Below are 72089 nucleotides of genomic sequence, written 5' to 3'. Positions count from 1 at the left end.
CTCATTCTGTTCCTTTGAAGTGTGAGTTCTGTTGTGCGTGTGTGATCAAAGACGAGGGGAAGTGGTGAAGAGGAACCTTAGAGAGAGAGCGAGAGAGTGAGAAGGAGAAAGAGACAGAGATAAACATATGGAGACGGCCATATGCATTCTTGACTGCTTGAAGGTATTGACCTGGAAGGAATAGAGTCTTGCAGAATTGCATGCATGTACACTGTCACATATACACAAACACACAAACACACATGCACGCACGCATTCACACACAGACACACTCAGGTATACAATGCACAACAGGACAGGGACACATTTTAATGATTATAGAAAGAACAGAAGGTCAAGTCAACTAGAACAAGTGAAATGAAGTAGAAGTCATCGATATACAAAAATAGAGCAGAACAGAATTATTCTGCAAAACATTTCTTTGCAGAAACATTTAAGACTACTGATGGACTGAACTGATTAGCAGCCGGATGCATTGTTCCCTTTGGATTTAATTGTCACATTGAGTAAAGTATAGGGTAAAAAACACACTGAGCCAGTGGAAATTACAGATTCCCTTTTTATATCTATAAATTGGGGTTGAGAGGTGAAGAACAACAGCTTTTATTTCGTCTTTGCCTGTATGCTTTTGCACTTCTTGTACTCTTTAAATACAGTTTGTAATTATTATTATTATATTATAGTAGTTATTTATCTTCTTCCCTGTTGTTGTATTTTTTACCTTGAAAACTTTGAAGTTTAATTTATATGCAATGTAAGATACAATGTAAATTACATTTAATTCAGTATTCAATTCATTAATGATTTAAATTTCTACATCGCTACTTTTTTGCAGAGTGAATGAACAGCACTCGAGGAAGATGTTTTTTTAATAAATCATAATTGGTTAGAATCTATCATCCAAGGCCGTTTGACATTTAGAGGAAAGTGTGTATAAGTAATAAATTCAAATCAATTAAAATATGATTATGTGTTAAACAACCATACATCAACGTATCTCACGAATTTACTAATGCATTCTTTCTGTGTCACACATGAACACACACATACATACATACATACCCAGAATAACGTGCACGAATACACAAAGACACTTTCTCTCTCGCTCTCACTCTCTCTCTCTCTCCCTCCCTCATGCTTGCAATCCTTGTGCTGCAGAATTAACTCCTCCATTTTTCCTGTGTGTGTGTGTGTGTGTGTGCGTGCGCGTGCCTGTGTGTGTGTGTGTGTGTGTGTATGCGTGCGTGTGTGCACGCGTGCCTGTGTGTGTGTGTAAGCGCGCCTGCGTGCGTTCGTGTGTGTGTGTGTGTGCATGTGTGCGTGCATGTCTATGTTTGTGTGTGTGTGTGTGTGTGTGTGCGTACGTCTCCAGCTGCGTCCAGGCGAGGCCTTCACCGTGTACCACACCAGCCCCACGCTGTCCTGCCTCTCCAAGCCTGTGGTGCTGTGGACCCAGCAGGACGTGTGCAAGTGGCTGAAGAAGAACTGTCCCCACAACTACCTGACCTACGTCGAGGCCTTCGCCCACCACGCCATCACAGGTAGAGTGCAACGCACAGGATATATACCCACACGCACGCACACACGCACGCACGCGGAAATACACACAAACACACACAGAAGACAAATGGAGTGTGTTCTGCAGCACAAGGGTGAACTGCGAGCAATAGAGAGAGAGAGCGGGAGAAAGCTTTTGTGTGTATTTGTTGGTGTATTTTTATGTGAGTGTGTATGTGTGTATGTGAATGTACAAACACACTTGTGCACACTCACACCGGTCATACACAAAAAAAACACATTGGTGCATCTCATTAAAATACATGGATGATCTGCCAAAACCCTGAGGTGCTTATTTGTGAAGCGACAACATATTGTGTTAGAACTCTACCGGTCAATCAACGCTGTGCGTCTGCAATTCCTACCTCCAGGAGGAAGGCTGAGCCATGGAAGGCGTGTCAAGTCTCTTTCCACTTTGTTTTATTTGTACAGCCATTGATTGTTTCCAAAGCTGAGTTTATTTATTTTTTGCTGAAAAAAAAAGGTTTGCGCAAAAAAATCTTCTTGAGTGCGATTTAGACGTTTGTGTGGAAAAATGAAAATGTTTTGTGTTCTTTTGAAGGGAAAAGAGAGAAAGTGCTGCTTGCACAGTGGTCGCTTGCTGAGATCTTAGTCAGGGTATTGTTAGTACACCACAATGTCCTGAGACAACGTGTGTACACAAATAGACACAGTACTCAGTCTGTCTCTTCCTGTTCCTTCAATGTTCTCTCTCTCTCTCTCTCTCTCTCTCTCTCTCTCTCTCTCTCTCTCTCTCTCTCTCTCTCTCTGTCTCTATAAAATAAAGCAGACAGTAATTTGGCTATGTGTCCAGTCCCCACTCACCTCTACTCATGGGCATACACACAGAACCTCTGAGTCTGTATCAAGGTTATAGAGTACACAATCATTAGGAGAGATTATCCTAGACAGTTCATTTTCGAATATCATGATTTCATTTAGAAAGAGAGCGAGAGACAGAGAGAGAGCTAGCTTTGGAGGGAAACACACAAACCATTCTGTTTATGTATTCAATTACTGATAAACATACCCATTTCCATTTCTTAAATGGTCATTAGCTCTTTGTGTCTGTATGTGTTGGTGGGAGTGTGTACGTGTGTGTGAGGTCAGAGACGAAAGATACTAAAGGACAGATCGAGAGTAATACTGTAAAATATAAAATGTAATTACATCATGGTTAGAGGCGCCCAAGCCCTGACCTGCTTCTAACAGTAATGTTCCTACTACTAAAATGTGTTCACCACTTAGATGTATTCACTCCGAAAAGCATTAAAAACCCTTTATGAAATGGATAGTTCCGTTCCTTGATTTTGATTGGCTCAAAGCTTGGAAAATACTCACGCACACCTGTGACCTTATAACAATTCATTTTTAGTATATGTGTGCCGCCAATCTCAGTAGTATCCTAGCCTGTGTTGCCTGGCAACTGTTTTGCTGTCTTAAGCAACTATACTGCTGGCTGAAGAATGATGATATGTTTTCAAGAAATGATCGCATTTTATGCTGCTGTGTTTTTAATTCTCACGTTGTGCCTAACAAAGGCCCCTAGCTGTTTCTAAATCACCGTAAACAACTGCCTCTCGTGGCTTATTAGTTATACTGTAAGTCTACAACTACAACAACATCCCATAGTAACCGGGCAGGACAGACAGAACATTTTCAAGTTCGGATTTAGTTCAGCTGTGATGAAGTAGCTGCGTGATAGAAACCAGCCCCAGTGGGACGGCAAGGCATTAAGGTCAGATTCCCAGCAACCTCGCAGTACCCCGCAGGCCTCCCATTGGAGGGCGAGAACGTCGATACCTTCTCAGCACAGACGTATTCATGCCCACGTCTCCCAGCCGCTTTCTCTAGCAAGAGTGTTTCCCATCGATATCACAATAGACTACTGATCGTTGTTCTGTGCTTTGTTGCAACCAGGCCAGCAAAACTGCTGTTAAACAAGTATCCAATACATAATTACTGTATCGCTGTTGTGTGTCAGTGTGAACTCCAATCGATCAAATGACCCATCTGTCGGCAGGTTTAATTGCGATAGGCAATTTCTTGTTTTTATTATTTACACGATGGTGCATAAAGAACGCCTTGAGAGATGCAATGAATGGCATTAGCCTCCTATCAAAGGCTTCTCACAAAGCCTCTTTCATTTTTCCAGAGGAACCCCCCTGCCCCAACCTCTCCTCCAAATGGCTTTGGATCTTTTTTAAAGGATCATTATCATTACGACCAGGACAGCAATAGCAACCATTTTGCCTGCAGAAAACATTTGAAAAGCAATTATTTTGGAGCTAAATTGAGAGAGAGGTCATATCAAACAGGCCCTTTTTGTGTTTTTTAGCTCTTCTTTTTTTTCTATCTTTTTTTCCACTGTTATTTCCCTTTTTTCACCGCACTGATATTCTGCAGGCAATTATTAAGAGCTAGGTTATGTCTGCCTGAGGGGAATTGATTCAAGCACCATCTGCTTTTCCCCGGTCTGGAAACATGCGAAGAGCGAGGACAGTGGTTTTCTGGGGCATTCTCTCACTGCCCCTGGGATAGCTGGACACAGCGGGGCCACAGGAGAGAAGGGTGTGTGTGTTTGTGTGTGTGTGTGTGTGTGTGTGTGTGTGTGTGTGTGTGTGTGTGTGTGTGTGTGTGTGTACACACACACACACACTCACAGACAGAGACAGAAGGCAAAGATGGATCCATTATTTGTTACTAAGGCTAACTGGTTTATCTCGCCCTTTCAGGACTGCAGAGCAGGTACTCAGGGTCCGCCTTGTTCCACTTCATCTGGTTACACCGGAGCGCTGGTCCCCTCCGTCATGCTGTCCTCCTTTGGTCCACTTAGAGTCCATCAGGGCCGCAGCACACTGCAATCAGAACTCCCACACGTTCTGAACACAGTGATTCACAGTGGAGGATTTCTGAGTTTTGGATTTTATTACGTCAGGGTTACATGCCACCATTCTGGACAGATATTTTGTCCTGACCAGCAAAACTAGAACGCAAGATAAACAAGGTCGGCATTTTATGAACATGACAACATTTATCCCCGGGGATCTCCGGAAAGCACTTCCCTTTCCTGTGGCCAGATGTGTTCAAACACGTCTCTGCGTGTTTAAATCTCTGCGTGCCATCCATCCGATTTGAGTGCATTTTCTCTCAGAGCCAGGATGAGCTATGAAGTGCATTTTTCTGCTTGGATTTAGCCCTGTCTACACAATGGGAGACAACGGATCAATCTATAGCATTAAGGGTTGGACACCACCAGTCACATGACATTGAAGCACACTCTCCTTATTGAGGACATTTACATGTCATTTTCATAGGCTGGTGGATGAAGAGAGGCAGGACCGTCGTGTTATCATCTGTACAGTGTTTCTCTTTCAACCCACTCTATCTATCTCATCACGTCCTGTATTCTTCATGTTTATCTGCAATTTTTATTCAAACAATGTAATCATTTACAGAATCTGTTGTTTGTGAAGGAGGTGACACGATTTGATACTATGGATAGCTAGATAGCAAGGTTTGATAGATAGTGTAGATAGATTGATTGATAGACGGTATAGATAGATACGATAGTACCATATATAGATAGAAAGATAGATGTATACTGTAAATAGATAGATTGATGGATACATAGACTGAGGAAGGAAAAATTAACGAGAAAGAAAGACAGACATAAAGAACGGAGGTATTGAGACAGGAAATGGGAATGGATGGACTGATTTGGAAAGTGAACAGCATGAGTAATGACTCTAATTAGGGTTTAGCGTTCACACATGGTAGCTGCACAAATGATGGATACTCTTTTTTCCCAACACAGAAATAAGTGTGTATGTGTGTGTGTGTGTGTGTGTGTGTGTGTGTGTGTGTGTGTGTGTGTGTGTGTGTGTGTGTGTGTGTGTGTGTGTGTGTGTGTGTGTGTGTTTTTGTGTGTGTGTGTGTGTGTGTGTGTGTGTGTGTGTGTGTGTGTGTGTGTGTGTGTGTGTGTGTGTGTGTGTGTGTGTGTGTGTGTGTGTGTGTGTGCGTATGTATTTGTGTGTGTTTTAGGGAAATATGCTTATATTTTTGGGAAAGTGTTTGTGTGTGTGTATATGCCCGCGTGTGTGTGTGTGTGTGTGTGTGTGTGTGTGTGTGTGTGTGTGTGTGTGTGTGTGTGTGTGTGTGTGTGTGTGTGTGTGTGCATATGCCCGCATGTGTGTGCGGGTAGGTGTGTGTGTGTGTGTGTGTGTGTGCGTGTATGTGTGTGTGTGTGTGTGTGTGTGTGTGTGTGTGTGTGTGTGTGTGTGTGTGTGTGTGTGTGTGTGTGTGTGTGTGCGTGCATGTCTGTGTGTATGTGTGCTTGATTCTGCATACTGCTGTAAAAGGGCTAATATTTACTGTGGGTAATGGCATGTTAAATATGCATGTCCCTGGGGTTTACCACCTAATGTTGCCATAAAGATGAAGCCCAGTTAACAGACAGTCTCACCCATCCTTCCAGTGCCAGTACATTGACTCCCATATGGCCGCAGGGCTGCACTTAACCCTAGTCTGTAAATTAAGTTAACGTGCAGACTACAGCATTCGCGTTGCAAACAACACACACTCACACACACACACACACACACACACACACACACACACACACACACACACACACACACACACACACACACACACACGTACAAACGCTGACACAAACAAGCACATACATATACACAGACAGATATACACAGATACAAGCAAACACACACACACACACACACCACAACACTTTTACGTGGCAGATACATACACACACACACACACACACATCCATGCGTGGACACATTTACATACCCACAATCAGACAGACACGCACATGCAGGGAGACATCTGCATCGCACAGCTTTCCTTTTTTTTTTTTTTTTTGGGTTGTACAGAGCACACATAATAACCTGACCTTCATGCGTCCCACTCCCTCTGCCCTTGTTGTCTGTGCCGCCTCCAGGCCGGGCGCTGCTGCGTCTGAACGGGGAGAAGCTGGAGCGGATGGGCATCGTGCAGGAGGGCCTGAGGCAGGAGGTGCTGCAGCAGGTCCTGCAGCTGCAGGTGCGGGAGGAAGTGCGGAACCTTCAGCTCCTCAGCAGAAGTAAGCTAACGGTTAGCAGTAGTAAGCTAACGGGCTAATGGTTCACTGACGAACTGGTGAACTAGCGGTTAACAGAAGTGAGCTAGCGGTTCACAGAAGTGAGCTAGCTGTAAGCTAGCGGTTCACATTTAGTCTGATGCATAATGTATAAAAAAAAATATTTTATCGTGTTTTACGTCTGTGAGTGTGTTTGTATCCGTGTACAAAATGTTTGTGCGTGTCTGCATGTGGGTGTATATGCGTGTGGGTGTTTCTAACAAATTGTGAAAGGAGTTAAACAACAGCCAGATAGATAGAATATTAACTTGTAAATGCACAAGAGACAACAGATCTCAACCTAGGCAGCCCTTTTCATGTTTATATGTCAACCAGACAACCAGACAGCCAGACAGCCTGAGAGAGACAGTAGAGGCTAATACCATTGTACACACGCTGTCCTCGAATACCCTGGCTCACAATTATTGGCATAGCGCAAGAGGAAAATGACTGTAATGCACTGGTTTTTATTTGAGTTGGGATAATTGGTGGGTGGCTTAATGACATGGGCCGGGACTGGACATCAAAGTACATCTGTTGGTCGCTGTTTGTGTGCGCGAGTATGTTTGATTATGTGTGTGCATTTGTGCATTTGTGTGTGTTTGTGTGTTGTCAGGGTTTTCGTTTACATGCAACACTGCCTCCAGGCTGATTGATGTGACATATAAAGACTCATTTTAAGCCACCCTTGATAACCCAGCCACGTCGTTGGCTACTGACCTGGATTATGCTGTTGGGCTGGCTCTCTGCTCCCTCCCTGGGTGTCTCGGTGTGTGACGGTTCTCTTCCAGTAACATGTTTCATTTAGTTCAGGAACGCTGCAGCCCTTAACTATGAAATTATCCCCACTCCTCCTCCCCTTGTTGCATTCATTAAAGTGCCGAAGGTATTATTAGACTCTTGCATTAAATATAATTTGTGATGACTTAACAATAACATTGCATGCACTTTAGGGAATAGAGGTTTGATGGGTGTTGTTTTGCCTCTAATTACATTTTTGGATTCTTGTTATTGTTTTTATCGACAGTGCCACAATATTCGGTCTGGGATAACATCCAGTCGCTCCATAGACAATAACAATCAACCTGCTGCAACACAACATATTATAATGGTTTCCAGAATCATTATTGTTATTGTTTTCCAAACATAACCCTTGCCATACATACATTTATATTTGCACACACACAAACGCATACACACGTCACACACACACACACACACACACCACACACACACACACACACACACACACACACACACACACACACACGCACAAGCGCACACACACGCACACACGCACGCACACGTGAACACAAGCCTGCATGTCTTGTTCATGGTGGAACCACTAACCCAACAACCAGAGGGAAATAACGTATTGGAGAAAATGCACCTCACCACCCAGACAGGAGATTCAAGGTCCCGTGAGGCAGCAGCGCCACCCACTGACACTCCCTAACACCCGCTGTCAAACATCGATCTCAGTGGGAAGATCATTATAATAACAGGACTGAACAGGGTCAATTAAAGGCATTTGTGAATGGTTACATTTGCGGTTGAGACACACTACTCATAATGACAGAATAGTGCAGACGTAATGTGTTGGTTAAACAAGCCTCAGCACGAGCTACGCCACCCCCTTGATCTACGCCGTCTGATCGGTTGGCTTCATAGAACACCTAGGTTTCACCTGAGGCTCACCTGAGGTTTATTTGAGATGGGGGGTGGGGTTTATCGTAAGATCAGATAATGTAGGTAAAGTCGTTTAACACCGAGATGCTATTAGGAAGTGGTGTTTGGTTATGTGATGACAGGTGTATCTGTGTGATCTATTTGGTTTGGTTATGTGATGACAGCTGAAGGTTGGGGCGGGTGTGAGGTGTTTGGGGAAGAGAGGTGCTTGGACAACGCTGTGCTACAGAGGAAGGAATGGTTTGGGTGGTGCAGGAGAGAGTTGATGGTAGAGAGGCAGAAAGCTGACGAAATCTCTACATGTTCTCTTATTTAAGAGGCAAATCACAACCTATCGTTAACAGAAGCCCAAAACCATGTGATTGCTCACAGCCCATTTATGCTGCGATCCCATGATAATTACGAAGGAGATGATAATTACGATAAAAGAGACACGCATGCACAAAGAGAGTAATAACACACACACATAGAAATCCACTGCTTTTATTCTCTGAATCTCTTCCCCATACAATTCTGTGAAGGCTCATGAGTGAGATTCAGAGTAGAGCCTCTATAGCCTGTTTGCTGTGTAATGGAAACTTTTACACCAGATCTACACCAGCCCAGCTGGTCTCTCCTTCTTCTTCTTCTTCTTCTTCTTCTTCTTCTTCTTCTTCTTCTTCTTCTTCTTCTTCTTCTTCTTCTTCTTCTTCTTCTTCTTCTTCTTCTTCTTCTTCTTCTTCTTCTTCTTCTTCTTCTTCTTCTTCTTCTTCTTCTTCTTCTTCTTCTTCTTCTTCTTCTTCTTCTTCTTCTTCTTCCTGGTTTCTAGTCCTATCCCCCCCACACACACATTCCTCTACTGCCATATCACTGAAGCGAATTACTGGAAGGAATCACAAGTGGAATTGAGTTATTAAGAGAGGGTTGTTGCTGGCTGCGAGAGTTCTCTACAAACAAAACAGATAATGGAGCGGGAACATCACAAGGTTAATGAGCACAGATGGACGCTGGAGCCATGGCTCGCGGTAATATCACTCCTCCAGCCGTCATTAGGTTCTGGCTCCCCGGACTCGCCCTCTGCTCCGCTCAAATCAGCCCAGGGTGAGCTTCCTTCTGCACTGTAATTGCAATTCACACCCAACAAGGAATCCAATTACTTTCGTTGCAGATTGTTTGGGACAAAGTTTCTCCCTGCACAGTCATTAGGCTGGGTAATGAGAATACGGTTGGTAAACAGTTGCGGTTTTGATGTGTGCGTGTGTGTGCGTGTGTGTGCGTGTGTGTGTGTGTGTGTGTGTGTGTGTGTGTGTGTGTGTGTGTGTGTGTGTGTGTGTGTGTGTGTGTGTGTGTGTGTGTGTGTGTGTGTGTGTGTGTGTGTGTGTGTGTGTGTGTGCATGTGTGCGTGCGTGCGTGCAAGTGTGTTTGTAGTATGAGATGGAGTTATATGTAGAGTCAGCAATGTGGGATGCGGGATACACGCAAATCAGAAGAACAGAGAATGCTCAAATCAAAGAGCCCAACAGCCTTCGGTAAAGATGGAAAAAGAAGGAGCAAGAAATGAAAGAAAGTAAGGAAGATTCTCATTATCTGAGTCTTCAATAGGAATCCATGAGACTTTCTGTGCTAGTGTAGCCTCCCCAAGCCTGCCTAAATCCAGCAAGATAACCTCCGGTTTCGCCTAAAGCTATTACCCTCGAACCCTCCCGACACAGGCAGCTTGGCTCCCAACAATACGCAGTCGGCCAATCAGCAAACCCGAACGAGTGATGATGACGACACGGGATGCTTTGAAGAATTCTTAATGAATTTAACATTATTTAAACTATAATTCAACGGGATTGAAAGGGCTCGCTTCAGCTCATACAAATGGCTGCAAATCAAGGTCGACTGACCACGCCCCTCAACACACACCGCAAACGGAAGGCTTGACAGGCCTAGTCCCAGAAGTCAGACATGATGCCAATGAAGTTGCTGGAGGTGGGGATCTGTAAGCGTTTGATTTGGCGAACAGAACCTCGGCCAGCAGTAAGAACTGTAAAAGTGTCTGTTAAGTTTTCAAAACCAAACCTGGCCACTAGACTGGCCACTGTATAAATTCCAATCCCCCACAAAATCCCATCTGACAGCGTCATCCACTCATGCAAATTTGTTTTCTTCAGTAAAATATCACTGGGAAAAAAAACAAGGAAACATCCCAAACTCTGCCCTCTGCAGTTTATGCAATGACATTGTAGGACTGCTTGATATGTGATTCTTACAGACCAACTGAGTGAAGTGAATATGGCTTGTCCCCCACAAGTTCTCTCTGGAGCTGTGTGGTCCCAGCAGGCCGTTCTGCAACATCTGGCCTTCTCATGGGGTAGCTGCCCATTCCCCTCTGTCAGTAGGGCTTTCTGACTGTTATCTGTCTCAATGGTAAGTTGCCCCCCCCCTCTGTCCTTCCAACACATCTGATCTCCTCCCAAATTGTGTGGATGTTGGTTTTCTGTGCGCAAACACGTTTGTGTGTGTGTGTGTGTGTGTGTGTGTGTGTGTGTGTGTGTGTGTGTGTGTGTGTGTGTGTGTGTGTGTGTGTGTGTGTGTGTGTGTGTGTGTGTGTGTGTGTCTGTGTAGCCATCTGTGCTTGTCTCCGGGGTCCCAGTGGTGATTAGCTGAAACTGGATGATAATGCCCACACTCACACATACACAAACTTGCGCCCGCGTGCGTGAGTGCACATAAAACAAACATCCATGAAAAACACACACTCACACTACCCCTTCAATTGAAAATATTAAAAAATATATTTAATAAAACGTTCAACAGACATTTTGTTGCTATGGCAGATCGTCGTGGTAACCTTGTGGTTTTGGAGTGGTCCTCTTATCTGTGTGCGTGTGTGTGTGTGTCTGTTTGTGTGGGTTTGCCCTTGTGGGGACTTCACAGAGAGTTCCTGGCGGTGTGTGTCTGCCAGCTGAACTGTAGCTTTGAATAAGAATGTGAACAAACTCGGAGCAGGCAGAGCAAAATAGTGAATCTTTATCTCGAACACAATTTGTTTTGCCTAGTCGCCGCGCACACCGTGTCTCTCGTACCCGCCTCTCTGCTATCCGCCTCCAACATCTCCTTCATCTCCCTCTTCTCATCTCCAATTTGACGATCCCATTGGGGAGCTGGTAAAAGAGGACATTTTTCAGGGGAGGACTTTTTTTCTCTTTTTTACACAATGCTCCATTTGAAATGTCTCACGGTGTCACTTAGATTCAGTTATTGTAATTTCGCTCCATGGCGCTTGTTTGTTGCATGTATTTGTCTGTATGTCTCTGTGTGGGTGTGTGCGTGTGTGTGTCTGTCTGTGTGTATGTGTGTGTGTTTATGTTTGTATATTTTTGTGTGTGTGAATATATGCATGTGACAAGTTATGCAAACACTGTATGTGCGTGTGTGTCAGTCTGTGTATGTATGTGTATGTGTGTGTGTGTGTGTGTGTGTGTGTGTGTGTGTGTGTGTGTGTGTGTGTGTGTGTGTGTGTGTGTGTGTGTGTGTGTGTGTGTGTGTGTTTATGAAGCACGTGACTCATTCCCAGCTATCAGTAGTGGAGGGCTTAGTGTTTAAATGCCAGCGATGTGAGAAGCAGTGGTGGCAGCGTCCTACTGTCTCCCGGTGTCGTTTCAGGACAGGACAAATGGCTTGTTGTCAGGGAAACCACCTGGCCACATCTGCTGCTGGCTGAGAGGGAGGCAGATAATACCGCGGGCGAGGCAGAGGCCAGGTGTTGCTGCGTGTGGCTCGCGTCTAACGTGTCAGTTAGTTAAATCTTGAATGATCGGCTCCTTGACGGGGGTGGTGGTATGGGGGGGGATTGTTATTCAGACCATATGTGTCAGGCGATCTTAGCCTCCGTCTGTCGCTCGGCGGAGACAGCTCTGCGTAGCGTGACAATCAGGACTGTTGTCTCATCTAATAGCCGTCGTTCTGCGCAGGGAGACGCCGTAAAGTGTCTACACTACAGCAGTGTGTATCTATTCTCGCATGTAAGAGTGCACTCGAAGGGCGGCAGTAGCTCAGGAGGTAGAGCGGGTTGGCTGGTAACCTGAAGGTTGTTGGTTCGATCCCCGGCTCCTCCTAGCTGAGTGTCGAGGTGGCCTTGAGCAAGGCACCTAACCCTGACTGTTGGCTCCCGACGAGCTGGCTGTCGCCTTGCATGGTTGACTCCGCCGTCTGTGCGTGAATGGTGAATGTGAGGCAATACTGTAAAGCGCATTGAGTGGCCAATGGTTAGAAAAGCGCTATATAAATGCAGTCCATTTACATTTACATTCACGTTCATCCAATGTTGTGATGTCGTTAAGGGCACAATGCGTATTGCTTGGTGGGTCTTGCACATATTTTCCCCACAGTGTTAATTGCCGGCCCCATGGTATTCTCACTTACTGCTGAGGCGTTCACTTGTACTTTATTGTGGGGATTACTTGGGAAACAACTCATTTCCCTGAAGGGCCCTGGACCCATGCCTGTCCTTTGTAAAGTGAAGCTGAAAATAGGGGTTAAACAGAGGGCAGGGTGGATGTGTGCGTGAGTGTGTGTGTGTGTGTACACGCACGCATGTGTGTATGTGTATGTGTGTGTGTGTGTGCATATGTGCACGTCCGTGCCAGCGTGATAAATTAGGATATAGCCTCTGTGACTACCAGGCTTTTATCTATTCAAATCTTAATTATGTATTCCTCTCTCACTCTCTCTCTGTCATACTTTCTCACTGTCTCTCTCTCTCTCTCTCTCTTCTTCACAGCCTCCTTTGGAAACTTCTCTTAGCTCATCCCTTGATCCAGTTGGCAGCCCTCTTCCTCTCCTCTGCCACAGTACGGCTCCCAGAGTCTTGGAGGAGCTGTTGTGTGCAGATATGTGAGGGGAGAATCAATGCGTGAAAGGGGAGAGGACAAGTCTATAGACTTCATGCCAAGCAGACCAGAGGATTCTCATTCAACACGGCCAATCTACTTTAGAGACACAGAAAACAGAGACAAAGCCCTGTTTAGGGGTGGGGGTGGGGGGGGGGGTGCATTAACATAGCGATACAATGTAAGGTTCACATCCCCAGCGACAATACGAGCATATCACATTCCCAATCTTATCAGAGACAATACTTTTGTGTTTTTATCTCAGTTGCGATGGAGCTAACTGGTGACCCTGAAGTGATGCTGGTTGAATTCCCTACAGAGGCAAAAAGTCCAAGTTTTTTTTGGTTTGCTGCTAGATCTACAATAGGTCATTCTATGTGGTTTTATGTTACCTCTTAGAACCGTTAATACATGGAAATTTAGATGATTTGGACATGCGGTTTTATTAATCAAGGACAATTACATATCATACCACACCACGATTACATTTATTCCAGAAACTAGAAAAATAACACACAAAATACGGGGGGGGGGGGGGGGGGTTAGCTGTTGAAAAGCTCCTAATTTCCTTTGAATAATATTTTCATTGCAATTATCATCATTATCAATCATCAAGTCATCATTATTAGGTCCCTTAACATTAACCTCTCAGGACTTTCATTTTTGAATATGCATCACTTTGTCCATTGTTAAATAAAACAAATATATAATAAAACACAACAGTGCTCATTGGTCACAGCACTCAGATATCTTCTATGTATATTGGATGACCTGCAGTATATCAGTACATTATGAACAATCAATGGAAGAAACTCAATAGATAATTTATAACAATGTAAACCATTGGTCTGTGTAGACTGTGGCTGTACGTTTGTATTTAGAATGGCATTGAGGACAACCCAAGACCACTAGCAGACTGCTTTTGTTCACTATCGTGGATCAAGTAGCTTTTTCTGTAGCAGGCCAGAATGAATGGCGTCTTGTTTAGGAAGTGCTCAACTTATGATAATGATCAAGTAACTGCAGCATGTACATCTTCCAAGCCCTCCGGTCACTGTAAGGTTCTCCTTCTGTTTATGTCGTTATATTATTTATGTTATATCATTATATTCGTTTTTTTCAAAAGCCCAGAACGCCGTCTATACTGTGAGGGCAGCTGGCACGACGCTCTGCCTGAGGAACCGGAGGAATGCTGAACACAGTGAGCCGGAAACGGGGACGTCTCATTCACGTTCCAAACCGCGAGAATACGAGAAGCTTTGTCCAGTCAAAGCTTCTCCTTCCCATCAATTCAACCCCATCGATCCATACATTGAAGGACTTCTTGGACTAAGCAAGTGAACCACTCTTAGCGAGGAAGTGAAGAAAAGACACTCTATGGTTTATTTTTTGACACTGATGTATATTTCCAAACGTCTCGCTTTACTTGGTTAGAGAGGATGTGATACAAAGGGGAACAGAGGAAAATGTCTGATATATATTATATCTGATATATAAAAGCGTATATCGTATAATAATAAATTAAACTGTCTTTTTAGAATAAACGTATACAAAAAGTGTGATACTCCAGTGCAATTATTTTCCACATGCATATTATGCCCTTATTTACCGTGAGTTGTGTACAATATGTTTTTCCTTTAAAACGGCTCTTTCTATTACACTACAGATGGTTTTGGCATTTAAATTGATATTGATGAATATAAAAAAGCAGTTCAGAACAACAGCGCCAGGTAACTGTGTTCTTATTATTTAAGCTATTGCTGGGTGCATTCTGTTCTAGTCCATGTCAATACCTCTCACTGTTACTGCATCTATTTCCTCTAACCCTCTGCTTTCCTTCGATGTGTCATCGTCCCATTTTTGTTACCCCAACCCTCCTGTCCGTCGACTCCTCTCATGTTTGTTATCTATTCTCATTGCCTTATTTATTAATAAATTATGCCTACCCCTCTCACTATCAATCCCTTAGTGTGGAATATACGTATTCATACCTGTATCGCTATCATAGGCCTGCTGTCCCCGACAAAAGATGAAGGAACAGCTTTTAAAGTTGGAATTAACATAAAAAGCCACTCAGGAACGATGAATCATGCCAGTCACTCGATGAATACTGAATCCTTTTGACGGCCTGTAAACATATAGGCGCACACACAAACATGCACAAATACACAAACTCACAGTTACCCCCCCCCACACGCACGCACACACGCACGCACGCACGCGCACACACACACACACACACACACACACACACACGCACACACACACACACACACACACACACACACACACACACACACACACACACACACACACACACACACACACACACACACACACACATAAACACTACTCACACTTGGGATTAATTACTGAGAAACGGTAAGCATCTCACCTGTTAATAACATGGAAGATGTGTACACCATCAGAGACTGCGGGTTATATAACAGGGATGAATACAAAGGGTGTTGTTGACTATGTACCTTCTCCACAAGGCGTTGACGTGTGATTTTGATGTCTACAATGTCGTCATTTCCTATTTGCTTTATTACCAGTAATGTATACAAATATTTTAAATATTTTTATATTTTTTTAATCGTCGTGTGTGTTGATGCCAGTGGCTGTGATCGTTTTATTTGACAAGATGAAAGTAAACAATAAACACTTTCCAGGAGAAGGAAGTCATTGAAGAAAGCCGCGCACCTGATAAACGCGTGCACCTCGAGGAAGAGGCAGCAGGGCAGACTGAAAAAGTGCATCTATTACAGCCACATTTCAATATCAAGACCTTTTTTTAAATTGCTCAATTGGTGGTTTTAAATAAAGACCAGGCAACACATTATTAATCCCAGATTAAACAATGAATTTGTGAATCGGTGAGCCTTGGTTGTTTTCATATTATTGAAGACCTGTCATCTTGAGTAGCCTAGAAGTGAACAGTCATCAACAGCCTTTACAAAAAATAACGTCTGACAAGCTTCAATACTTCATATGGGGGCACTAATGAGCAGCACGCAGGATTTAATGATGATGAGGGGTCTGTAGGCCTGCCCTTGGACCCAGTTTTCGTTCGCCGTCACGCCAATATTTAAAGACAGCACTGCCCCCTTGCGGGACATGAGAGTACTTTGAGGTTTTCGTAACCTGCTTTGGGAATTTTAAAAAGTTCTTACTATCTCTGTCATTTAGACGGATATCTTGTTTTGTTTTTGGTTCGATTGTTCAGAAAAAAAAATACAACATCCGTTTATGTACTGTGGTCTGTGGAAGTGGTTCATGGTAGCTAGGCCTACTGGTGGTAGACCTATCTACTAACAATTGAACTTTGCTTTCCATTCCGTGAATTGGTCGTGTGAGGTTAATTCATCTGAGCCTACACTTCCACTGGCACTGTCAACAATCGTAATCAACCAACTATTCTGAGGGGTTAGGGTCAGGGTTTCAAATATACTCAAATATTTTAGTAGGCACGCTGCCGGCACTTGTCAAACAATCTTGTTTTAATGGCATAATCCTTGATATTTGTAAGGTCAATATATACTTCATCGAGGATGTTTCTCCATGTAGTCTAATTTCATATGACGTGCGAGACGACATATATGCAAATATATTCTACTTAAAAATAGGTGACCACGCACACACGTGCGCGTACATACGCCCGAATTTACGCATAAACACAGACACACAAACACACACACGCACATACACAGATCCTATATTTATCAGTTAAAGGCTGGTAGGTTAATCATACTGAACATCCCTTGCTCCTATGTTGTCATTTAGTCTACTTGTATGCATCATCATGTGCCTTCTGCAAAGCAATCAAAACAGCATCGTTTTCAACTTCTGACATCGTGTCAACAGACTTAAGCCCGTAGGACGTTTTTTTTTTTCATAGGCAAGACCAATGAATGGCTAAATCCACAATAGGGCGGTCACAATCAATCGTTACGGGTATATCAGGTTTAAATTATATAGGTCTATCCATCATCTCTGATAAATATGGTCAGGCGTCTGAGTGGATGAATTCACGACGATCGGATATAGCAGATTAAAATAGTTCTCTGACGCTGATTTAAGAAATTTGAGGCTGACCCTTTTTCGTCATGAACCAACGCCGTTACGTCGGAAGGAGCCGCATCAAACGGTTTAGTAATGCGTTTATTAGACCGATCAACTAATATTATCTGCTCGATGTGGGTAATAATAACGCGAGAGTTTGCAAGTTGCCTTAAGACTGGAGTTGCAACTGCCAAAGGTGGAGTGGATCCGCGCATGACCCGACACACACTACTGTAGTACTGTACACGGCAGAGGGGATATATCGATATAAAAAACAACGAAATAATCCAGAGGTAAGGACCGTCAGAGTGAACCCCAAGGACCTGGCATTTCTTGTTTTTGTACCTTTTCCTTCGCTTTGCTTCCTCTTACTCTAAGCAACTGTCTTGCAGTCGTCGAAATTACTGCACTAAACATATTTTTGTGCCTCCCTTTAGCTCCAGCCAGCGCAAGGATTTTTTTTTTTACTCCTCCTTCGTAATAAAGTCGCCATTTTGCTTCACTGCCTATATTAAACCATCCGTATTTATATTTCCCTCAATGATTTGGATATATCTTTTCTTTTGTGGTCATTTTTTAATCGTGAGGAGCTGACTCGTGTCTCACGGCGGTATACATATTAATGCAGGGAAGGGGTACGATTCTGAAACGGTAATAGGGTGAAGTATCCGCTATATTCTCATTAAATAAATTATTATTGATACGCTCCTTCCGTGCTCTTTTCGGTTGTCGCGACTGTCTCGTTTTCAAAGCGCTGGGATACGACGACAATGACGACTGTCTGCCTCTTTTTAAAGCCACCCAGCCGGACCGGCGTGCCGCGAAGCTCGGCAGGTGTGTGTGTGATTGCCATGTAACTTAACGTTGAGGAAAACGCCTACTGCGAGCTGCCTATCGCCTGACCCCCACGTGGGTGACCCGGCTGCCCTGCCGCCTGTGCTGGGGGACTCCCAACAGTTCAGGTAGGTGTGGCTTTCTTGACACGCACGTACGTTGTGACCACATTCCCACTACAGAGTGGCCTACATATATAATCTAGATTATAGATGAATGTGTGTTGTTCTGATTTATATAAGGACAGTAGCCTAGCCATCTAGGAAACTGCATACATTTCTCTGCACAAGTTACTTCATGGAGGTTTTCAGGAAGAGACTTTTGTGTACAGAATGTGGGGCATGAACTCTGGTCTGTGTAGGACGCCTACTAGATGTTTCTGCATTCCCATAAAAAGTCATGTCAGATTTGGAACAAACACTGAGTGCAACTGACTTTGGGTCATCATCAAATCAACTGTGAGTAGTACAGTACACTGCAACCTTGAGGGAACATCCCTTCTCATCCAGTCTGCAATATAGTGGCCTGTTTGTAGGTCCTTTAGCTCTCTAATGTTTGACTTTTTGTGTGGTGTTGGTCTTTAGGAGGATATATTAATGTTTGCTAAGAGGAAGCATGTTGGTTTGTTTATCAATTCTTAATCAACAAATGCCGTCCGTCTATCATATTAATAGGCTGCCCCATGTTAAGCATTACGGGTCAGGCATAGTTTGCAGTCTGCAAGGATTCGTTGTGGATTAAATCATAGAGTGCATAATAGATGCATGCATGACTTTCTCAAACCACAGTGAACAACAATCAGTTGCGTTGCGACGAAGTGATGGAGCTGGAGTAATTAATGCCTTCAACAAACATTTAATGTAATGAACTATTTTTTTACATTTTACTACACTGTAATACATAAAGAAGGCATGTGTACCTCCAGATGACTCAGGAAAGTAAGCATGTCCTCAGTTATTACCGCCCTCTCTCCACTCCATCCCGGCTTCTGAATGGCAGAACATGGAGTGTGCGCGTACGTGAGGGTATTGATTTGTATTGAAGGTCAAGACCTCATTACCACTTCAAATGATACGTCTGTGTCTCAACCCAGATCATCTCCTGTCCAATAACATATTTAGCCCAGGGATGAGTGGCACAGAATTTACAGCGCAATAATGTTCTGTCATATACTGCGATCGACAGGCCTTTCTAATGATGTTCTATCAGGCAGTGCCGTAAAATAATCGATGAGATGCAGCTGAGACCCACGGCAATCTCTGTATAGTAATTTTCTTTTTCTCCGTCTGTCTGACCCCCACTTCACTTCCGACCCCCCCCACCCTTGGCGTTGGAAGGTCATGGAGAGTCTGGGTGGCTCCAGGTTTGGGAAGCTATCCTCCTCAGGGCTCCCTAGGGGCCGGCCACCAAAGCATGGTCACCCGCAAGAGGCTGTCAAAAGCACCGCAGGCGCAGACAACAACAAACACGGTGAGTGACACAACGACTTGATGTTGTTAGGTGAATACAATGCATAGTTACCCTTATATCAGGGTAACCAAATGGCAGTTTGGACCAATATAGCACCCGGAAGAAATGTGGAGGAAGAATTGGACGTTTGTGGTTGATATGGGTGGGAGTTTGATCCAAAGGTAGACATGGTATCCAAGGTATAACTGGTTCCACAGCTTCAACCAAGATCCTAAGGCCTTCAACACAGTGGAAAATAAAAAATGTTTCCCTCGGCTTGCATTACAGTGAGAAAACCAAACAAACAAACAGCCAGCTCCGACGTTGGGGAAAACCCAGGCCATCTGGTTGGAAGTTGGAATACTTTAGGGGGAGAAAAACTGGACTGGGGAATTATATTTCTATCCTATATCCAGTGGATCGTCATCATGCCTTTGTTAACTGAGTCTGGCACATTTGGAAAAGTGGGGCTTTGATAATGACCCGGTAGTTTTTGTAGCTAGCAGGCGGCCTCTAAATTCTGTGCTTAGTACAGACTCTAGATAGAATAAGGTGCTTCAATTTGTTTTCTGGTTCGTATTTAGGATTCTTGGATGGATAGAATCATGCAGATGGCATTGTGTGTGTGTGTGTTTGTGTGTGTGCGTGTGTGTGTGTGTGTGTGTGTGTGTGTGTGTGTGTGTGTCAATATGTGTATGCAAAAGTTTGTGTCAATGCTTGTTTGCTTCTCATTATTTTGAGACAGAAAAATAAGTTGTTTTGCAAGACAGCAATGACAATGTGGAAGAGAGTGGAATAGTTATCTTTCCACTCTGCAGGGAAGACCCTTGATATAGCACTCCCTTGTCTTGGTCAATTCATGAGCGGTTTGTCTTGTTGTATTTATGAGTAGCTTGTTAGCCTTGTAGTATTGTCGTATTTAGTGTTGCATAACATTGAGCAGTTCCTGTATTTCCGCCAGTTTATATGCTTGTCTTGCTAAACCTATTGGATCTGCGGTGTACCGTCACTGTCTTTGCCTTGAAGGTTTGACCTTGCAGCCGCATTTGATTTGTTTCTCTACAGTTAAAGGGGACCGTCACACTTGGCTATTCTCTAAAACAGAAAAAGAGTACTGCTTCTTACAAGCGTTTTGTGAAAAACGTTGAAGTAATTGTTTCCAATTGGACAAATGTACGCAAATCCTACAGCAATCACACTAAGGGTCCACCTTTTCCATACACTTTTCAGCGAGACAGTTAATGTTGTAGGCTGCCATTTTTATCAAACGACACGTATAAAGCAGTACTTTTGTATCAGAAAATAGAAAGTTTGACAGTTCCCCTTTTGTCACTCAATGAACAACGGGTTATTCGTCTGGATTTGTTGTGTACAAAATCGATCCCCGATTTGGTCTTATTATAGTTTCACCGCTGAAAGTAAGGGGGTTGGTGCCTATGAATGACATTGGCGATTGATTCGCTTGTCAGTCAGTTGCTCTGTGTACCGTCTCATGTCTTCTAAAATTCCTGGTTTGGTTACGTTCAAATACAGTTGAAATACTTATTAATAAAAATGTGTCAGCTGTAATTTTATCTTTAATCATTATTAAATGAAGAGGGGCCTGAAGATCGGGCCCATACGAAATACCAAATAAAATCATTTCTGTCAAGGGCCAGTTGGCCAAAAACACACCCGAGTTGCCCCACGGTGCCATTATCAAATTCAGGGCTAACTAAAAATACATCATTGCACACAACTCTCAATAGGCCAATAACACTGTCCTATGTGTTAAGCTCCCCACTGTTAATATGAATAAATAAATATATAGTTTTTTTCATAACAGAAAGTGTACCAGAATCTATGCAGAATTGAAGCAGGATTTTAAAGGTTGGGTATGGAATTCGCTTTTTTGGCCATTTTTGCAGAATTACTTGAAATCCTTATCATAACCCACTTACAGCCACTGAGTTAGAAGTACTGACATGAAAATTAAACAAGTCAATCACCTGTGGAACGGGCGGGGCTCGAAAAACTCCAGCCAATGATTTCCAGAGCCACCGAGTTGCATTGGACAGTAAGTACGTCAATCAAGCGGTCGTACTGCACTCCCCCTCCCCCGCGCCCCGCACGCGACCCCTTCGTGCAGTACTCGTGACCCAGAGCACGGGACCCAGAGCAAGCTCCTGTTTGTTGTTATCCTGCGGTAGCTACTGGAACTAGTTAATCCACATTTGGACCTAGCAGTAGAAGACAATTTCCATGGCAGACACCATCCCCATGTTTTTTTTTTTAATGTTGCCATGTTGTTTAACGAAAACCTACGCTAGCCTGGCTCGCTCTCGCGCATCTGTGTTCGCGCTCGTGCATGATTGCGCGTCCAGGTACTTGGAATGGGTGGAGTCAGAGTCAGCGTTGAAGGAGAGGGGGTAGGACCATTTGAGTTGTGTATTTTCAAAATCTGCTGGCCTTTCGCAAATCCCATACCCAACCTTTAATGATGAGTAATTCTACCAATTCAAGATAATCCCTAATTTGATCGTTAAAGTGAATATGCTATGCGCCATGATATGAAAGGAATGTATTATTAGGGCAATTTAGTCTAAATTCACATATGAGGATGGATTGAGAGTTCCCAACAGTGTTGGTGGCTGCACATGACCTCTTTGTGTATGTGTGTGTGTGTGTGTGTGTGTGTGTGTGTGTGTGTGTGTGTGTGTGTGTGTGTGTGTGTGTGTGTGTGTGTGCGTGTGCGTGCGTGTGCGCGCACATGTGCACCTGTATAAGAGAAAGCAATGTAAACAGAAAGTGAAGGGATGGGCCGTCGATAGTCGCTAGAATCGACTAGATAGATGGATTCCATCGTCGATCGTCTCAAGTAGCCGATAAAAAGGCGATAATTATATTTTAATAATTAATATATATATATATTTTTTTAAAGCGCTGTGGTAGCTATTTTTTCAACTTAAAAAGCACCGCAAATTGTAATTGAAATGACCTGGCACCGGTGGAAAACATACTATGTAGCGCTGACGTGCCGTATTCACTCACTGCTGCGAGAGGAGAGGGGAGGGGCTCGAAACCTACCGGTCCGCTCGCACGGCGAAATGACATCACACCCCGCTGCACCATTTCCGGGTCACAGCTGTGGTACATGAGCTGTGTTCGAAATCGTTCCCTATTCACTCACTCACTATTCCCTATAGTGTTCATGATATAGTGCACTACATTGGGAACGAACAAACGAGAATTCGGACACTACACTGAACATTTCTAAACGTAATTTGCGTCAGTAAATGCGCCGGGTATTTGTGTGACGTAGACAGATGCGCCCAGATTGTGTAAACAAACCGGGCACTCTAGAGGAGGTTATTCATTTTGAATGTTTCATTTTCTTGTTAAATCCAAAATAAATTGTTGATATTTCTAAACGAAAGCCGGAGACTCCATCATTAAATGTAGTCGTTTTCGCCGCTTGCGGTTATTGAGCTTCTTCTCCTCCGGAAAAACACGACTGCATTGCATTGTGGTGTATGGGAGTAACACCACGTAGGGAACATCATATGTACACTCACATTTTGGGTATTTTAAGTGCATATAGGGCATGAAATTAACCAGTGAGAATTCGAACAACACTACAAAATAGCGAGCACCCTAAATAGTGCACTATATCCGTGATAGGGAACGATTTCGAACACAGCTACGAGCTGTGTGTCATCAGCGTGTGTCATCATGACAGCGCCGCCGGCGCCATCGAAACTTAAATCAGGGGAGGCTCACGCTGGTCCAAGGGGAAGACCATTGTATTCGTTAAGAAAAAAATCGAAAAATAAAAACGCGATTTTTTTCAAAGTGATAAATCATTATAAATAATTAATATTATACAATTATTATAAAGATGCCCCCCCCGATAGTATCGACTATCGGCGATCGCTAGGGGGCGCTATCGGACGATGGAAGCTTGTAGACGATTGCCCAACCCTAGAATGTATTGACAAACATGCATAGAAAACATCTAAAAATGTTTACCAAACCATAGTTATGGTGTTTGGTAAACCTTAAATAAGTACACTATTATCTTCCCCCCTAAAAAATAGAATAAAGTTTACAATAACTAAACACCATGGCTCGGCTGGTTGCTGTTTTTGTGTATTTTCTCTGTACATATGTGTCTCTTTTATGTGTGTGTGTGTTTAAAATGACTATCCTTGGATTGTGTTGTGAAGATGGCATTGCCGTAGGTCAAAAGGGTCATTGAGTGTGTGTGTGTGTGTGTGTGTGTGCGTGTGTGTGTGTGTGTGTGTGTGTGTGTGTGTGTGTGTGTGTGTGTGTGTGTGTGTGTGTGTGTGTGTGTGTGTGTGTGTGTGTGTGTTTGAATGTGTATGCGTACACGTTTATGCATGTAGATTTGTTGAGATATTGGCCGCTGGATTTTAAGGGACTTTCATAGGTAATTAGACACTTGTTGGCTCTGCTTGTTGGTCTCCGTGGTGAGCTGTTTCTCTTTCTCTTTGACGCTTTGACCCGTGAATAAGTATAGGTCTACTAGCCATATCAGTGTTTCAGTAGGCGTGTGGAAAGGCCCTAGCATATGCACAATGTGAAAGAAGGAATTGCATATCAGGTAGTTTGTTATGCCTTGTTTGGCCATAAAGTTGTGTGTCTCATTACCAAGGCTTTTCCGAGCTTTTAGAGAAGCTTAGAGTGTACCGTTGCCAGTGGGTGGGGTTAAGAGCGATTATGAGGTTTTTAAGATCTCTGAAGAGCATTCAACTGATTCTTTTAGCCGAAACACTAGATAATCCCTGGACCATGTTGTCGTCAAACACTGAAAGATACATTTGCACTACAACACAAAACATACAAAAGACATTGAATGTTTCCCATTTGTATGTGCAAGTGGAATTATTATCATATTCTATCAATCATCCCATGAATCATTGAAAAGGACACAGAATTAGTTCCTAGTACACTGTACAACCAATGACTGTCAATTGGGCCTGTGCCAGATGGAGATCTAATCGTATATTGACAGTTGAAGGATTGATCGACAATTGTTGTTTTATACGTCGATGTTAAGGCGATTTCAACTGACTGACTATCAGAACATACTCTATATACAGAGCGCAGGTAAACTCTGTCTAAAGGTAGTGTGTAGCCTCCCTGGAAATATTACTTTTAACACAATTTGCCTGCAAAACCTCTGAAACGTCCTTTGTCCTTTGCCAAATGTTGCATTACGCCAGAATGTAGAATGTGCACGTTCGGCAAAACAGGACATTGCAATATCCAGTGTTTTGCAGTGACACATGTTTTAAAAGTTATTTGAAAATAATTTGTTTACCCTCCTGGACTAATTTGGCTAATATCAAGCAACAAACGTGAGTGAGAGAGCGGTGAAACATTTTTGAGATATCTTCCACTAAATATGCGATGAATGAGGAAATAGTATTAGTAGTCTGAGTAATATTCTTTTAACTTTTATTATAACAAATTATCTCTGAAATCTGAAAGAGGTTTCTGGTGATGTAGTATGTCCACCTGCTTAGGATGACATTCAGCACGAGGGACACTGATCAGAACTAAAGACGAGAGTTTTAAAACCAGTTTTGCTGTCTCTTCCATGGATGTCTCATCCAGCATCTAATTTCGCCATATACCCGCTCCATTAACTCTGCTCCATAAGGGAAGTTAACGTTATGGACATGATTTGGATTGTGTTATGCTGAGATAGTGCCACACCAATGAAGGGAGCCGTTGTTTGATAGAGGAGACATTGTTATAAAAAAAAAATGTATGCTTGAATATCTTTTTTCAAAATGTATTATTTGCAGTTGATGTAACTCCACCCAGCCCCTCCGGCGCCGCCCCCCTGGCGATCGGGTCGTATATTGGTGTTTGGGTCTTATATTGGTGATGTAGAATAACCATGATTGGACAATATGAAACTAGAAACAATGCCAACCCTACTAACCCTACTACCTCCTCGTGTTTTTTCTCTTTAATATTACTGCTTAGTGACTTGAGCCTGTGACATATAGCTAAAGAGAAGAAATTCAGTGTTAATCATCAGCCTGGAGCTCACTGGAACTCACTGAACCTGAAGTTCAGTTCACTAAGGTAACAACATGTTTCCCTTTCAAGTTAACTCCTATTATTCATGCCCTGTCTTTTTGTAACAGATACTACCTAATTTGTTGTATATATAGTTTTGTTAAATAAGTTCATGCACTTACACAATTTCAATCTGTCATGGTATCATTCTGTCAATTGGTTTCCCGAGAGGTTATGACATGTGAATAGGAAGTACTACTACTAGTTGTGTTTTTTTTTTTTTAAGGAAATCAACAATGGTACATAGTGTACCATTGTACAAGTGTTACACCAGCATCATGCTAGACCAAACATCTGCAAATCAAAAATGTGGTCTGTGTGATTTTTTATTCTTTATTCTTCTTGGCTGTCTGTCCGTCCCTCACTCTCTCTTATCATTTATTTATTCATTTATTGGGCCCCTCATCATTCTTCCACCCACCCTCTAGCAGCCCATAACAGTATTGGGACAACGATGAATAGTCGTCCGTCCACAAGCAGTAATACAAAACCTAAAGTATTGATGAGCTAGGCAGCAACCCAGTGTACCTGTGGGGGGTCAGAGATGCACGGCTATAGCATACACATTCCTCAGGAGACCCGGTTTGTTTGTCAGTCTGGCACAAGGGCAAAGCAGATCCTGTGCCTGTCAGAATGAAGTCTAGAAGGGTTACATGCGTATGGTAAAGTATAGCTGCAAACCTTGCTAGTTTTAGATTTTCTTGGGCTTTGCGTTTGTTTCTCTGAGTATGTGGTTATGTGTGGTCAAAAATGATTCTGCTCGTGGTCAGATATTGACAGAGCTATCAAATGTCTACTGATTCACAGTAGACGTTTTTCCCATTGCAGGTCTTATCTCTGACTGAGTTTTTATGTGCTCTCTGTTCCTCTATTCGGTTCTCTCTCCATTTCTTCAGCCGGTTCCCTCTATCCCTCAGCTCTGTCTCAACACATAACTGTCACACCGCTCTGATCCCATCATTCCATCTCACTCTGTTTGTCTTCGGGTGCCGCTGCCACTGTTTCCCTCTCTCGTCTCAAGCATTGTGCTGTATTATTAGCAGCAGTGATTCAGCGCGCCCTTAAAGTCCCTTTTACTGCCACCTTCATACCACCCTCCCCGCTGCAACGTCCGACATCCTTCAGCTCGCCTCCGCCTTCGTGCCCCAGCACGGGGAAATGCCAAAATCTATAATTGACGGCACATCCACGGAATGTTTGCTTTGGAAGGGAAATTGAATTGTGGCGGGTTTCTCAAACCATGTGGCTGCGTCCTGGTGTCAAAGAGGAGTTAGTCGTTTATTTAGTAGGTATGTGGAAAATAGAGAATGTGTATGGGTGAGCCACTGTTGACAGTCTGGGGGCGGGGTATTGTCTGCCTGTCCCTCATGTGCACTGTGACCACATGGAACATGTGTCTTGTTGGCACAATTATTTAATCCCTTATATAAAGAGGCCTGTTTTTCAGTATTCAGACAAACCCACATGCAGAAATTCTAATTTAAAGATACTTTTTTCTTTAGCTTTCATGAGGCCCTCTTTTAGAATTGTTCAGATTCTGTCCCAACACATGTGAGAAAACAACAGAAATGATTGCATCAAATTAACCTTTTTAAGGTTCTGTTTTAAGGAAAGACTGCAAATGTCTCATTACACCCGCATAGGGTTTCAAATGACATCCTGGCACAAAAGAAAATCGTCATTCCCTCTCGTTGATCGTAGTTTCAGTTCCAAAGGGCAGCTGCTCTCTCCATGTTGGTTTGTGGATAATACTGTGCTGCTTTTGTTTGTGCTCTGCCAACACCATAGCTGTTGCCTGTACAGTACCACCCTACAAGACAGAGGACAAATCGGTGGGGTTGTGTGTTGACAGGAACGACATGTGTCCGTTATCCCGTGTCCCCGTGTCTTTTTTAAACAAAGGGAAAATTCCAATGGTAAACTTAAATGGTCTACTTAATACTGAATAGAAATTAACTAGGCTAGACAAATTTAATAGTTGTACATTGGATCAATCTACATGCTATATGATGAATTGTGTTGTGCCAATGGGAGCACTTTTGCATGTGAAAATAGACCACTTGCATAAAAATAGAAGAGCTTATGGCGTATGTGACAACCGGGCTCAGTGGAGCACTTCTCCTTGATTACACTGGCAGCGAGCAACGGCGACGCACTGTGAGCCGCCCGTATAGTGGCAGGAACACGTCCAGCAGCGTGAACAACGTCACCCGTTAGCTAGGATTGATGTGTTTTATCCGCTTGCCTATGAGTTGCCCAAGCAGCCACACAGACCGTCACATATGTGGCCATTCACCGAAAGCTGTTGTGATTGGGGGGACAGCAAACATAGCACTGGCTGTGGGCCAACTGAGCACCAGGCGATAGATCGGGTTTCCGATAGTATGAAGCATGAGGCCGGGGTTGCAGGGTGGGAAATCGATGTGCGTCTGAAGGGGCTGTGGCAGTATTGTTAGTCACCAGATCATGCAGGAGGGACCTTGGTGCCCTGGCCTTTTGTGTCGATTAAGCAGTTTCAAGGGGCATTTAGGGAGGCTTGTAAACAGATACTCTGACATGAGGTGGTATGGATATTCTTTACCCAAAGCTGCCCTGGGCGCCTGTTTAAGCCTTTATTATAAACAAGGAGTGATTTCTATCTTTAGTACGCCAAGAGGCTATTTTTTAGGTGATACCCATGATGATAATTTTGAAGGCTATTTGCATGGAATGATTTCAATAGTACAGAGTACTTTTCCAAATATCTAGGCTATCCTTTTGTGGAAACAATATCATAATAATGTTATAACTAGGCTAATGTCTTAAAGCCTAGCATAAACATAGTCACTTGTAGCGAATGGGGTCTACTTAAACATGCTGCTTGGCAACCACCGATGCTAGCATACATTTCCTAAGAGCGGTGAAGCCTTGGCCCCCAGGATCGTGCACTGTTATATTTGACTCACAGGACCCCTTTCTCAGACGAAAATTAGCATATAAATCATCCCACAGTTTGTGCAATTCGGTAATTCATGTAGTGAGTTAACGCAGTTAAGTAGAAGCATGCACATATTCGGTTCTCTGTGGTAGCCTGCTCCAGAGAGAACAAAGTACTTGCACCAACCATATGCTTACGGCTGCTATGATAGATGAGATGCGTATGTATGTATATATGTCGTTTTTGGTTCTTCTTGTGAGCATGGCGTGTTGTAAGTAGTGCAAATATATATGTATGTATGTATAAACCCTTACCATTACCTGTAGTGAAAACAAATTGGGAGTGTCTAGAAGAAACTCTGCTAAATAATTAAAATAAAGCAACAATAATAAACAGAGCAATATCAGGACACTTAAAGTGTAATAGTAAATTGATTATGAACATGATTATTCAAACTTGGGTCTTATTGATTATATAGCTGCGTACAAATGTTGCCTAATCAATCAATGTTAAATCATTCTTGATGTATGGTGCTCACACATTAAGAAGCGCCCCCTTTGCTTTCTCTATCGGTACACAAAGCTTTATCTTATTTAGCTGCTAACTACCACCATGGTTTGGCGATGAGCACTCACTTACAGTTTATATTAGTTGTAGAGTGGAAGGTGAATGACTTGTTTACACTGTGAGATGTAAACACTCAGGTTCAGCTAGGGTTGCTAGCTCGTTCTAATCGGGATGCTAGCTCGCTCTACTCGGGAAGCTACTTTGTTTTGCTAGGGCTGCTCGCATGTTCTACTATGGCGGCTAGTTTGTTCTGCTATGGCTGCTAGCTCATTCTCCTAGGACTGCTAGCTTGTTTTGCTATGGCTGCTAGCATGCTCTGCTATGACTGTTAGCCAGTTCTGCTAGGGCTGCTAACATGTTCTGCTATGGCTGTTAAGATGTTCTGCTAGGGCTGCTAGCTTGTTCTGAAGGGTTGCTAGCTTACTCTGCACTGGAGCCATGAAGAGCATTCAAGCTTCCATCGTGATGCCTATTTAAATTTGCTCAGTACACCTTTAACTAACGTGAGTGAAAATTAAAGTGCCACCGGATACTTGGTTCTCTGTTGGCCACAATTTAGGGGGAGGATGAGGATTGAAATGAAGAGTGCATTTAAAATTCATTGAAATATGTTATGGGAGCCACCTGTCCCATTTTTAGGAAGGCAAGAATTGTATGAGAGTGGAATAAATATGTTTGCGTGCAGGTGCACATCAGTGCAGTGAATTGTATACAGAGCGATGAACAGATATTCAAATAGAGAAAGCCTGTGTGAGAATGAAGGGGAGAGAGGGGGGAGAGGGAGGGAGAGATACACTCTGGGACAGAAATAGAAAGTGTTTTCCTTCAGTGAGCCAGTGTCTGGGTAGCAGCAGTGTTCTGTCAGTCGTCTCTGCTGCTCACTAACTGTCTGGTCCCACACCCGACTACGAGCGGATTATGGGGACGTCTTCAAAGACTGGTATGTATATTATGGGATAGAACTGTGTAGGTGTCTACCGACAGGTATCTGTTTTTTTGTTTGTTTGTGTGTGTGTGTGTGTGTGACCGTAGAAAAGAGAGAGGGGAGAACAGGGTGAAAGAGGTGCGAGCATTAAAAAAGTGTGGAGATGCCTGGTGCTAAAGCTCCCTTAAAGAGAATGCGATAGTGGAGGCGAGGTAGAGGATTGGAGACGTGTTTGACAGGAGAATAGAGACAGGAGTAAGGTAGAGTGATTTTAGACACGGCAAGTCTGTAGGAAAGCTAGCCCAGGAGATCCTCCTGCCCTTTGCACCCTCTGATTTGCTTTTTACAATCAGATTTGGCCGTTGCTGTGTCGACGTGCTGCTTTCTCCAGACATTGTATTTCGTGTTTGAGGAAGTTGTGACTCAGTGCTATATTTACATGGAATTGTTTGATGGTGCCTATATCGTGTGTGTGTGTGTGTTTGTGTGTGTGTGTGTGTGTGTGTGTGTGTGTGTGTGTGTGTGTGTGTGTGTGTGTGTGTGTGTGTGTGTGTGTTTGTGTGTGTCTGCTATGTTGGAGATGGAGACAAAGGCTCCTGTGTGTGTTTGTCAAGGAAAACAAACGACTTGTTCTCTGTTCTCACAAGTATGTTTGTGTGTGTGTGTGTGTGTGTGTGTGTGTGTGTGTGTGTGTGTGTGTGTGTGTGTGTGTGTGTGTGTGTGTGTGTGTGTGTGTGTGTGTCTGGTGTGTGTGTGTGTGTGTCTACACGTGCACTCCTGGGGAGCAGTTGGAGCTCTGAGGTTATCTGAGATCATTAGCAGCTCGCGGTCAAATCTCTCTCCCTCTACTCTTTTCTCTTTTCCCTCCCGTTCTTCCCTTTCTCTTCTCCTTGCCACCATTCGCTCTCTCTCCTTTTCTGGCCAGATCTTTCTACTTTTCTCCACGTTTTTCCATCCCTCTCCCTCCACCATCTCTTCAGTGTTCCCGGTGTCGAGCAACTGTTGCAGACAGCTGGTAGGCAGCCATAATGTGATACCGGTCAAACAGCTGTATTATCTGCCAGGCCGTGTGCAAGAGAAGGGGAGGGGGGCAGGGGGGAGGTGGGGGGGGATTTAGAAAAGATACAATAAGCTTGCTTTGTTTTCGGAGGAACAGTGCGGCTCACATGGCACTGGGATCTTGCTGCTGTGCCACACGAAGCAAACCTGTTTTGAATAAACGGCAATCGGTTATCAGTTAAAAATAATCCAGCGTTTGCGTTAGTTTTGTATAGCAACCTAAAAAAATAGCACGCTGGGCAGTTTGTATCCTCACCTGAGCCGGTGTGCGCTTGTTTGCGTGCACGCGTATTTGTGTGTGTGTGTGTGCGTTATTCCCGACTGCCTAATTGTTGTGCACATAAAAGACGGACCTCTGATAGCAGTTACTAAGTCAACTCAAGCCCATTTCCATAGCAACAGGACTGTATCTTCCCCAAGAGCAGAATTAATTAATTATACTTTTTTTTTCACAAGACCTTTTATTTTCCAAGACAGGAATTAGAATACATGCTCAATTTCCTCCGGGGCACAAGAGCTGAGTCGTCGGCTGTATCACCTCTCCAGCTGCTGCCCAGACAGCTAATATAGAAACGCTCTAGTCGCCTCGGAGAATATTAATGCACTCATATCTCTACACCGCACATCGCACACACACATGCACACGCACGCTTCCACACACACACACACACACACACACACACACACGTCTCAGCGATTTTTTATTGTGCGTATTTATCAGCATATGTGCTCCGAATCGCCCTCTAACACATTGATACTCTGTTTTTCAATGGCTTCTTTTCTTCTCTGAAATCTACTAAGGCCTAACTTAAGTGCAAAGTAAAAGCATCACACACATGACTGACAGGTTTAATGAGGAAACCAACTATTAACAACAATTAAAACCGACACAGCTCTGGCTTAATAAAGAAATACAAATAAAAAAAGACAAGGGAGAGTGAGAGGTATTGCCTGAGCTTTGGTGTTTAAAAAAGTGCAAAGGAATCAGGGGAACTGGTCAGTTGTGAACATGTTAGATTGTGGATGTGTCCACAGGGAGATGTTCGGTCACTAGATGAAATCCCTTAGCCAACACAAACCGTTTTCCCTTTTTTTCCTCTTCTAAGAGCCCATGCTAACAAAAAATCTATTCATTTATTTGATGGAAAACCCTTTAACCTTTTCATAATCCTCGCTGGATCGCACAGTGCTGTGATCTAGATTTAGGCCCACTGTCATCGGCCCCCCAGTAAACAACACTGTGTTTTCCTGTCTATCAAAGAGTATGTGGGAGTTAACATGTTGAAAAATGTTCCAGCCATTGTAAAGCACGTGGGAAATTCAATGGGAGGCTGATGTTGTTTTACACTTCAATAGAAATCTTCTCAATGCCTTCTTTTTGGTTGTTCACATAGTTCCGGTTGAGACATTGTAGATCTAATAGTCTTAGATTGCCTAAATGTCTTTCCCATTTTCTCCCCAAAAGCTGCTGCTGCTTCGGCTGCTGATGTCATACTAAAGCGAGGGTTGTTAAAAAAAATATACATCACATGTAACATTATCCACATTATGAATTTTGCGGTGGCTGTTCTAACCTGCGGCATCGCCCATTCAGAATACTGCTTGGTCACACAGCCGAGCTATCCACCTCTACATTTGCCTCACTCAGCTTCCACACTCGGCTTCATCTCCTTTCTTCGCTTTTGTCAGCCTCCTCCTCCTCCCCTCCCCGTCTCTCTCTCTCTCTCTCTCTCTCTCTCTCTCTCTCCCTCTCTTCTTCCCTCCCACACGCTCTCTCTCTCCTCCCTCCTCCCTCCTCCCAAAGCTCTCGGTCTTCTTCTCCTCCTGGTAGCAGGGTAGATAATAAGTGGAGCAGAGGGCTGATAGTGCAGAGGTCTAATTGCAGCGGAGAAGAGAACGGTAATGAGCCAGCGGGCTGCCAGTCCTTATAGGCGGCGGGGTGATTGTGTGTGTGTGTGTGTGTGTGTGTGAGTGTCTGCGCACACACACACACACACACACACACACAAACACACACACACACGCACACACACACACACACACACACACACACACACACACACACACACACACACACACACACACACACACACACACACACACACACACACACACACACACACACACACACATCAACGTATTTCCTTACACAGTGCAGTCGGACGAGAACAGGGAAGTAGGGAAACGAGAAATACAAAGGGTGATTGAAGGCATAGGCTGTGGCGAGGGAAACACAAGGCCACAAATGAGATAGATAGATGGACGGAGAGAGATAGAGGGAGGCAGTGCGTCCTCTGCGCTGTGTCAGAGGTTCAACCCGGCACCGTTTGATTTATAGCTGATCTATCTGGCTCAGCACACCACTGTATCTACTCTCTCAATCGCTCTCTTTCTCCTTTTCACTCCCCTCTCCCCCTCTTTTTTTCCATTTCATACTCCAGCGCTAAGCCGGTTCCCTGACACGACTCACTATTCACTAATAAGCACCCGGTCTCTCACTTGTTCCACATCTGTGTTCTGTAATGAGGTATCCCTGTTGAAATGCTGGCATCGTGGGCACCTTCAACACTTTGTTCTTGGTCGTGAGGCTGTATTTTAAAAAGACCACGGATCATTGAATGAAATATGAAGGTAGGCTGAATATAAAGGTAGAGATTTGTTTTTCCAGTGGTATTCAAGGTGCTTTTCTCTAGGGCACCCGGTTTGACGCAGGCGTTGCTTCAGTGATGAATCTTTCTCCGTTATAATTAATTGATGACGGTATTCTTGACTAATTATCTCTCTCTCTCTTTCTTTCCCTCTCGCTCTCTCACTCTCTCTCTCCCCTTCCCAGGTACTTTGTGCGGTGAGTCATTCGAGGGGAAGAGGAAAGGTCGTCCTAAAGTGGACGTTCAGGAACTCAGGAGTATCCCTGTGAGTATGTCTCTTTTTCCTGGACTTGACTTCAGGAACATTGTACATCGATGCTTTGTAGATAACGAGAAATACCGACTAGAAAGATATTGTACAGTATTGAGTATTGATTTTGATCTTTTTATTGTTATCATCAACTCTACTGGAGTTAAAGGATCCGATTTCTGAAAGCTACAAACAGTTGAGAAATATCAATACAAATCCATAGTTAAAGAAAAAAAGCATTCCAAAAATATTTTCTCAAAATGATTTTAAAATCAAATAGTCTCATATATCTCATCCATCTCATATCATGCCAAATATACTCATCGCCTGCAACCAGCGGCTACTTTTCTTGACTTTAAGAGCATGCCACAGGCATTTTGACTGTATCTCCAGGGCAGATTGTGTGAGTGTGCCTGCGGTACAGCAGTCAACTACAGGTACATTCCTGTCTCTGTTCCTTCCCGGAGCAGGCCCATATGATAGTACAGTGGAAGGAAGAGTTTAAGCGTCGCTCCAGGGTAAAGTGTCCGTGCTCGGGCTGCTGGTTAGAGTTTCCCAGCATCTATGGCGTCAAGTACCACTACCAGCGCTGCCAGGGGGTGAGTCACAGAGCCCGATTATGCCCAACCCTGGAAGAAGCGTGAAGTCCATTCATAGTTTTATGTTGCTTTCGGGGAAGTAAAGCTCAAACTACAAATGTTGTGCTAATTGACATGCAGTAGTAAAAAAAATCTGTATGTGACTTTGATATGACTTGCTATTTTCTACTGTAAGAGTATTACAGAAAGGGTGAAGGGACTGATGTTACTGTTTTTCCTTCTCTTTCTCTTTCTCTTACTCTTTCTCTTTCTCTCTTGGTCTTGGTCTCTCTCTCTCTCTCTCTCTCTCTCTCTCTCTCTCTCTCTCTCTCTCTCTCTCTCTCTCTTTGTGTGTGTGCACCAGGCCCCTCTATCAGAGAAGATGAGCCACAGCTGTCCCTATTGCGAGGCGGTGTTTGCCACAAAGGTGCGCCTGCAGAAGCACACGCTGTGGAACCACCCAGACAGGGTGAGCGTGGAGCCCAAGGGGGAGCAGCCCAAGCTTCAGAAGACCCCTTTCAAGGCCAATGCCAAGAAGAGGTAATCCTGATAAAAAATATATATGTCACTGACACCAGACCTTAGAGGGAATACCGAGATTTCAATCATTAACGACCAGGTAGGGTTCTAGACATCTTGCCCAAGGCTGCCCACAGTTAGACTACAGACATTGGGCATCAAACCCAGTACCATTTGTCTGGGAGTCGAACAACCTTGCCTCTACACAAGCCTTCCCTCATGCACATCTCTAATGACGTCTACATTCCTCCCTGTATCGGATGACATCCAGGCCCATGGAGAACAGCCCACCCTCCCCGGTGTTCTTCAAAGTGAAAAAGACCCACGAAGCGTCCACGCCCTCTCACAACGGCGAGTTGCCCCCACACCGAGGCGAGCGGAAGCCCCACGTCCACAGCCAGGCCCCCCTGCCGGTCGTCCACGCGCCCCAGCCGGTGCTCCAGCCCCAGTCCCACCAGTCGGAGCGCTCCCCGAGCACCTCGTCCGACAACGGGGGCAGCGAGAGCGAGGGAGGCAGCCTGCCGCCCCCCTTCCTGGACGAAGACCCCGAGCGGATGAAGCATAGTAAGATAATGAAGCACGCTCCGCTGCCGGACCCCCAAGCTGTGTGGACTGCGGGTCGTCGCGGTGCCACGGTGTGTGTTTGACCATCCCTTGCTCTTTGTTCTCCTTTCGAGCCAGGACGGAAACAGAAAACACCCAAGAAGTTCACCGGCGAGCAGCCCTCCATCTCAGGAACATTTGGCCTGAAAGGCAAGTCAAGTGTACAAATGGGTTTGGACAAACAAAGGACAAATTGATGCCATTTGATGCACCTTTGTGGGTCTTTGATACAATGGGCCCCATCAGGCTTCTTTTCTATAATTAATGGACTGCTGAATATATTGAGAAGACAAAGGAGTTTACTAGTAGTAAAAATAATAGTCTTCTTTTTATGATGAAACTCTCAACAGTGGCTCTGCCTTTTCATATGCCAACTTCAGAGGGGTTTCATATGCTGCTTAATGGATGAGTGAATCACTGTGCACCCTTCTCTCTGCCTCTGTCTCTCTCTATGTCAGCATCATTAAAAAAACGTTTTGAGTCCTGCACTTATGACCTCAAATCTCTCTCTCTCTCCCTCTCCATCCTCCTCTCTCCCTACCTTCATCTGTCCCTTTTTATTTATCCATGTCAGAAAAACTTCAACCCAGTGCAACTTTATCTGTTGCTTTTTTAATTTTTTTCAATGGAGTTTTCATTTATTATTAATATCTAAACTCATCCCTATTTGGTCACTTTCCTGTGTATGTGTGTGTGCGTGTTTTTTTGTGGATGTGTGTGTGTGTGTGTGTGTGTGTGTGTGTGTGTGTGTGTGTGTGTGTGTGTGTGTGTGTGTGTGTGTGTGTGTGTGTGTGTGTGTGTGTGTGTGTGTGTGTGTGTGTGTGTGTGTGTGTGTGTTTAGGTATGACCAAGGTGGAGGAGAAGCTGAAGGCAGGCCGGGGGAAGAGACCAGAGGGGAGTGGCTTCAGTGAGGAACCCCAGAGAAGACCCAATCACAGTCAGCCAACCAAGAAAGACCCGGCTCCAGCTGCTTCTGGTAAAACATATCCTGCATTTCTTTATGAACAAAAGATTTACAGTTACAATGTGTACGATTAAGTCCCTCCCAGTTAGCAGGAAGGGGACTTAACGAATTAACGTCAATAACAATCACTGTACTTTGCACTCTGATTGGCTTTGAAACTGTGTGACGCAAACTAGCATAGTTTGGCTGGCTGGGTGGCAAGATTGGGCGGGGTTTATAGTAAGATTCTTGTAAACAAAGAGAGGTACGAGCCAGCCAGCATTTTTTATTTTATATGATGTGATTGAAATTACAATCAACCGGCATGGACTACAGATAAATCCATGTCATTTTAAGCTACAAGCTAGTTGAAATGATGCACATTGCGACTTTAATCTTTTTACAAACCTCCACCCAATTGTAATGACACATGAAGTAATACATAACATTGAACACTGTCAGATTCATTATGGACGCTCCAGTGATTTCCATTTTCCTCTCTCTGTTTTCCATCTTGATTTTCCGCCGCAACAGTGTTTGTGACACCAACAGGCCATAGGGCAACATAATTGACAATTGACAGGTTGTCAAGTCGTTGATGGGCTATTTGGAAACCGGGGTGTCAGGCAAACTGGAGTGTCGAGCAATATAGCTCCATCTATGTGGCAGACAACCCTCCAGAAGGAGGTGGCCCGTGCTTTAAAAGAATTAAAGTGTTTTTTTATTGAAGCCGAGCAGATCATAAAGGGTCTAGAGAGTCCATATCGTAGTCGCCTGTGAACGATCTCACCCACATGTCTCTGGTGGAGTCATCTCCTGGAGAGACCTAAGAGCCATAAAATGCCCCCCCCCAAAATACACAGTGTTGATCTTCATGTGTGCCTCTCCAGGGCCTCCTTACGACACACAATGGCAGCATTCTATCTCGGAGCGAGGTGAGGTGGTGTGTCCCAACTGCTCCATTGTCACCCGGAAGACGGTCGCTGGCCTGAAGAAACACATGGAGATCTGCCAGAAGGTCAGTGTAAGGTCACAGCTCTCTGCCAAGGCTAAGGGAATAGCAGGGCTGCAAGGCGGGGACAGTGAAGGCTGTGTAATGAGTCGTACATGCCGTTTAAGAAGGAACAGAGTGTTAATCGCATGTTCATTCACCAGGGGAGTCACCATAGTTTAACAGTGTGGTATGACAGTGGTGTCATAGTGTATCATATTTGCGCCACTGATTTACATGTTGGCTTGTCAGGTGGAGGCAGAATCGGTTATACGTTCTCTGGGTGGCTTGAACCGCGCCCCACTTGTTTTTCCGTGTTACACATATATGAAGGTTATCATTTATACATCATCATAAAATATTCACACCTGGATTTCTGAATTCTGAACTTGAAGTCACCCCCATTAAAGGAATCATAAAAAAGATAAATATGCTTATAGTTAGATTAAATTAAAGTACTGCTGTGCAACCACAAATCTTCAAATACTCCACAAAAGTTCAATCTCCCAACTTGACAAATCAAGTGGGCTTGATTTGTCAAGTTGATTCTGTGTGAAGATTCTGTGTGTGCTGCGTGTTGCAATATGTCTGTGTGTTGATGTCCAACATCCATCAACAAGCTCTGCAATGTTCTCGGCAGCCAGCCGAGAAGCTACCAGCTAGCTCGCTAATCGGCATTGGTTCATGTTTCTGGTTCAGGCATAGAGAGGTCGCCAAAGCGGTTTGTCAAGTTGTTTGTTTGACTTGAAATATTCACCCAAAATGATCTTTGGGGTTTTACAGCACAATGACCTGTTCTCTTGAGAATCTTAAGCTTTGTATGTATCTTACAAACACTCCTCAAAACATAGCCCTATGTTTGTGGACCTGTCTTTCTTATGTTCTCCACTGCTTCTAAGAGCGTCTACATAAACCGTGCATGTGTCTTTTATTTGAATCTTCTCTAACAATTGAAAAGCCTGTAAACTGATCTGACCTCGGCCTCAGCGAAAACCTTAAATTCACCACATGCTCGCAGTTACATTAACAGGGAGTTCTGCGATTATTCCATACAATACAACAGACGCCTTTGTCAGAGAAACGCCCGGCATGGCCAAGACTTGATCACTCGTTTTGTACACTTGTCAACACCCTGCTAGGAATGAATATCTCCCTGCTAGTACAACCCATTTGGCATAGGTAAGAATAGTGCAACTTGGCTCCATTGTTCCTGGATTGTCCTAAATGTGAGCTGGGATATAGAAGCCTGCTCCCCCACAATCGTCGACTTGGTATTGTATTAACCTGCTGAAGAACCACTGTAATGCTATAAGAAGTATTTTAAAGCGCTCCCAATGCAGGGTGCCAGGGAGCTGAGGACATAGAGGGTATCGATTGGGAGGTTTAATAAGTTCTCGCCCTGCCGAAGTTTGAATATTGTCTATGTGTAGTTTTGGCTATCGCTTTGCTGTGTGCATTTTGAGTGGTGAAAACCAAGTGAGCAGGTTTCATTTTGTACGTTTCTGAATTGTATATGTGTATAAAAGGGCAGGTATCAGTAAAAACTGAAGAGCCCGGACCAAGCAGAATAATAATTTTTCACTGGGAAGCACTTTAGCTGAGCAGGCTCTCAGCCCTGTGAGATGATCCCCAGTCATTTTTATGGCTCCTTGGCGCAGGAGCCGATGTGACTCTATTAAAATGACAGGTCAGCCATTAAGTAGTGAAAAAATCACTACATTACTACTGGGTCACTGAACGGGACCAAAAAAAAGGACCTGTTCCCACATCAATAACGTGAAGTAAAGCTGTACGCCGAACAATAGTATAGATTCATAGAACATCGCATATTACCAAAGTGCGTAGTGTATTAAATTGTATTTTTCCCGGTTGTGTAAAATCCATTATCCGGTTACACAGCGCTGCTGTATTGCCAGGGCCAACATGGAGTAACCGCCGGTGCAGCCCACGGTCTGAGCACATTCGCTTCCCCCTCAGTCGTGTCATTGGATCCTCTGTTCCACCTCTTCCCCTCACAGCTCCAGGATGCCCTGAAGTGCCAGCAGTGTCACAAGCAGTTTAGATCAAAAGCCGGCCTCAACTACCACACCATGGCTGAACACAGTACCAAGGTATGCGCACACACACACACACGTACATGCACGCCCACACATACATAGATCTTGTGCTTAACACCGCTGGCCTAATGACCCACTGACCACAGTTGTCATCTGTCAGCAAACAGCAAATTAAGTGCTGGAACACGGGGTGGGAGGCTTGACTTGCACTGCTGGTATCATGTGTAGAAACCCAAACGTAAGCACGTCACCAGTTTCACCTTTCAGGCCAGGCCGGATGTCGTGGTGAACACTGCGCTGTACACTGTTGCACAGTCGGCCGTTGTTTTTCCTGTGCAAACACACCTGTCTTCGTGCTTGACTTATCACAATGGTCTTTTCTTTGGGGGTAATTCATGGGGGGGGGGGAGGGGGGGGGGGCGTGATCATCACGCTGCTGAACAGAGGATTGATGTTACGGCCCCCTGACGCGCTCATATTACGCTCGGCAGCTGTCTTAACTCCTGACAGCAGCGAGCTTCATTTAGATATTATCATGACACGCTTACATTAGAGGAGTGGCGCTCCTATGAAGTTGTCTGAATAATTCACTGAGGCCCTTTTAAAAAACTGCCATGAAAGATTGATGAACGTACGTGCGCTAAAACCAGTGGCCCGAGGTATGTCCTCGTCCCCCTTTCTTTGTTGGGCTTGTTTTCCTACATTTATCCATGTCGTTGCACAACTCTCGTATGTTTCGCTCTCCTTTTTATTTGAAAAATGATCGTTTGATTCACGATGGGGTTCATATGCGTCATGGAGTGAGCCAATATGTTGAGCCGTCTGTGTCGGCCAAGTGATAACTCTTAAGGACAGTCGTTTGTCTTAAGTGTGGACGCTGTTGTGCGATGACCTGAATGACTGGCAGCAGTCCAGACCAGCGGTGCTAGAAACCCTCTGGCCTTGTTTAGTTTCAGCAGGATGCCGGGAGATGCACTCACTAACTGTGACTTACGTCTTTATTTAGCCAATTGGAGGGAAGCAAAGCGGAGTAGAGTTGGTAAGAGACGGCGGGGGGATGAAGTGAGAGAACCACTGGCCCTGCGCCAAGGCTACCACAGCTCTGTCCAATTCAAAACATTGATTTCCGAACAGCTTGACCTCAGCCGGAGCATCATTTACCCTTCCATACACCCTAAGATGTTATTCAGTTCAGATATCCATAGGTGTTATCTGGGATCCAGCAGTGCTAAAGGTTATAGCATAACTTCTGGGGGGAGACGGCACAGAGCTTGGGACAGAAACCAAAAACCAAAAACCAAACGGGGCGGGGTTATGCCTTGCTTCCTGTTTCGCTACAAAGATTTTCTACCTAAGAGAAACTCATTTGCACGAGTAGATGAAGCTTTCAGAAGCGGATTGTAATAAATATTTCTACAATGGCCAGTTTACAACGTGTAATTTTAAACCTTCACAGACACTTTGTCTAAGTACGTTGGTGTCCGGACAGGATGTTTTAGTTGGCCTTCCCAAGGGGAAATTCATACCAGTGCTGGCCGAGATTATGATCTCTGTTAGTTAATTACGTGTTACAGATCCCTGCCTCCAGCAAAATGATTGGTCGAAACCAATATTAAGTGGGAGAAAGAGAAACACCCCCGCTCACCAAAATTTGACCTTGTCTGCCATCTGAGTTTAGAATATCAAACTAAATTCAGATTAGTGAGCCTACGAAGAGCACTACAATAATGTTTTGGAGTATAGTTGGGCCCTGCACCAGAATAGCTGATAGATAGCTTACTACCACCTCCCCCTATTTTATATCCTGTCTGTGATTGCGTCTGTGTCTCTCCCCTGTGTGCCTCCTGTTTTACTCTGATGGAGGCATTACAAGTACATGCCGATGCAGTTCCATGTGTTTTTCACCTGCCAAGCTAAATCAAAGCAGGGAAGCGAATGTCTGTGTGTGTCGGTGTGTGTGTGTGTTCTCTCGCCTGAAGGCAAGAGAGTATGACACCCTTTTCCTTTTCACTACAGATTTATTCCGCTGAAGCTCCCATCTTACCTCAACAGTACTTGGGGATCAAAAAAAAATCCTGTGCAGTGCGATAACAGATTACATAAAAATACCTGAAGTGATAGGCAACGTTCCCCCGTTCTTCCCTGCATTCCTTTGCTCGCTCTCTGTCTCTTTTCTTCTTCTGCCTGGCAGCCGTGCCTGCCATCTGCTGTTCTGCTCTCGGCTGGGGTTTGGCACCTAACCGACAGCCCAGTGAGAACATGAGTTTGACAGTTGTCATAAACATGCCTTGAGTAACTGCCTCTCCATGAAACCACTTAATGATCATGGGCTCGGTGGGATCTGCATGTGATGGAAAACACATTGAGCCCCTCACTTTGCTTTATATTTTACCCCCGTTCCTTTCTCTTTCTAAGTCAGGAGGGAGGGGGTGTGCCTGATAATGGAATTAGCGTGTGCGACGCTGTGTTTGTCCTCCTCTCCTAGCCCTCGGGGAGCGAAGGCCAGACGAGGGACGAGCAAGAGGAGAGAGACAGGCTGCGGCGAGTGCTCAAACAGATGGGCCGAATCAAGTGTCCTAGTGAGGTATGCACACTTCATCCCTGCTCTAATCCCCCTCTCTCTCTCTCTCTCTCTCTCTCTCTCTCTCTCTCTCTCGACTCTCTCATCATGCACTGGACCCACTATTTCCCTTCCCATTTTTCCATTAATCTGCTTTTTCACTCCTTCTCTTTTCCTTTTCCCTCATTCCAGCGTTTGCCTTTCTTCAGCTCCTCCCCCTGCCCCCATCTCATTCCCTCCATTCCACACATCACCCTTTCCATTTCCCTTTCAACCTTTTGCCCAAACCCACATCAACACTCTGCTTTCTACGATTACACCGCAGTGTGAGAAAGCAGAGAGACAGAGAGGGGTAGGCAGCAGTGGAATACTCACCTTTCCTCGGCCGCCATGCGGCTTGTCTGGGATTCTAACAACGACTGCAGAAAAAACTGTCGACTAGATATGATGACGGTTGTGTTCCATTAAAAACCATGCCGTGCTCCACTTACCCAGATTCCTGTCTAAAGTGTATTTTCATCTGTCGTCTTGATTTCTGTCCCACACAAACACACGCGCACACACACACACACACACACACACACACACACACACACACACACACACACACACACACACACACACACACACACACACACACACACACACACACACACACACACACACACACACACACACACACACACACACACACGCACACCATAACACCACGACAGGGCTGCTCGGCTCACTTCTCCAGTCTGATGGGCTACCAGTACCACCAGAAGCGGTGCGGGCGGGACCTCTCGGAGGACCAGAAGCCTGTGTTCCTTTGCCAGCACTGTGGGAAGACCTACCGCTCCAAAGCCGGCAGGGACTACCACATACGCACCGAACACCCACCCGCCGCCGCTGCAGACAGCCACAACAACAACAGCGCTAACAACCACGAGGACGGCACCACCGACACCAACAACAACACAGGCAAAGAGAGGGTAAGACGGAGCGTTGTGACGCACGGTCTTCAGCATTAAAGTTTCATGTTTCGTAGTACATACTTAAATGTAGGGTATGCAGTTTGGAGAAACCAGCCAGAATGAGCTGGATTAAGAAAGTATCCAGTCGAACAAATACCAGCCCTCACTTCAGGCCTCCCTCCAAAGCCACTACTCAAGACACATGACCAGTTAGCTAGCTTTAGCAGAAGGTCTGCCTAGCTTGTCGATGACTCCGGTCATGCAAAATAAGCGGCCACGGATACTGGATTTATTTTTATTTTGTCAGAGTTCTCGATTTATTGAGTGCAGTCGGGGATGTAAAGAGGATTTCTGCAAATAGGAAAAAACATGCATCTTAAAGATGAAAGTACCTTACCTTTAAAGCCCTCTGTACCGCCATTCAGATCTCATCTTACGTCTGTGATATGACTACGTCAATCTGAACATTTTGTAAGTGAAACATTTGGTACTATTTGCGGTTATTGCACTTTCATCCGAGGCGATTTACATTAATGAGCAGATCGGCCGGGCTTAGGCATCTTACTCGAGCATCCCCACAGGTACTTTTGTCTGGGAGTCTGAGCACTAACCACTTATCCCGCTCCCCGCTGTAATATGACATGTTATCAAGTGAAACAGGTAATGAGCGTGGGAAGAAACTTGGGCACAATCATTCTTGGATTTAATGTGTCATGCAAAAGTGACAAAACAGGCGAGCCAGCTGTGTGTTATACGAGGGAGAGGGGGAAACAACTTATGATGGATATTTTAGACTGCCAGCATCTAATAAAATATGTTTTATATCTGTTAGCATTTATGAGAATAATGTGGATTTCTTCCAGCAAGGGGGGGAAATTTTACTTTTCATATGCTGGTGTTTACTTGTTTAAAATGCGATTAAAGTATAGTAAATCATTAACAAGAAACTAATATCTACGAGAATACATTCATGTCAGAAAAAACTGCAAAACCAAAAGCACTATATGAAGTATTTGTGTTGTGAGGAGCCCTGTGGATGAGCTCAACCGTTATGTGTGTGCGTCTCTCCTCCAGGTGATCCCTGAAGAGACCCCGCCCGCTGGCCGGAAGGAGCCGGCCGAGCAAAGGGAGTGGCAGGAGAAGGCAGCCCCCACCCGGCACAAGGAGGAGTGGGGGAGCAGGGACGCTGAAGGAGCCAGAGAGCCGGAGCCAGACAGGGCAGGGGTGGCGGCGAGCGAGAGCCTGGGGGAGGACTTTGATCGGACGCCCAGCGGCAGGGTGCGGCGCCGCTCCGCCCAGGTGGCGGTCTTCCATCTGCAGGAGATCGCCGAGGACGAGCTTGCCCGGGACTGGGGCACCAAGCGCCGCATCAAGGACGACCTGGTGCCCGACAGCAAGCGGGTGAGTGGGGCCGCCGCCGATGTCCCACACCACGACACCTCACATGGTGTTTTAGACGCTGGCTGTCGGGGCAGACCGCTGGAGGAGCATTTAAAGGACCAGCAGCCACCTGGCCACCGTTTGAACATCAAAACAAGCATCGCAGAAACACAAGCACGCACTGACGCACTCTGACGCTCTCAGCACACGGCGGAGGGACCGCATCAAAGCCGGTCTGGACATGAAAGACGGCACATTCAAACACAACACCCAAAAATTTGATAAAAGTCGTCCTTGTCCGTGTTTGATGTCAACCGACACGTCCCACTGCTTTTTCTTACCCTCCTCTTGAACTTTTCGTTCTCTGATCCACAGCACCGCCCGGACACTTTAAACTAATGTTTTGTCCTTTTTCTGCTGCTCCTTCAGCTAAACTACACCCGCCCGGGCCTCCCTAACTTCAGCTCTGAGCTGCTGGAGACGTGGAAGAATGAAGTCAAGGAGAAGGGCTTCATCAGCTGCAGCAATGGAGTAAGAAACGGATGTGTTCACTGTCGCAGCATGTTCAACAACAGATTAGCCAATTCATGAACCCTAAACTGCTTGGAAAATTGACTCAATTCATAGATTACCTTGTTAGTTGTTAGGGTGTTCGACTCCAAGCCGAAAGCTTTTGGGTTCAAACCCTTATTTCAGCAGTCTATCTGCAGGCCCCCTTCGGCCTTTGTTATTAACTTTTTAATGAAGGCCCTGTATCTGAATTCACTGTTTGTTCCTTTGATTGAAAGCACCTAGAAATGTATGAGTAAGGTTCAGGAAAGGGTTTTGGGGTATATAGTTGTTTTTTTGTTTATTGATACCTTTTTTCTTGGGGGGATTAGAGTTGTGAAGCAGTGTACTCCAGTGTGTCAGGACTCAAAGCCCATCTAGCAAACTGCATCCAGGTATGTAACATACAACATATCTTATCAGTCTCCACAACAATAAATGCTTACAATATATACATTTTCCATTTCCATGGCAGTGCATTGTTGTCCATTTACAGAGATTTGATATCTGACAACAGTCAAAATAATGGCAAGGATTGGACAATGGCTGATTGTCAGATGAAAAACAATTTCAAGTATAGATTACCATATTTTTGCATTGCCAAATTGTAATTATGATGAATCAATATGTGTGTGTGTGTGTGTGCGTGTGTGTGCATATGTGTGTCTCTGTTTGTGTGTGTGTGTGGGGGGGGGGGGGGATGTTGGCTGTGTGTATATTGCAGGGAGGTGGTGAAATGGGCAAGTACACCTGTCTAATCTGTCAGAAGGAGTTCAGCTCAGAGAGCGGTGTCAAATACCACATCAGCAAGACACACTCGCAGGTGGGCTCACAACTCCTGTTGTGTTTATGAACTCTCCAGTTGGAGGCAGTTAGTTCCTGAGCCCAATCCAATGCTATACCGAATGATATTGCTCAGTTGTTAGTAAAACATTTCAACACAGTTGACTTTTGCTAACACCTCCAGACATAGTGGCGGTGAAATATGGAAGAAAGATAAAGTGTTGATAAGTTGTGTCTATAATTAAACGCGTGCTACTTCACACTCCTTCAACATCACATAACCGTGTGTTTGGTTTCGGTTTGGCCTCAGAATTGGTTCCGTGCGGCAGCAAGCCATGTGGTCAGCACCAGCAGCAGCAGCAGCAACAGCAGCAGCAGCAGCAAGGCTAAACCGCTGGAGAACAGCGAAGATGTCAAAGCAGAGGTGAAAAACAACACCGCCCTGGGGAAGAAAAGAGGCCGCAAGCCCAAAGAGCGCCCTCCTGTGGCCGAGCCGGGTGAGGCAGAGACTCCTCCGACGCCACTGAGTAGTACCACTCCAAACTCCATGCTGAGCCCTTCCCTGGACGTTACACCCACCCTCACCGACACACCGAGCCCCACGGACAGTGAGAGTCCACTGGACAACAGACAAGCCAATGGTTACGCCACCAAACGGGGTAAATCCAAAAGGCTTTCCTTAGAGTAGTACTGCTTTTTAAGCGGATTGCCGAACCGTTTATACTTTAACAGGATTTTTAAAGACCCTGCGAATGCCACAAGGACTTGGCACGGAGAAGATCATTAGGTCAACCAACAAGGAGTAAATCATTACATAGGGACTGAGAATTACTTTTAAACAGTTACTATAATATAAACAAACTTAACCATAGTGTTTTCTTTTGTTTATCCATTCAATTTCCAGCCTCCATTTAAAGGGAAATGTTTAATTTGTTCTACTCACAACCCATGTTGATTGTAAACATTGACAAATTACTAATTTCTACATGAATCGTTTTTTCTTTCTCTCTTTTTTTTACTAGAATAGTGTTCCAAATTAAGTGAGTGTAATTCTATCTACAGGTCTTTAGGTTGTTGTGTTTTGAGAGATTTTTAACAGGATATTCTATTAGCATGGTGAGATCATTTACTCATAGTGTTTTCCCCTTTGTCCAGATATACTGTACTGTACATAAAACAATATCTATACTTATATATCTATATACTCAAAGCAATGATGCCATCTATACTTTTTCGAAGCCAACAGGTCAAATTAGCTCATAAGCAATCTGAATTATTTTGCGTGTGTGCTCAGTGCAATGTTGTATTGATCTTGATTTATTTTGAGCTTTTTCCCATTAATTAGCTTTTGCCTTTTATTTCTTATGATTTCTAACAACCAAATATCAAGTTAAATGTAAGCCTGTTGTGAGTTGTTAATCATCTTATCTACCTATTTTGCTATGCTTTCTTTTTCGGTTTGTCAGATTTTATTTCACTTCAACGACATACATGTTTGGAATGACATTTTAACCCACAGCGTGAACGGTATACGGCGTTACAGTGATGACCATGAGTTTCGGGCTTTGTTTCATGGTTCTGGTGGATGAAGCTAAAGCATTTAAGACGTCCCCCGGCAAGGCATTAGAGTATGTTAAAATTACATTAATATATTATTTGACTGACTATACCTAATATTAATTGTATGTTTATGGTCCAAGAGTGGTTGGAAATAGAAATACAGATAGAAGAAGCAATCATGAGAAAGGCCTGTTGCACCATTGCAGCACAATCAAATGAGATGCCACCATTTTATGTGCGGCTTAATACCCTTGGCTACTAGTCCTTTTGCTTAAATCAAAGAGTTGCTATTATCTTTTGTAGAGTGGTTGAAGTTCATAATATTTTATGAGACAAAAGAACGATTTGCGAAATATTCAAATATTATGTATATTATAAATCAATTCCTTGTTGGTAAAAACGATTTTCTTGCACTTTAACCCTTAACCCCACCCGCTTCCTTTTTTTGTATTTTTGCACTCCTAGAGTATCCAACCTAACGCAGTGGCTGTAAGAGGCAGAAGAAAGGCTGTCTTACGCTTATAAATCTAAACTAGAGTTTAAAACATTTATTTGGATTGGTAATGAGAGGCTTGTTCAACTATTTGTAGTTGTTATCTGATCCAACGTGACCATACATACAAAGCCATAACTGATCTCTAACAGTTGATAGTAAATTATCTAAGTTCTATTAAAGGAATTTAATTTATCGATAAAGCCTATTGAGTGCAATCCGAATATGCTATTTTGACTCGAAAACTTTGAAGCAGATACTTGAATCCACAGTTGTATGTACTGTGTATGTCCGTATTAAATAATAGCTTGCGTACTAAAAAAGGAGAGCTTGTTGACAGGTTATAAGTCTATTTTATATTGTGTGTATTACCTAGGTAGCATTCGGTTAGCATTATGGGAAGAGGGGAGGACTGAGAACCTTCTAGTGATAAGCATTATGGGAGGAGGGGAGGACTGAGAACCTTCTAGTGAGATGCATTATGGGTGCTTTACTTGCCACTCTACCTTAAGGACTGCTGCAAAGATCTGGTCCTGCTCAGGCAGTCCACTAGTTCATCTTGCCACATTGTCATCTTACTACAATCCGATAATCACAAATAATTATGGGATTGCATCCAACTAGAACAATAAGCAACATGATTTATTTTGGAGACATGTATCTATACCCCAGGTGATATCACCATGTGGTGGCACCATAGACTTTACGTTGAAACATAACAATTTTTTACTGAATACCGCCAGCTTGAATCCACCAATGGGGTTTATTCAGGAAGGGGGGAGGGGGGGAATTATGCATGTGTCTGTCTGTACTAGGATGGGCGTTCCCCATATATCCAGGGTGGACTACTGGAGAAGGGAAGTTAAGAGAAGCACTGATGGTCCTCTGACCCTAATCGAACTGTCCAAAACTTGGACACCGAGCTGTGCTAGCAAGCGAGTTGGCACCTTTACAATGACTGGATGCGAGGAAATGGTAGCACTTCCTCCAGGAGGGTTGAGCTGTGGCACAAACATCATTTTATCAGTTGCTTGTTATTCGTTTCATTGACTACGTCACATTGAAAATGTTTACCTAACAAGCTTTGGTGTTGCAATATGATAGTTTAGCACTGCTTTTATCAGTGGATATTTTCTATTTTGTCACTCCCTTTACTATTTGTCTTCCTATTATTGGGAAAACACTTATCCCGCAGTATGAGCTAACTGCAACATGTCTAGAGAATACAGCAATACACCATATTTAGCTGGTTTTGTTGGCTTGCTGATATTTTGATATCGATGTATGTATTCTCAACAATTGTATAGCTTTTTTTTCACTTTCCTGCTTCTGTTTGTTTGCTTTGAAAATGCTTTTACATATATTTGAAGAAAAAAATGTTATTGAGAAAAATATGTCCACAAACATCTATGTAGGCCTATATGTTGGCATACATTGTTCTTTTTTTTTTTTCAATTATGGGATACACATCACTTGCATTTTGTCTCCATATACACAATGAAAACACATCAACAATTCCTTATATCCAATATGGGACAAGAGGTATGTATGCGTGTTTGTTTCTGTATTTAGTGCACTTACTATCCCATGAAATAGGCTTGAAATAGGAGTGTTGTTGGAGCTTCATAGTTACCTGGACTCTGTCGTGTGACTTTTGTACCTGGGAAAACTGCAGGCTCAAGTGTCTTCCCTTTGTCAGCAACGTTATCTTTCCAACACTGGTTACATATTTTAGATCCCCTTAGAGTCAGATCCTTCCATTTACTCTAAACAAGCGTAGTTAATTTAGAAGCCAGCCTATGTTAAATGTAGAAAATGACATCCACCCATATTGTAAGACATTGTTTGATTTAGGATATAAATATATATTGAGTTCAAAGACATGAGTTAAAGAAATGTTGTAGACTAACTGCCATTGGTATGTAGGTTACAGGTGAAATGAAACTAATGATCTTCTGTTTGTATTTAAGGTTTCCATATAAGAAATTAGGTTGTGTCGTATCTAACATTGAGGTGAAAACACACATCCTTTAATTCTAAGCTTACATTTCCCCCAAACATGTTGTATTTCATGTGCATTAATAACCCTCGACTACTTAATAAAATGTTGTTGACTAAATTTCTGTTTTGTTTTTTGCTCTACATATTATTGGCTCAAAATAAAATAGGGTAAGCCCATATATAGATATGTTTACAAATAAATAAATATACTATTTTATGTTCAATTTGTTAAACTTTATCAGAAGTCCCTCAAGGTCGAACATGTTTAACAATTATTAAACAATCAAACCAAATGCTAGCATAAAACTATATTATGACAACAATATATTAACACGAGGCCGAATTGTTTTACAACGTGTCGTCGGCAGTGGGCACAGGTCCTTATATGATTATGAATATTGTACTCGTTTTAAAGAGAGCCAAAAAAACCTGGGAGTTCTGGGAACGGGAGTCCACGTCGAGTTGGTGGTCCGTTAGCTATAACGATGTGAATATTTAATATAACTACATTCCCCATAATGCTTTAGCGTTAACCTCTGAACAGCTGATTGTCAATAATGAAACAACAATGTCTGCCGTCTGCAGAGAAGGAAGTGTCTCAAAAATGGAGACCGAAGAAAAAGCTTCGGCAGTATCTAATAGGTAAACACGTTTTACCAATGTAGCTACATCCAGCCAGGGGACTGTTGGTTTTATTTTTATTTTCACATTTTCCCGCAGAGACATTATTCATAGAACCACGACCTCCCAATGTGCTACCAAGTCAGCCAAATAGCATCGTGTAGTGCTTGTAATGGAAGGCATGACGTTAACATGTAGACAATACTATACATGGTCCATGAATATCTACTGATTAGTTGACATTGGAGATTACTACACGTGGCGTACAGTCTTTCTGGCTTTGTTATTACAATATTTAATGGGGAATACACATTCGGCATGTGGTTTTAGTGTTGTACTGTAGGCCTGTATCTAGTTTCGTTTCCTGTCACACATTCCCCGGAAACAATCCAATAATTATGTGTTAGACGCAGTAGCTGGGCATTGTTGGGGCATTTGTAAGATGAATAACCAGTTATTCCGCTTGTAGGATATGAATACACCCCATTTACTGCTCGAGACCTAATGGCATAATATATATTGCACTTAAATTAAAGTCTAGTAAATGTCATCATTAATCCTAACGCGTGTCTGTAACATCAAAGATCAGTAATGGTACGTATTTAAGAGGTAAACTAACAGAATTCCTCTAGCTGTCCGTGATGCACTTTGTGCCACAAGAGGGTGTTACAACATAGCTCTATCATGTACATAAACCTGTAGTATAAACTGTCAATCTGTGTAGTTCAGATGGCATTACAACACATCTTAAATGGAGGACGCTAAAACATACGTTTTGAATACATCATTTTAAATAATATTCTTGGCCCTCTGAAGTTCAGTTAGTTTAAGGGGTCTACCATATAATTAATATAGCGTTGCACTAACCGCAGTACATGTTCACTTAAATAACTACACATTTAGGAAGGTGATTCCAAATTCAACCAAGCCTATACATTGGGTTGCTCATTTATCTGCATGATACAATATGTAACACTTATTTTTTTTCCACTTTATCAGTTCAGCATTGCAATCCACCATGGACTTCAATCCAAGTTGTGTGTGACACTATTTGCCTAAAGATGGTCTAAAGTAGTATTGACCTTTTAAATAGTTTACACATTTATCTTTTTCTCAGCATGATAGTCGATTCAGCGCAAAGGATCACTGCCTTCTAGGAAGTAGGTTGGTAGCACATGGTTACTGCGTACTGAGGACAGAAAATCAGCAAATCTACATGGCGCCTAGTACCCTTGTTGACATGGTAGCTAAACTGTGGTCTTTAACAGGGGTTTGGTTTTAACTTATTTGTTAAGAACTGAGGCTGGCGCTAATCTTTTCGTCTGTACCGTTTAGCCTCTCGGGTGTGTGTGTGTGTGTGTGTGTGTGTATGTATATGTGTGCGTGTGTCAGTTAATAGAGAGGTTGAGGCAGTGTTCAGTTTCATCATGCTGTTTATTTCCCCACTGCCCAGTATGTGTTGAGCAAGGGCGGGGCAGAACTCTGCGTGTGTGTAGCCGTGTTTGTCTGCTTGTGGATGTTTCCAGGCTGCTGTCAGGCACATTGAGTCTCTACAGGGGAATCGTGCCTTGCCTTTCCCTTTAGCATTCCTTCTGTCTTCTACCTTGTATTCCATTTTTACTCAGAATTTCCAAGAAGCCCTGGCCTTTTTGGCTTTCTTTCAAGCTGCATATTCTTACCTTTGGTCTGTATGAGCTATATCATAAGCTGTTTCATGACCGCTGCCTCTGTTCTTTTTCAGCAAGATATTGTGACAGGGACTGTCACTGATAGACGAGCCATGCTTGGTGCTTTTCTGTGTGTTTAAGAGTGTGTGCGTGTGTTGAGGCCTGGACTGGGAAGGTCTAGCTCTAACCTGTTGCTATTAATATCGCCTAACGAACATAATCTGGAGGATAGGTTATCCTCTTACATTTGTTGGCTAGTCTACCAGGGGGAGGGCTGGACATGCAAAGAGGGCGAGCCCGTAGCAGTTTCGTTTCCAAACTTACTGGTCAGCGTTGATAGTTCTTTATCTCTCCCTCTCTCTCTCCCGCTCTCTCGCTCGTTGGTGCTTAATTGACAGAATAGAAACCAAAACATAGTTGAGTTATGTTTCTTCTCTCTCTCCTCCCCTCTTTCAATGACTAAATAGTTTTACTAGTCGAGTAGGGGTAGAACGTGCCTGAGTATGTGTACATGATGTGTGCTTACTTGCAATAATAATAGTTTAAATAAAGTCTACAGTGGAAAGCCAGTTGTATCAAGTTATGAACAATCTACTAGCCTATTCAGGAGCTAGAATATCTGCCTGTTGGAACCTCGGGTAAGTGGCTTACATTTTTGTATGTTTGCACCATCATGTTTTCATGATCTTATTATTATATATATTTTTATGTTAAGGCTCAAGTCCTCCTGTGTCTCTCGACTTTAAACATGTGGTAAGACGGGAGTAGAAAGAACTACATAGGCTTATAAGAGAATAGATAATTAGGTGGATGATATACAGTATCTGTTAGACAGTATCTGTGCCTCATCCATTTTATTGTGGTAATGACCATAGTTCCACCGCATAGCGACAATTTAGGTAGTGTTGTTCTCTTATGTGTTGCTACTGAGCGTGGGTTTCCCACAGAGTGAACTCCTCTCTATTCAATTATTATTGTTATAACTTACTCTATACAATATCATCTGATGGACGGAGATGGCAAATGGTTTCCACATACTTAAGAGGCTTTTCGTTTTCATCCTTTTGTTTTGAACTGCCCTTCTGTATTTTCTTTTGCAAAAAAAGTCCTTTCCCAGCTGGTTGGCTTTTTAGTAGTGCACCCAGTTCTGTCGCTGCCACCGTAGGACAAAGGCATGGTTTAGCCATGCTCACGTGCACATTTGTGCTTATCTTTTAACATGGATCGTCTCTGATAACCCAGAGAGAGGATACAGTGCAACACTGTACTCTAGCACTGTATAAGATCCTATCAATTCCAGCCCTTGCCATAAAAGATAAGAGTTCACGAGCGAGAGCTCCTATCTATCTATCGCTCTCTTTCTCTTTGCTTTTTATTTCACCTTCAAACCTGCCTTGGAACTCCACCTGTTGGGCTTGATTGGCCAGTGAGACGAGGAATCACCACACAGAGCTGTGACAGAGATTCAATAAGAGTTGCGGTTTAGGGTTCACTGTCGGGACACATCGAGGGAGAGAAACATATGGTATTCCACTCATCCCGCTCCTACTCTTAAGAATGGACCAGATCACCCGCTTAATGCAGTAGGTGTTGATCGAACATGCCACTCAACCAACATGTTGTATGTTGATTTGTCTAATCTCGTAACTTCTGTGCAGTTTGACCTAACCGGTTTCAGAGTGTATGGTCGCCAAGGACCTCATGGGCTAGTTGTGTGGGGAGTAGCGCATGTCCTTTGGTGGGAGGTTGTTTGTGTATAGGTGCTCAACAGTCCAGACACGCTTTGTTCTTGTGTTCTCCTGGTCTGAATACTAAACCATGACAATGTCCACAGAATTGTAAATCTCTCTATACTGTTCTTTTCACTTATTGACTAAATTAGAACTCACTCTATCCTTAGCCTAAAAAAAACAAACATCATGGGGAATTGTTAACTTCTCTTATGTTAAAATTGCTTGGGTGTTTTAATTTAATCTTTAATTGTATTCATGCAAAAGGCAATGCCAAAGGGCTATTTTAATTTATAATAAGGAACCATTTACACAGAAACAGCAGTTTTGCACTTTCCATTAAGAGCTAATCAATGCAAAACCTGAACACAAATACCATGTCAAATAATCCAAGGGCTGTGAGGCAACTAGTTTTCTGCTATAAGTAATTACGGATACAATGTTTATTACTCTGATGTAAGAGTGTTACTACCCACAGTTTCATAAGAGGTAGACGTGTAGTCATCTTTCTGTGTTTGACAGCTGAAACATAACACTAGGTGGAAAAATAGGGGCCATTTATCATACCACTTATAAATCATCTCAAATGTATAATAATGTATTCTTAATGATTAGTTCATCATTAACTAAAGGATTGTAAATGAATGTGTTGATAGTGACCAGTTCATCATTAACAAAAGGATTGTAAATGACTCATGACTGTTTGGCATTAAAGTGTTCCATCCCAATGCATTGATGCAAAGCCTGCCGCTGTCCTCCATTCACACGTACATTATGCATTGCAGCGGCGGTGGCGGCGAAGGCTCTGGTCTGGACCGGCTACTCCCCACGGTGAGCACCGGCCTGTCGCCGAGGAAGCGGACCACCAGCCAATGCAAGTCGGAGCCCCCTCTCCTGCGCACCTCCAAGCGGACCATATACACCGCGGGCCGCCCGCCCTGGTACAACGAGCACGGTGCCCAGTCCAAGGAGGCCTTCGTCATCGGTGAGACGCTCACACGAGCCCCGAGTCACAGAGAGAGCCGACTGGGACTTCGTCCTCGTCGCTTTTATACATTTCCGTTTGTGTTCCCCATGGAGCAAATGTCCGCCCCGTGATGTTTACACAACACTAGCCCTGCGTCGTCAACAATAGCTCTGCGTCAGGATGATGTGCCCTGCATATCTCACCTTGAGTGAGATGACTTGATCCACACGCGGTTAAAAAGGCAGCACCCTTTAGAAATGCATTGACTTGTTGGACATGCAATGGCAATAGTCTTCAAGCAGGTATGGTGTCTGTGTGTGGATTAGGACACACGAGACATTCATAGCTGCTGCAAATAGATATTCACAACCATTTTCAAATGTATCAAACAAAACATCAGTTTAATAGGATGGAGCTGTGCCTGTGCCCTGACAGGCTTTCCATAATGTCTACCTGCTGCTTCTTGCTGCAATCCTATTGGGTCCCTCAAGAATGTGCCTTCCTTAAAGGTATCGAAGTTTCTCAGTAAGGAACGTTGTTTGTTTCTCCTTCAGGCCTGTGTGGAGGAAGCGCATCAGGGAAGACCACAGTGGCCAGGAAGATTATCGAGGCCCTTGATGTCCCTTGGGTTGTCCTACTGTCCATGGACTCCTTCTACAAGGTATGTGTATTAAGGCTATGTACCTGTGTCACAGGACTATGCAGAACATTAAGCTATTTTACATGTCCTGGTTTGCCCTCCAAGCCATATAAACATTGAGATCTGCTGATCACAAAAGTCCTGCCCTGTTTAATAGGCTTCTACTCTCTGTGCCTGGCCCCCCCCCACACACACACACACACACACACACACACACACACACACACACACACACACACACACACACACACACACACACACACACACACACACACAAATACACCTCTCTACTACCCCCCAGCCTCCTTATGTAATCATGCCACGGTCTGACAGCAGTCATAAGGGGCGGCAGACCGGCCACACGGCCGCTCTCATCTAAATGTCATCGGGTGTAGAGCACCTGCCGTTGAGATGCCTGCAGCTGGGCCAACACAGATCTGCCTCTGGAAAAAAAAAGCAGAAAAGGCCTCCTGGACTTGGTATCTGTTGTACCTGTGACTGTGAGAAGCACAGTTTAGACAGTGTGCCGCCAGAAAATGTTGGCTGCTGTGTCCTCAGACTGTAAAAAGCAGAAGTTAATTTTTGTTTTGCAAATATTTCAACATTATGTTATGTGTATATGAGTTCTACATTTCAATGTTTGGACACATTAAGTAAAGATATAAATATGCACAAATACATGCACTTGTATGAATACCTTCACACACACAGCAAACACAAATACACAATCCAGGCTCGATACAGACGTCAGAGGGAGGCTCCAGCCGTGCCTAAATTTAGGTCTGCCAAACTCAACTTCTCTTAAAGTGTGTGTGTGTGCGTGCGAAGCAAGCGTGCTTCGCACACATGCTTCGCAGTATTACAGTACACAGTAGTGTATTGTGAAATACAGAGGGTACGATTCAATACCATCAAAAATACAGATGATTTCTATTATACTTTTTCCAACATCTTATGAATACATGTTCAATTATGTTGATAACGTTTGTATTTGTATGAAATTGGTAAAAATTGTAAGCTGGATATATAATTAAATAGTAAAAAATATTTTGCTGTAAAAAATATAATTTGCTGTTGCATAGTTATTGAGACTGAAATAAGTTTGTTCACAAACAGTTAGTGGCTGACACTGTTCGGCAAGTTTTACTCTAGCTTCCTGAAAAAAATATTTTTAACCAGTGCTGTCGTGGTGGACTTTTCAAATAAGTGCACATCTCAATTGCAGTTATTGTAGTTTGAAAGTTTTTTTTTTTTGGTTATATTGGATATTCAGCAGGACGTTTCAAATTACAGCGATCTGACCCGTGGAACCAAAGCCCGATCACCGGTTGGGATGTATCGCAACCGGTGTAACGGTAAACCCTGATAAATATGTTGTCGATAAAAATTAGCGTTTTCATTTCAAATGCAAATATTATTGCGGTGGATAACCGCGCCTGCGGCGCACTGTGTAGCCTACAACATAATGTTTTTAAGTTTCGATTCAGTTGGAATCATGGCGGAGGAGGAGACGACAGCGCTCAAGACATCCATCAGCCTTCTAATAGGGATGTGCATTTCTGGCAAAATTACCATTCAATATTCGCTGAGAAGTATTCGAATAATATTCGAAAATCGGTAAATCAAGAACCCCCGACAAAGGCACGCACGCACCTCGGATACACGCACACACAATGACACAGGGAGAGGCTTTTATGATTTGTATGAAATCAATCTGTTTATTTCCCCACCTGCGCCATTAACATTCAGCATCAAAATAGTTTCAACGTGGGCTTAGGCAGATAGGCCTACATGCGCCGAAAACAGATCGCTATTTATTTATTTATTTTACTGAACACAGCCTGCATGACGGTGAACTGGACGCGTCAAAAAAATAACTTCCCACGGTGTGTCTTTTTACAATTTATTTGTTACCAGCATTCATAGTGTTGATCAGCAGAGAAATAGTCCGCCAAAGACGTTGACGTCGCTTAGCAACCGAGGGCGTTGGGGTTGATAAGTTCCCGGAGCACTTGCGGAGTGATACGATAGAAAATAAAATCGACTTTCCTTGACAGCGGTCATTATATGCTTAGCAACGGTAAATTATCAAAACATTATTCACCACTGGAAGTTCTGAAGGCCCATGCAAGTGAACAGAGCGTTCAATAGCATTGAGAAGAGCCGTGTAATAAATAACGATAGTCACATTCATTATTGGCTATTCTACGTGACTCCGACTATTCGACGACTGTGCTCATCCCTACCATCTAAGAGGACTAAGTCGGAAGTATGGGCATATATTGGGTATTTAAAAATACCGCGATAATACCCAAAACCTTGATAATTTTGGTCTCAATAACCGTGATTCTTTTCCGGGAACTAGTTCTTTCAGTTCAGTTCACTATAACGATTCGTTTATTTAATTCGTTCGTTTTGATTCGTTCGTTACGTCAGATTACATCTTAAAAAAAATTAAAAATAAAAAAACTTTTTTTATAATCTTTTTTTTTTTAATTGGTCGTGGGTCCGGATAGGACCGTCAAGACCGCAGTCCGCCGTTTGGAGATGCCTGCTATATAATATGTCGAACGTCCCACCAATATTTATACCACTTGCTTACTCTCTATATTTCATTCATGGTTTTACATTTATAATTTTATTTTACTTTACATTTAATTCTTCATTGTTCAGGCATTACAGAACTTGCATGGTCATAAATAAAAAATACGAACTGCAGTTTAATTTCTTTGTTTGTTCTTAAATTGACGTAGAATGGAGCAAAGACTCCTGGGATTGGGAAATGCGTTTATCCAATAAACAGATGCAGGTCAAGTCTATTTTCGAAAAAATGTAGGGGGATATATGAGTCGAATGGTATGACCCAAGATACGTCAGAGAGAGAAAGCGCGCATATTCGACGGTACCGCCTTGTCATTGGTTTACCCAGGTGCCATTCCAACACCATTGCTACCTCTCATTGGCTGAATCTTTGAGGAAGTTGTAGACTCAATCAATATAAGTCGCGGGGAGACGGAGCTCTGTTCGTTTATTTTATTTACGTGACCATATGTTTGGTTGATGTTAAAAAAAAAGAATCAAAGAACCAGTTCTTCTTGTTTTGGGGAACCAGTTCTTGTCGTTCACGTTCGGGATTCGTTCGTTGTAACGAATCAGTCGCGACCGACACATCCCTACTAATCACCTGTATGAGTCCCATATGTCTAGCGGTTTATACCTGCCCAGGAGACCGTTGGGCAGCAGCACTCCTCAAGAAGAGCCATCTTTTGGTCAATATGTCTACACAGTAGTCAAATTACAAAGTTCCATGTCCCAAACAATAATAAAAATCACAATGGATAAAACATTCAAATCTCTGAAGAGATCCCGCTAGCTGGAAATTAACAGTTAAAAGCAAATAAAAAACCGACTTGGCCAATGGCGCACCATTGTTGTTGTAATGCACATACAGTGCATACTCTCCGTAATACAGGTGTAATCCTTTTTGTGTGTACACTGGTTGATACAGGTTAAACCAGCCATCTCCACACTCCCTCAAGGAGAGTGCTCCTGCATGCTCATGGTGCTCCACTTCCATGCAGGAGATCTCTCACAGAGTGTGTGGAGATATCTCCCCAAATGTGTGTGGAGATGGCTGGGTTAACCTTCACATTGATTGCTCAGTATGCAACAGGTGTGCAGCCTCACCCAGCCCCAGAGTCCAATCAGCCTGACTCGGCTAGGTGAGGCTGCTTTAACCAGGGGTTATCCACACATACTCCAACACCGTCATATACCCTATACCTGGGTGAAATTACAGAAAGGTATGAATGTATAAAAGCCAAACCTTCCATGCCTAGTGTGCATTTAGTATGTTGGCCAATATAGTTTAAATTGCTTTTAGACATTTTTTTGTAAGGATGCACGATAAATATCTGGTCCGATATATTTCCGTCAGATTATGGTGCATTTTTATTATTATGTACAATACCATCAATGAATTTATAGCCAATCAATAGATGTTCATTGGAAATTAATGTTGCTTACATTAGATTAGCCCTAGGGTTTAGCAAAAGCTGCACACTGCTTTTCCACTCACACCAACAAACTTCAGCACGCAGTGTGGGTGTAGTAGATAAGGAAGCAAACATGTCATCAACAGTGTGGACATTTCTCACAATCACAAGACAACATTACAGTTGCTATTTGCAATGCATTTTTAGTAGAGCTGTCAGTTAAACGCGTTATTAACGGCGTTAACGCAAACCAATTTTAACGGCGTTAATTTTTTTAACGCGCGATTAAGACAAATTATTATTTTTTAAAAAATAACTTTTTTTTATTTTTTTTATTTTTGGCCTCAAAACAAAGAAGCAGTAGCCTGACTGCTACGTTCAAGGCATATCTTTGTATGTTCATCGTTTGATTGCATTATCGCCTTTTTTTTGTACCGTCCTGTTTTGATCAGTATATGCCAATGTTGTTATCAATAAAAAAATATTTGCACAAGGCAAGCCGATGCACTTCTCCATGTTGATAAGAGCATTATAATTAGAAAAATAAATGGGACAAAGAATTCAAGGGATATTTAGCATAGAAAAAAAAATTACGGTTAATCGCGATTAATCGTGAGTTAACTATGGCATTAATGCGATTAATCGTGATTAAATATTTTAATCGCTTGACAGCCCCAATTTTTAGCTTGGGTTCCAAGAAGAGGGGAAGTGTCTACTAGTTTTATAGTAGACCAGTTTTAAGGGCAAGCAAAACGAGTGAAACAAGTTAATCCAGTGGTGCAGAATAGTGGTAACGTTTTAAAGGCTAACGTTGTATAACTGCTGATGTTGTCCTCAGGTCCTGTCCAAAGATGAGCAGAACCTGGCTGCCGATAACAACTACAACTTTGATCACCCAGACGCCTTTGACTTTGACCTGCTGACACACACGCTGCGCAAACTCAAACTGGGCAAGAGTGTGAAAATCCCTGTGTACGACTTTACGACTCACGGGCGACAGAAGGAGTGGGTGAGCGAAGCGAGACACTAAACGCTGGGGTACGGAAGAAATGTAATGGACTGAATCTCAGAGTCATTGCTCTGTAATCCCACTTTTATGGTGACCCTCAGGGGCTTTTATTGGAATAGCGGTTCATCACAACCACAAGTTGTGACGAAGGACAGTTTGATGGATACACCATCCCCTAAATCCTCTAAGTGTCCATGAAGAGCCTCCACAATGAGCAGAAGGGGGGGGGGGGGCGGTACATCATACAATGTCCCTACTGCATTAAGCCACATCAGAAGTCCCACCTGTTCTAGGAATGACCCTTTGCACAATGCCGATAAAGGTTGTTGCATTTCAGTCAATTACTTAAATCGGCGTCCATGTATGGAATCATGTTCATCCATGGTATAGATTTTGATGGGACTGAAAGTATGATTGGATTAACTAACACACTCTCCCGGCTTCTCTCCCCCGCGGCAGAAAACGGTGTATGGCGCGAGCGTTGTCATCTTCGAGGGGATCATGTCCTTTGCAGATAAAGAACTGCTGCAGGTTGGTGCAGGTTATCGACCACATCGGACCCAAGGGATGCACTGCCTCTGTAAAAGGCACTGGGGACACATTTCTGTTTGCCCTTACCTGGGTTTAAGAATTTATTGGTTGATGTTAACCAACCTAAGAGTTTTTCCCTTAGGTGCTTCTTTTTTAATGCGTGCATGAGTGCGGATGTCGGTGTGCGTGGTTGTGTGGGTGCGTTTTGTTTGCATGTACATCTGCATAGGCGTGCGTGTGGGTGTGTGTGTGTGCGTTTGTGCCTGCTTATCCAAATAAATTTGCACTTTCTTTACATCTCTACTCAATGCTTCAGACCCATCTTGTCTAAGTGAATTCATCCTTCATTCAAGCCAAGCTCGACCTCATTCTGTCACATTAACCTTCATTTGACATTACAGTACCGGTACTGTGCCGTCATAGAAAGTCTCTCAAAAGAAGGGAAAATAAATATGCCATGGACACGAAAGATACTTGTTGTATTTCATATTTGTATGCAATATTATGCACATCATGTATATATATCTAAATACAGTTGTCATGCATCGGTTGTGTGTTTAGCTGCTGGACATGAAGATCTTTGTGGACACGGACTCGGACATCCGCCTGGTGCGCCGGCTGCGGAGGGACATCACGGAGCGGGGGCGGGACATCGGGGGCGTCATCAAGCAGTACAACAAGTATGTGAAGCCCGCCTTCGACCAGTACATCGAGCCCACCATGCGGTTGGCAGACATCGTCGTACCGCGAGGTGAGTGCAACCCCTGTTCACCTCAAAACAGGAGGTGGGCCGGTGTTCTTACCACCGCAATCCACAATAAATGTTGTAACTCATTCACAGCAGTACAGAGAGGAGTCATCGATGGCTCTGAGTCAACAGACACATTTCCTTACATGCTGGTCCTTGTTTTATTTTCTTGACCGTGTGTATGGTTTAGGTGGTGGCAACATGGTGGCCATTGACTTGATTGTGCAGCATGTCCACAGCCAACTGGAAGAGGTAAACACACTTCCTATTAAAATGCCCACTCAGCCATACAAGCAGATAGGCACTGACACACTGCCAGTTACAATAGCAAAAAACTAAAATACAGGAAACTAATTTGGCCTGCAGAAATAAAGATAAGGCATCACAGTTCCAAAGAGAACCCAATTTTCAAATCAGCTTAGAAATATGACTCAATAACTCTTCCCCTTTTGAGCTTAAGCCCAGTTTCAAGGAATATAATTGGGTCTGCCATTACAGACCAAATGGTTAATGCAAAAGCCTTCTTACACCCTCTGGTGGATATAACGGGCACTACACTGAAATACCCGGTAGCTCTTAAATGCCACAGCCTGGCTTAGAAAATCAATATATTGCAGGAAGTACTCTTGAATTGAATTCTATGTGCTTCAGCTATTCAATTTATATATATACACATACACACACTTTTTTGGATGAATGTGTGCAGCCATTGTCGATTGATTTGCAACTATCTTACACACATTAGAATTTCTATTCAAAAGTTGGACTCACAGTTGTGTGTACAACTGTCCACAGCGCACACACTTAGCCGCTAGTGAATCTTGTGTCACAGTGTGGTCGGCTTCACCCAACCCACCCTTCCCCGTCACTCCTTCCACTTCACCCACACCATACAAACTGCTCACAGACCACTCTCTCGCTCTCCTCTCCAAACCACCAACCCCCAACCCTGCCATCGCTCACAGCGAGAGCTCAGCGTCAGGTAGAGTAGCCTTTTATCCTGTCGTATCTTTCATTCTGTCTATCCACTCTGGGCTCCCCCTGTCCCTCCGCCCTGGGCCTTACTGGGGACCGGGAAAGCTCATTGGAGCAACCAATGCCTTTAGGGATTCTGTTGGCTGCCAGAAGGGATGGGAATAAACATGGATTGAAACCGCCCCCTGGATGCAGTGGTGGCAGAATAAGTAGTATTAACAGCACATTGGGAAAGCATTGGCATGCATGCATAGAAAGATAATCACATAATAGAGTGAGATGTATACGTTTAAAGTCATAGAGCGGGCACTCCGACTGCTTCGCGTACCCCTGACGGCAGTGTCCGCATGGCTCTGGTGCAGCCAGCAGTTGACTCAAAGCAAAGGTGTTGGTTTCTCCCCCTCCGCCATCTTTTTACTTTTTATTTTCAGAGAAATTACAACTCATGCCCCTGTCTTCTGTGTAGAGAGAGAGAGAGAGAGAGAGAGAGAGAGAGAGAGAGAGAGAGAGAGAGAGAGAGAGAGAGAGAGAGAGAGAGAGAGAGAGAGAGAGAGAGAGAGAGAGAGAGAGAGAGAGAGCGCCGTGCCAGTAGAGGGGAGAGAGAGATAGATGGCTAAAGAGAATGGAAGGGGAGAGGAAGCTGTTGCCGCAGCTAATGTGCCTATCAAAGCCACAAAGTTTCCAATGCCGTACGGCATACACACTTTTTTTTCATGTTTTTCCATTTGAGTGCGGTGGCCACGGTCGCTTGAGAGAGACAGAGACAAACAGAAAAAGAGAGGAAGTTGATTTGGTGTCTTTCTTTAGAACGTACCAAGGTCCCTGAGTTGTAATGACACCTACGCTGTTCACCTCAGCATGCTGTAGAAGAGTGACAGCCACGCTGCGACCTGTGCACATCTCACACACACAACCGCACCGTCGCAATACACAAGATGACACGCGCATAAGAATTATTGAGCAATTTCACTACAATCTAGGACATGAGGCTTTTTAACAAAGATATGAACACACATTGATTTTAATGCGTGATGATCTGCAGAAATTTCATCGGCCAATAATGTCGGCCGGGCGACGTGCATATGTACCCTTGAAGGGCTACTACATAAACACATGGAGCACATAGCATCACACGTTACAGAGCACAGGCATGTGGCGGCTGTCACCCTCCCGCACCACTGCCCTTCCCATCGCTCCTTCGACCACCCTGTGTTGTGTCTCTGTTCTCATCGTTCTTCCTCTTTTCTTTTTTTGCCCTTTTGTGTCTCCTCTGTTGTTTTTGTTTTTTGTCGTTCTTTGTCTTCCGTCTCCCAAAACCCTTCTCCACATAGAGGAAACTACGCTGGGATATGTGAGACGTTTTGATATGATTTCTCTGGTTGTGCGCATCTTTATTTTGCAACCTTAAAAAAAGAATCGTGTGGGCTAATTGTTTGTGGTGTTAGAAGATCTGTTCATTGACCAACGAGCCTATCGTTGTAACCTTCATCAGAGGAGGAGCACTAACCCAGCTACACTTTTCACTTCTAAACGTGAAGTGGAATTAGCTGAAGGAATAACAAGCCAGCAGAGACCTGTCATGGAAATGAAATTTTTGGACATTTTGGCTTTACTTCAAAATACATCAGCCTTGTACTTGTTGGATTTTATATTCTTAAGTCTTCCAAGCATTTCAAGGCCCTGGTTTGAAGGAACAATTGAAAGAAAATGTACTTTCCATGAGGCTTTTCTGCACACTTTTGAGTGGCAAACTTGTTGTCCGTCTGCTTCAGCGTCCTTCAGACTCCCTCTTAAGCAATCCAGTTTAAGAGGTACAGGTCACACCCGCCTAAACTGCACTTCCATATTCCTTGCTGTTTTTTTAGTAACTGGTGGAGGGATGTAGCGTTCACTCACTCTGTCCCCTAACCAGGTTATATTTCGCCTGCAACTTTAGTAGTAACGAGTGTGTATGTACTCATTCATTTATATGTCTGCATCTGCATGTGTGTTGGTGTGTGCGTGCGTGCATGTGCGTGAGCATCGGTTGCTCACACACATTCATGTCAACTGCCGTCGTCTCTATGCTATGGTGCCCGACCGTGTACCCTCCCCCCTCTGCTTTACCCCCTGCTCTTGTCGTTGCCGTGGTAACAGGGCAGCTCTGGCCTCGGCCCACCAGGCCCAGCCCCTCCCGCAGACCCTCAGTGTCCTGGAGAGCACCCCCCAGGTCCGGGGGATGCACACCATCATCAGGTAGCTCCCCCGACCACCAAGCAGGACACGTCTGTGGCGTCCTCACTGCGAACACCTTGCTCAGTGGTTCCTGCCTTGGGGTCAGGAGCCTGACGTGCTTATGGGGTCGCAGGAGATGGCTGATCTGTGATCTAGCTATTTGATCGTTCATATTCGTCATTTATAGATAAAGGGGTTCAAAGTACTACTAATCATTTTGTGTGTAGTGCAGCGATGTGATTACATTCATTGGGACATCGATATCACCGGCAGATGTTGATTGGGCGTAAACTTGGTGCTGCAGCAGAATAGACACAAATGTACAATGTACATTTTCAGAGGGAAAATGGTTGGCTAGTCGTTCAATCATGTACGACCTTGTAGTGAAGCCAGGCTATCCAGTGTTTGTGTATGAACGTATGGACTGAATGTTTCTGCCCGCTTTAGAAACAAGGAGACGAGCCGTGACGAGTTCATCTTCTACTCCAAGAGGTTGATGCGGTTGCTGATCGAGCGGGCGCTGTCCTTCCTCCCCTCTCAGGTGCCCGTGACATGTGACACGTGTACCATTCATTCATTCATTCATTCATTCATTCATTCATTCATTCATTCATTCATTCATTCATTCAGACAAAGGTTTAAGAATTTAGGACCTTATCCTGTTGTAGGAAGTATGGCCATATATGGACCCGGGTGAAGAGCATGGCATGCCTTATCGGTTAAAAGAAAAAGGTGTCATACGAAGGAAATGCAGTGCTAGACATATGAGAGGAGAGTGAGAACGTTTTTTTTGTATTTGATGATGATCATTTCACATCGGCAGAGAGAGCTGCTTGTGACAACCGCATGGAAACTTCTACCTTGAATGGAAAGACGCCCTGGCTTTAAACTAGAGCATCGCAGACAAGCATCTCAAACACACCTACTTACACACACGCACGTTTAGATTCTGTACGTGCAAACTCAACGGTCATAGTGATGGTCTGATGTTTGTAACCCCGCAGTCCCACACCGTCCAGACGCCCCAGGGAGAGGACTACGAGGGCAGGTCCTTCGACGGAAAGAGGGTGAGGGTCTCCCCCCCCCCCCCCCCCCCCCCCCCCGCCTTCTCCCTCCCCCAACACCCATTTCCTCCCGTTTCCTCAAAGCCGCCCCTCAAGAGAACCGTCCCGTGCCGTTAACCTCCCTGCCCCCCTGCCCCCCGCCCCGCCCACAGGTGACGGGTGTGTCCATCCTGCGGGCCGGGGAGACCATGGAGCCAGCCCTGAGGGCGGTCTGCAAGGACGTCCGCATTGGCAAGATCCTCATCCAGACCAACCAGGACACGGGGGAGCCAGAGGTACACGCCACCGCGGGCCCCGGGTTAGTCCCCTCCCACCTGGGCCTCGTGGACCCTCCGTTAAGCTAGGGGAGGCCATTTGGAGGAACCAGACCTGGACCCAGTAAGCTAGATTCTGGAAGAAGCCGACCGATGAGGTCCCCGCCCTCCTTTCATGTCCCTCTCTCATTCCTCTTCCCATTGGTACACGACTAGCACACTAGCGTTTGCAATGGGTCCGCCTAGCCCTGAGGGCAGGGCAGCGTGCGTGCAGATACCCTGTTGGGTGGGTAGGCGGACAGGTATCAGTACATTCAAGCAATGAAATGCTTGTACAGGCTTATTACAGACGTGCTTATTACATGGCCTAAACTGGCTTTACAGCCGTGGTGGCCTGAGAGCTTTATGTAAAGAATGCAAAAGTTCCTCCCCGGCTCAACTGGTTGAATACGTCATTGGCAGAACAACAGCCAGGCTGAGGCTTCCCACACACACAATGTGTGCTCTCGCAGTATGGTGAGAAGAATTGGGTTAAAGCAGCCATCCAATTGCGTGCTTTTCCAACGCTGCTTTGGTGTGTTGTGCAACTCGGCCCCCCTTCAACCTCTATCTCAGTTGTCCAATACAGAAGCTCTGTAGCATGTCACGTATGAAAGCCACATCCTGCCTTGCCTCACCCCGCCCTTAACCTTTGCCAGCTCCACTACCTGCGGCTGCCCAGGGAGATTGGGGAGGACCACGTGATCCTGATGGACTGCACCGTCTCCACGGGCGCTGCCGCCATGATGGCCGTCAGAGTTCTGCTGGTGGGTGTCTGGAAGGGGGGTGTGCAGCGTCTGAAGCACAAGCGTCCTGTTGTTACTACTGAGCAGCTACAAGGGGTCTGTGTTTGGGCTTGTTCTCTCAGGACCATGACGTCCAGGAGGATAAGATCCTGCTGGTGTCCCTGCTCATGGCGGAGATGGGAGTCCACTCCGTGGCCTACGCCTTCCCCCAGGTCCAGATCATCACCACAGCGGTGGACAAGGAGGTCAACGATCTGTTCCACATCATCCCCGGCATCGGTGAGTCGGGAGGGACGCACTGGAGCACTTTGTTGTTGTGGTCGGAATATTGAGGCTGAGCGGAAGTCATGTAGATGGGACAAAACAAACCATGACGTGAACGTCAGATTGCCATCGTGAGGCTGGGCTATATTGATAGTGAATGAGAGCGATAGTATGTATGGCTGATGATGATGTGTTGCATTGATTATTCTTAATATGGCTGGTCATCAAAGGAAGATATATTTATGGATGTATATGAAAATGATGTTGATTTAAATGTTAAAGATTGAAGAACGCAATAAATAAAGGCCTATACTCTAAGTACTAATTCAACATTTTTGTTCTTAATTATGTTGGATATTTTCCTATTTATCAATGATATGCTCTGTATATGTGCTTAACAGTGTTCCATGCCATGTGAGATCAGGACATGTGTGAACCTGAAAGCTTAATTGGAAGATTGTTCTCAAACATTCCTAACCATTTCAAACATGTCATCCGATGATTTCTTGCTGTGCAGGTAACTTTGGGGATAGATATTTCGGTACCGACGCGCCCCCGGATTGGAGCGACGACGAGATGGATGAGCCCAGTTACTGATTGTCTGGCAGTGAGAGCACCGGCTGACTCACTGTCTGGAATGGCACTGAGCGACTGTCTGCCAGTGAACTACTGTAACCTGCCCCGGTGATTCAGCAAGATGACGTTTTGAGGACAATGTTTCAAAAAAATCCCATAGTGGCCGCACTGGGCGCTAACATGAATCCTTTGCTGTCAGGGGCCAATACTGACGAGGTGATCTTCATATGAGTGCCCCAGAAACGTTTGTAGACACAAAGAAGGTTTCTGAATGTATATTATTTTGTATTGAGATTTGTTTGAATCTTTGTTTATTTGTATTTTATTTTGTGGACCGTTAAAAAGCGCTGTCTTTGTTCTATAGAGTTACAAAGTATGTGCACCTGTTGCCAAATGTATTCTTTGCAAAATGTCATTTTATTATCTAAATTAGTACAATTATTTTAAAGGGGGTATCAAGCTTTAAGTCGTGCAGTATGGAAGGATACACTTGCATGCACTATCAAAAACACAGCCATGTGTGGGCTAAAGACTTGCTGTAATACTGTTTTCTTCTAATGGCTACATGCAATCCTCAGACTGTTCAACAATGGGGTTTTTTTTTACCTGCTTTTTTCTCTTTAATGTGCACATACATTCTTCATAGAGGTCAAGCCTGTTTTTGGCCATTTGTTTTTTTTATGCCGTGACTTGGCTATTGCTCTAGTATTCACTTAGCAGTGTTCTTTTGTCCACTTCCATTTTTAATCTATGGATCTGGTCTGGTCCTGTCAGCATGGTCATATATCAGCAGGTGAGTAGGGAATTGGCATTTTCAACAGAAAAGCAACCACACACATGATTGATACCGCTTTATCCAATTTGTTTGACCTGATTTATCATAATTTAACTGAATTGTATAAAGTACAGAGAAGTGCTTGGGTAGTTAAAATTATTTTTAAATTGCCAGGGACTGAAATGCCTTTGAATTACAAACGGTATGACTTGAATTATTAATTGGTTCCAAAAATCCCTCAAGTGCTATAACGTAATGTGGTGAGGATAATGATTTCACTGTGACAGTGAAGAACCCTAATTTAAAAAAAAAAATTGTGACAATGGCAATGCATAACCAAAGCAGATTGAAAGGTGAGATAATATGTATAGATGCATGCTTCTCAGCAGATATTCTCGTGATGGCTAGGTTAGGTGGCTCCTCGGTTATGCAAATTGGTTTTAACACGTTACCTATACGTTAACTATAGTTGCTTAAATAAGGGTAACTTGTATTATTGTTATTATTATGTTAATATGATTTTCTGAAGATGTTTGCTTTGTGCTGCTTACTGTAGTGTATAGTCTACTTCAGATAACTGCAATATGTTTATTTATCGAGAGAGTTTAGTTTGTTCCTTCATTTTTAAGATAAATAAAGAAACCCCTGTTGTATTTATATTTTAATCATTTTGAAAAATTGAAGCTTCATGTATTAATATATTGTTTTGAAATTCCAGTTAATGCTCAATAAAACAATCACTACTTTATTTACTCTTTATTCCCTTTATTCATGGTGATATTTTGATCCCTGTTTAACTTTACAACAGAAAAATTAGGATGATTGGACAAAATACTGTATCCGACAAAGTCATACTTATCCCAACTAACAAATACAACAAACTGAAGCCAATTCGACTCTTTGATAACCGTGTGGTCCAACCAAAGCTTTGTCACAGGGACCTCGTATCACTATCAACTGAGTACGCTCAATAAAACAAGTCCCATCAGTCATGAAAACCGATGTGATCTGTATTATTTCAATGGATAGTAATTGTCTACATCTTTAAAAATAACAGGATTCGTGCTTGGCTGGCCTCAGCTCATGGAAAGTAACCTTGATAACCATCTAACTGCTTTTTTTTTTCTCATCACACTAGCTGTTGAAAAAACTGCCAAGGTAGCATTATTGACACACTTGTAGCGGGTCGACAAACAATTATAAACTATGTGCATAAGGGCCACTCACACATTCACTACATGTCACTACATTTTGTAGTGGATTTTGTGCTGTATTCAGGCCTGATGTAGTCTGCAGTCTTGATCTGAATTTTGTTTAATTGAAATAAACCAATATTGCAATTTAACACTACTAAAATAGCAAAATTACAATGTTCAATTAAAAATTGTTTTATCGGTTTCTTTTTTTAGCTAATTTTATACAAATGTTTACTTGAAATCAGTGCATATTAGATTTAAATCATATCACTAAAGTGTATTTTTGGGTTATTGTTATACAAATGTCATGGAAAGTTTACCACCAATGCAGAGAAACAGGAAGGGGACGTGTATGTGTGAATGCGAGCGTGTGTGTGTGTGTGCCTATATGGGTGGCTGTGTGTGTGAGCATGTTTGTTTGTATTGCATCCTCATTGGTTTAGTTGAGCAGTCTTGATGAGGTCAGAGCACTGTGCTGCCACACTAACCTTACTACCTGTGTACATCCTCGTCTCAGTTTAGCTGGGCGCCTGTCAGTGTGTCGCGCGCACACCCGCCCGCTCCTCAGTCGCATCCCCTCCGTCTGATGATCAGCGTCTGGTGCCCTTTTCTAATCTGCCTCATCTCGGGGCTTTAGATGCTCTGCTCTCTCTCTCTCTGGGTAAGTTTAACAATCAACCCCCTAAAGCTGTCTGCTCTTGAACTGAGGTTTTAATCCTTATATAAGCAATACTGAAGTTATTTGAAGAAAAAGTTAAGCAAATCAGCAACATTTCAGGATTAGTTTGGTTAATGTGTTTGTGTCGGTCTGGAAGTGGAGCTATGAGTCTGCCAGCCGTAGTGCTTGAATATGAATTATTTAGATGAAGAGGTTATGCCTAATCATGGAAAGAGGGCTTAATTTGTGTGTGTGTGTGTGTGTGTGTGTGTGGGTGTGGGTGTGGGTGTGTGTGTTTGTGTTTGTGTATGTGTGTGTGTGTGTGTGTGTGTGTGTGTGTGTGTGTGTGTGTGTGTGTGTGTGTGTGTGTGTGAATCAGGGGATTTGTACAATTTATATGGAAAATTGGATCTCAGGATTGTCAATAGTGCATGCTTTAGTCCTCAGATCGTCATCATGAAACACCATAATTCAGCAGCGACTTGTCATCTGGAAAGGTATTCGTAATTTTGCCATGTGTAGTTTTGTTTTCTGATTTAATTCTGTAATTTGTTTTTTGTATGGTACATACAGGCCGAAAGACACTGTTTAAATACCTCTGCTAATAATTCTAAATCAAAGTCGACCACTTTCGTCAAGCTTAGAGGCAAGCTATTTAGTAGAATAAAAATCCCACCAATTTTATTACACTTATATTTAATGATTGTGATTTATTGATATAACAAGTTTATGCATATTATAGTTTTGTACTGCTCCAATTATAGACTGTTTAGATTGATCTACAACACAAAAAACAGACAGGGCTCTGCTTCATTGTAATGACTGCCGCCAAAATGTAGCAAGGGCTAAGCTATCACAATTTTGAGAATTAGTTCACTCTGTAAACAAAGGTTTTGATAACTTAAACAATTCAAAGATTATAATCATGCTTAAATTGCCACTTTATGTATCGCTCCACACGACGATTATCCTGATAAGGTAAATATGAATGCCGCAATGCTGGTAAAGCCAGCGGTTCAACTGAGACGCAATGATCCAATGGACCCGTGGGAGCGTGGCGGCCTGCGGGATGGTTTCTCCTCTATTGGGTGGTTCTTTCCAGGACTGTCACACCTGAGCATGGTACCTTGAGGCTCAATCTCAGGTTTGTCAGCCCATGAAATGCTTACTCGTCTCAGCGTAGCACGAAGATTGAACACCACTTTTAATTATTCCCGTACTTGTTTGCCTGGTTTGCCCCAGCTTCAAATAGATGTAGAAGCAAAGTGGATATGAATGATTTTAAATGTTTTTTTTGTTGTCTTTTTTGCAAAGGAGAAATTGGATGGAACATACTGTCATTTGTTTTATTTTTTAATTTTTTAATTTATGTCTTATTATTTGTTTATTTATTGT

General features: G+C 43.7%; 3 protein-coding genes across 11 annotated transcripts in view; all 3 read left to right on the top strand.

The window, feature by feature from the left end:
• Nucleotides 1-13277, top strand: part of samd10b (sterile alpha motif domain containing 10b) — a 46407-nt gene extending 33130 nt beyond the window's left edge. Inside the window, exons 3-5 of the mRNA XM_056601208.1 lie at nt 1373-1541; nt 6524-6664; nt 13140-13277. Coding sequence (XP_056457183.1) covers nt 1373-1541; nt 6524-6664; nt 13140-13162 — 333 coding nt within the window. The 3' untranslated portion in view covers nt 13163-13277. The remainder of the gene's footprint in view (nt 1-1372; nt 1542-6523; nt 6665-13139) is intronic.
• A 3875-nt stretch (nt 13278-17152) lies between these two features.
• znf512b (zinc finger protein 512B) lies at nt 17153-50159 on the top strand. Of its 4 annotated transcripts, none has more exons than XM_056589889.1 (18): nt 17153-17603; nt 18108-18272; nt 19482-19614; nt 33988-34067; nt 34523-34651; nt 34995-35170; nt 35421-35713; nt 35831-35902; nt 36594-36728; nt 37586-37713; nt 39705-39797; nt 42229-42327; nt 43020-43277; nt 44334-44660; nt 45069-45170; nt 45521-45583; nt 45913-46011; nt 46282-50159. In XM_056589889.1, the coding sequence occupies exons 3-18, from the start codon at nt 19485-19487 to the stop codon at nt 46657-46659; spliced, it is 2562 nt and encodes an 853-aa protein (XP_056445864.1). In that variant the 5' UTR covers nt 17153-17603; nt 18108-18272; nt 19482-19484; the 3' UTR covers nt 46660-50159. The 4 variants fall into 4 exon arrangements, with proteins under 4 accessions (XP_056445864.1, XP_056445857.1, XP_056445876.1 ...); XM_056589882.1 differs by having other exon boundaries at nt 35825-35902; XM_056589901.1 differs by lacking the exon at nt 34523-34651 and having other exon boundaries at nt 35825-35902.
• Nucleotides 50160-50556: 397 nt separating this feature from the next.
• On the top strand, nt 50557-70020 carry LOC130382270 (uridine-cytidine kinase-like 1). Of its 6 annotated transcripts, none has more exons than XM_056589949.1 (16): nt 50674-52951; nt 53800-53896; nt 54829-55028; nt 55565-55671; nt 60484-60654; nt 61114-61185; nt 61747-61936; nt 62124-62185; nt 64240-64259; nt 65045-65143; nt 65570-65663; nt 66127-66189; nt 66339-66461; nt 67139-67246; nt 67348-67504; nt 68007-70018. In XM_056589949.1, exons 2-16 carry the CDS (start codon nt 53871-53873, stop codon nt 68084-68086), a joined length of 1572 nt encoding a protein of 523 aa, XP_056445924.1. In that variant the 5' UTR covers nt 50674-52951; nt 53800-53870; the 3' UTR covers nt 68087-70018. The 6 variants fall into 6 exon arrangements, with proteins under 6 accessions (XP_056445887.1, XP_056445895.1, XP_056445924.1 ...); XM_056589942.1 differs by having other exon boundaries at nt 53741-53896; XM_056589912.1 differs by lacking the exons at nt 50674-52951; nt 53800-53896 and adding an exon at nt 50557-50667.
• The last annotated feature ends 2069 nt before the right edge of the window (nt 70021-72089 follow it).

The sequence above is a fragment of the Gadus chalcogrammus genome, chromosome 1 (assembly GCF_026213295.1).
Source record: "Gadus chalcogrammus isolate NIFS_2021 chromosome 1, NIFS_Gcha_1.0, whole genome shotgun sequence".
Lineage (NCBI taxonomy): Eukaryota > Metazoa > Chordata > Actinopteri > Gadiformes > Gadidae > Gadus > Gadus chalcogrammus.
Note: the sequence above shows the minus strand (reverse complement) of the source record. Positions and strands in the feature narration are given on the sequence as shown.

What these genes read in the sequence shown, in the direction of transcription:
- znf512b (XM_056589882.1), top strand. Translation starts at nt 19,485, where the DNA reads ATGGAGAGTCTGGGTGGCTCCAGGTTTGGGAAGCTATCCTCCTCAGGG. An exon ending in AAGGCCAATGCCAAGAAGAG is followed by an intron (nt 35,171 to 35,420) that starts GTAATCCTGATA and finishes GATGACATCCAG; the next exon opens with GCCCATGGAGAACAGCCCAC. An exon ending in TCAGCAAGACACACTCGCAG is followed by an intron (nt 46,012 to 46,281) that starts GTGGGCTCACAA and finishes GTTTGGCCTCAG; the next exon opens with AATTGGTTCCGTGCGGCAGC.
- LOC130382270 (XM_056589912.1), top strand. Translation starts at nt 50,594, where the DNA reads ATGTCTGCCGTCTGCAGAGAAGGAAGTGTCTCAAAAATGGAGACCGAA. An exon ending in AGACATCGTCGTACCGCGAG is followed by an intron (nt 61,937 to 62,123) that starts GTGAGTGCAACC and finishes TGTATGGTTTAG; the next exon opens with GTGGTGGCAACATGGTGGCC. An exon ending in TGTCCTTCCTCCCCTCTCAG is followed by an intron (nt 65,664 to 66,126) that starts GTGCCCGTGACA and finishes GTAACCCCGCAG; the next exon opens with TCCCACACCGTCCAGACGCC.